This window comes from Pongo pygmaeus, chromosome 14, assembly GCF_028885625.2.
Source record: "Pongo pygmaeus isolate AG05252 chromosome 14, NHGRI_mPonPyg2-v2.0_pri, whole genome shotgun sequence".
NCBI lineage: Eukaryota > Metazoa > Chordata > Mammalia > Primates > Hominidae > Pongo > Pongo pygmaeus.
The window spans coordinates 56731218-56792165 of NC_072387.2; the positions used below are offsets into that span (position 1 = coordinate 56731218).

The 60948-nt window shown below is 38.5% G+C and overlaps 1 protein-coding gene across 1 annotated transcript; it reads left to right on the top strand.

Moving 5' to 3' along the window:
- Positions 1-28805: 28805 nt before the first annotated feature.
- ITM2B (integral membrane protein 2B) lies at positions 28806-57541 on the top strand. The gene is made up of 6 exons (XM_054447342.2): positions 28806-29168; positions 49496-49624; positions 51837-52043; positions 53788-53898; positions 54463-54613; positions 56811-57541. Exons 1-6 carry the CDS (start codon positions 29052-29054, stop codon positions 56894-56896), a joined length of 801 nt encoding a protein of 266 aa, XP_054303317.1. The 5' UTR covers positions 28806-29051; the 3' UTR covers positions 56897-57541.
- The last annotated feature ends 3407 nt before the right edge of the window (positions 57542-60948 follow it).

A 60948-nucleotide genomic window follows, 5' to 3' on the forward strand; every position in this document is an offset into this window, starting at 1 on the left:
TGAATGTATCTCAAAATAATAAGAGCCATTTATGACAAACCCACAGCCAATATCATACTGAATGGGCAAAACTGGAAGCATTCCCTTTGAAAACAGGCACAAAACAAGGATACCCTCTCTCACCACTCCTATTCAACATAGTATTGGAATTTCTGTCCAGGGCAATCAGGCAAGAGAAAGAAATAAAGAGTATTCGGTTAGGAAAAAAGGAAGTCAAATTGTCTCTGTTTGCAGATGACATGATTGTATATTTAGAAAACCCCATTGTCTCAGCCCAAAGTCTCCTTAAGCTGATAAGCAACTTCAGCAAAGTCTCAGGATAGAAAATCAATGTGCAAAAATCACAAGCATTCGTATACAACAATAACAGACAAACAGAGAGCCAAATCATGAGTAAACCCCCTTCACAATTGCTACAAAGAGAATAAAATACCTAGGAATCCAACTTAGAAAGGATGTGAAGGACCTCTTCAAGGAGAACTAAAAACCACTGCTCAATGAAATAAAAGAGGACACAAAAAAATGGGAGAACATTCCATGCTCATGGATAGGAAGAATCAATATCATGAAAATGGCCATATTGCCCAAAGTAATTTATAGATTCAATGCTATCCCCATCAAGCTACCAATGACTTTCTTCACAGAATCGGAAAAAACTACTTTAAAATTAATATGGAACCAAAAAAGAGCCTGCATAGCCAAGACAATCCTAAGCCAAAAGAACAAAGCTGGAGGCATCACGCTACCTTACTTCAAACTATACTACAAGGCTACAGTAACCAAAACAGCTTGGTACTGATACCAAAACAGATATGTAGACCAATGGAACAGAACAGAGGCCTCAGAAATAACACCACACATCTACAGCCATCTGATCTTAGACAAACCTGACAAAAAGAAGCAATGTGGAAAGGATTCCCTATTTAATAAATGGTGCTGGGAAAACTGGCTGGCCATATGTAGAAAGCTGAAACTGGATCCCTTCCTTACACCTTATACAAAAATTATCTCAAGATGGATTAAAGACTTAAATGTAAGACCTAAAACCATAAAAACCCTAGAAGAAAACCTAGGCAATACCATTCAGGACATAGGCATGGGCAAAGTCTTCATGACTAAAACACCAAAAGCAATGGCAACAAAAGCCAAAATTGACAAATGGGATCTAATTAAACTAAAGAGCTTCTGCACAGCAAAAGAAATGATCATCAGAGTGAACAGGCAACCTACAGAATGGGAGAAAATTTTTGCAATCTATCCTTCTGACAAAGGGCTGATATCCAGAATCTACAAAGAACTTAAACAAATTTACAAGAAAAAAACAACACCATCAAAAAGTGGGTGAAGGATATGAACAGACACTTCTCAAAAGAAGACATTTATGTAGCCAACAGGCACATGAAAAAATGCTCATCATCACTGGTCATCAGAGAAATGCAAATCAAAACCACAATGAGATACCATCTCACACCAGTTAGAATGGCAATCATTAAAAAGTCAGGAAACAACAGATGCTGGAGAGGATGTGGAGAAATAGCAACACTTTTACACTGTTGGTGGGACTGTAAACTAGTTCAACCATTGTGGAAGACAGTGTGGCGACTCCTCAAGGATCTAGAACTAGAAATACCATGTGACCCAGCAATCCTGTTACTGGGTATATACCCAAAAGATTATAAATCATGCTGCTATAAAGACACATGCACATGTATGTTTATTGCGGCACTATTCACAAGAGCAAAGACTTGGAACCAACCCAAATGTCCATCAATGATAGACTGGATTAAGAAAATGTGGCTCATATATTCCATGGAATCCTATGCAGCCATCAAAAAGGATGAGTTCATGTCCTTTGCAGGAACATGGATGAAGCTGGAAACCATCATTCTCAGCAAACTATCACAAGGACAGAAAACCAAACACCACATGTTCTCACTCGTAAGTGGGAGTTGAACAATGAGAACACATGGACACAGGAAGGGGAACATCACACACCAGGGCCTGTTGTGGGGTGGGGGGTTGGGGGAAGGATAGCATTAGGAGAAATACCTAATATAAATGACAAGTTAATGGGTGCAGCAAACCAACATGGCACATGCATACCTACCGGGGGAATCAGCCCCAAATATTTCAACGTAGGTTCTTTCTATTTTCCCTAAGTGTCGGCCGGTCTGAGAAATAAAGAGGAAGAGTACAAAGAGAGAAATTTTACAGCTGGGCCTCTGGGGGTGTCATCACATATTGGTAGGACCGTGATGATGACTCCAAGCCGCAAAATCAGCAAGTTTTTATTAGGGATTTTAAAAAGGGGACAGGGTGTACGAACAGGAAGTAGATCACAAGGATCACATGCTTCAAAGGGCCATAAAGATCACAAGGCAAAGGCAAAATTAGAATTACTGATGAGGTTCTATGTCCCACTGTGCACATATTGTTTTGATAAATATCTTAACATGAAACAGGGCTCGAGAGCAGAGAACTAGTCTGACTAGAATTTACTAGGCTGGAATTTCCCAATCCTAGTAAGCCTGAGGGTACTGCAGGAGACCAGGGTGTATTTCAGTCCTTATCTCAACCATATAAGACAGACACTCCCAGAGTGGCTGTCTATAGACCTGCCCCCAGGAATGCATTCCTTCCCCAGGGTTATTTCTTGCTGGGAAAAGAATTCAGCAATATTTCTCCTACTCGCACATCCATCTACAGGCTTTCTGTGAGAAGAAAAATATGGCTCTATTCTGCCCAACCCCACAGGCAGTCAGACCTTATGGTTATCTTCCCTTGTTCCCTGAAAATCGCTGTTATTCTGTTCTTTTCAGGGTGCACTGATTTCATATTTTTCAAACACACGTTTTACAATCAGATTTCATATTGTTCAAACATACATGTTCTATAATCAATTTGTAGAATAGTGGTCCTGAGGTGACGTACATTCTCGGCCAACGAAGATAACAGGATTAAGAAATTAAAGTAAAGACAGCTGGTGGGGCGAGGTGGCTCATGCCTATAATTCCAGCACTTTGGGAGGCTGAGGCAGGCGGATCATGAGGTCAGGAGATCGAGACCATCCTGGCTAACACGGTGAAACCCCATCTCTACTAAAAAAAAAACAAATACAAAAAATTAGCTGGGCGTGGCGGCAGGTGCCTGTAGTCCCAGCTACTCGGGAGGCTGAGGCTGGAGAATGGCGTGAACCTGGGAGGTGGAGCTTGCAGTGAGCTTAGATGGCACCACTGCACTCCAGCCTGGGCGACAGAGCGAGACTCCATCTCAAAAAAAAAAAAAAATTTTACCCAGCCATCCTATTACTGGGTATATACCCAAAGGACTATACATCATGCTGCTATAAAGACACATGCACACGTATGTTTATTGCGGCACTATTCACAATAGCAAAGACTTGGAACCAACCCAAATGTCCAACGATGATAGACTGGATTAAGAAAATGTGGCACATATACACCATGGAATACTATGCAGCCATAAAAAATGATGAGTTCACGTCCTTTGTAGGGACACGGATGAAATTGGAAATCATCATTCTCAGTAAACTATCACAAGAACAAAAAACCAAACACCGCATATTCTCACTCATAGGTGGGAACTGAACAATGAGAACACATGGACACAGGAAGGGGAACATCACACTCTGGGGACTGTTGTGGGGTGGGGGGAGGGGGGAGGGATAGCATTAGGAGATATACCTAATGCTAAATGACGAGTTAATGGGTGCAGCACACCAGTATGGCACATGTATACATATGTAACTAACCTGCACATTGTGCACATGTACCTTAAAACTTAAAGTATAATAATAAAATAAAATAAAATAATAAATATATAAATAAAAAATAAATTTAAAAAGACAGGCATAAGAAATTATAAGAGTATTATTAGGGAAGTGATAAATGTTCATGAAATCTTCACAATTTATGTTCAGAGACTGCAGTAAAGACAGGTGTAAGAAATTATAAAAGTATTAATTTTGGGAACTGATAAATGTCCATGAAATCTTCACAATTTATGTTTTTTGTGACTCAGCTCCAGCCGGTCCCTCCGTTCAGGGTCCCTGACCCTGCAACATATACCTATGTAACAAACCTGCATATTGTGCACATGTACCTGAGAACTTAAAGTATAATAAAAAAAATACTCCTATATTGCCTTCCAAAAGGTTATTTCAATTTCTACTTCCACTAAGAGTATGTGAGCCTACTTACTTCTTCACATCCTTGCCAACACTGGATACTATAAAAAGTTTAAATCGGCCAGGCATGGTGGCTCACGCCTGTAATCCTGGCACTTTGGGAGGCCAAGGCAGGTGGATCACATGAGGTCAGGAGCTCGAGACCAGCCTGGCCAACATGGTGAAACCCTATCTCTACTAATAATACAAAAATTAGCTGGGTGTGGTGGCAGGCGCCTGTAATCCCAGCTACTTAGGAGGCTGACGCAGGAGTCACTTGAGCCTGGGAGGCGGAGGTTACAGTGAGCTGAGGTCATCCCATTGCACTCCAGCCTGGGTGACAAGAGTGAAACTTCATCTCCCAAGTTTAAATCTTTAGTAATCATATGAAAAATACATCCATTACATCCAATTTATAGGCTTTTTTTGTTAAACTTTCATGGCTTTTGCCTGCTTTTCTATTTAATTATAATTTTCTTGTTGATTTGAAGCAGCTGTTTGCATGGTTTTTAAAAATAGCAATTTCTCACAGTATTAAAAATTGTATCCCCCTTCTTTTGTTATCTTTTTAGTTTTTTATGGTACATTTTTCATGAGAAAGTTTATGCAATTTAATATACTGATGTTTTCCTTTATTCTTACAGGATATTATTTTATACCTAGAGTCCTTCCCTCATTCTAAGATAATTATTTAAATTCACCAATATTTTCTTCTAGTAATTTAAAGTTCATATTTACATTTAAATCTCTGCCCCAAAGGAAGGTTTTTTGCTCTATGCAAATCTGTACTCTTCAATTTTTTGTTATGATGAGCATATATTACTATTATAATTTTTTAAAACATGGTCACAAGCTAGTGTAGTACAGATACGTCTTTCTATGAAAATCTTGACAAAAACAAAACCAGTAGCAGATGTAATTTGAAAAACACCAATATGGTAAAAGAATGAAAGTAGGCTTCCCATATTTTACTTCGAAATTTGAAAGATCACCATATGTGTGCCTCCCCCTGGTACCTTGAAACTGCTCTCTTATGTGCACACACTGTTCAGTACAAGGGGCCTGCCAGCTTGGTACTTATGGCCACCTTCCTCCTTAGTCAGGCTTGATCTCAAGCCATAGAAAAAAAGGAAGAAAAGAAGTCAAGAGAAAGAGTAACAAAGTAAGATACAAGTAAACTGTTGGAAGCAGAATCAGCATTTACTGCCAGCCAGTAACAACTCTTTCTGAAATGTCTGAGCTGCCCGGTAGTACAATGCATTTCTCTACTTTCACCCTAGGAAACGCCTCAAAGCCTCCAGTACTTCCAGTCTCAGTCTATAAACCCAAAGTGTCTCCACTGCACACAAAGTTAAGAGCATAGGCTTTGGAGCCAGACTGCCTGGTTCACCCTGGACTCTGTCACTAGCTGTTAGGCACAGTGCTTGAACATCTCTGAGCCTCAATTTTCTCACCTGTAAAATGGGGATAATAGTAATGCTTACCTTGTATGGATCGTGCCATTGCACGTGGATTAATTACCTGAGTTAATATATGTAAAGCACCTACATGCCTGAAATATAATAGTGTTCAATCAATATTTGCTATTATCTTTATCAGAGAATAGTTAAGTCTACATGAGCCACAAGTGCATTGCAGAAGTCCAGTGGAATAGCAGAAAGGAATTATGGGATGTCCCAATATTGCTGTTGTTTGACAGGATTGAAAAAATCATGCAAACTCTGCCTTTCTATTTTCCTGAACCTACAACATGTGGATGATTAGTAGTTTCCTATTACAGTTAACAACTAATTGTAAAGTGCAGTTAATATGCAGTGTGAGGGCTTCTATTATTCATGGTTCTTACTCACTTGACTTAAGATAGGCTATTTTTTCTCCAACTGACTCAGTGCTCTACTCACTACTATTGTGCAATAAAGTTAGAGAAAGTACTGAATCGTTTCAAACCTGCTTATTGATGCTAAGATCTCACCATGTAATGACAAAAAAGATCTTAGTCACACAGTAAGGTAATGGTAGTGCAGTTGAGAATAAAGGAAACTGTCTTACTTCGTGAGCTGCGCAAATGAGGTTCATCTTGTGATAATAATTCTCACAATAACTCTATGAAGTAAGAATTTTATAAAGTTGTCCTAGGAAGTTCCCCTCCTATAAAAAGGAAAAGAAAACGGGGCCATTTTAGAAGACTACCTATCATATCTATCTGTAGGTATAAGTTTTTTCTGTCACCCCCCCAAAAAACATACAATTGTGCAATTAAGATGCATGAACTTATTGTTTTATTCCTTTTTCGGCTGTGCTTTCCATCTCTGTGTGGTGCGCTCCACTTTGGCTGAATTCTTGTGCTCATTTCTTACAGTTCACTATTTTATTCTTTGCTGTATTTATTCTGCTATTTGGTTTATCTAGTAGGCCCCTTATTTCAGTGATTATATTTTTTCTTTTCTTTTTTTCTTTCTTTCCTTTTTCTTTTTTTTTTTTTTTTGAGACAGAGTCTCACTCTGTCGCCCAGGCTGGAGTACAGTGGCATGATCCCAGATCACTGCAACTTCCATTTCTGGGGTTCTAGCGATTCTCTGGCCTCAGCCTCCTAAGTAGCTGGGATTACAGATGTGTGCCACCACACCCGACTAATTTTTGTATTTTTAGATGAAACGGGGTTTCGCCATGTTGGCCAGGCTGGTCTCGAACTCCTGACCTCAAGTGATCTACCTACCTTGGCCTTGCAAAGTACTGGGATTGCAGGCGTGAGCCACCACGTCCGGCCTTTTTTTTTTTTTTTTTTTTTTTTTTTTCCTTTGAGATGGAGTCTCTCTCTGTCACCCAGGCTGGAGTGCAGTGGTACAATCTTGGCTCACTGCAACCCCTGCCTCCTGGGTTCAAGCGATTCTCCCGCCTCAGCCTCCCGAGTAGCTGGGACTACAGGCACTTGCCACCAGGCCCAGCTAATTTTTGTATTTTTAGTAGAGACGGGGTTTCACCATATTGGCCAGGCTGGTCTCGAACTCCTGACCTCAGGTGATCTGCCTGCCTCGGCCTCCCAGTGTGCTGGGATTACAGGTGTGAGCCACTGTGCCCGGCCCCCTGGCCCACATTTTTTATTTTCAAAATCAATAACTGATTCTTTAAAAACTACCTGCTATTGTGGTTGCAGTATCCTTTTATAGCTCTAAGGTTTTTAATTATAGTTCAACTTAAAATCTTGTTTGCTCTATTGACTGTTTCCTTGGGCATTCATACTTATATTTATTGGGTTTGGTGCCTGTCTTTCACAGTGTTGGTTTTCCTTAAAAGTCTGGTGATTCTTGGCTTGCTGCTGGTCTTTGTGATTGCACAGCCCTGCTTGTGGATGAGCCAGGCCAGACATGTCAAAACTAGCAGCCCATCCCTTCTTCCACCCCTCTTCTGGGTTACTACGTTCTGGAGCAATGCTTCTCAATCTTTTTTTCATTATCACCCTCCTAAGGAAACTTTGTAGACATTTTTTCCCTAATCACCAGCCCTTCCTCATGAAATGTGAGTACCACAGATGGGCTACATCTCTGTGCATGTACTGTGGCCTGTTGGAGCCACAGACTATAGCAATATTTAGGTTTTTTTGTTTTCTTTCCCCAAAATTTCCCACCCAAGACCTAAGTTTTGCCCTAGTGGGAGTAATATCACCTCCAGCTAAAAATCATGCTGTGAAGAATGTCCCTGTTTTTCTGCATTAACTGTCCTACCAGTAAATGTTATTTTTGCCTTCTGCTTCCAAAGCAGTTGACCAAAGAACTCTCCTCTTCCTTTATCAAACATAAGCTAAATCCAAAGCTTAGAACATGTGAACATTCTTGCAACAACTCCTACCTGTAAAGTCTCTGGTACACTACGTTTTTTGTTGTTTTGTTTTTTAAATTAATAGACTTTATTTTTTAGGGTAGTTTTAGGTTCAAAGCAAAATGGAGCCGAAATTACATAATCCACCCACTCCCACACAGCCTCCACCACCATCAACATCCAGCAGCAGTTTGGTTCATTTGTTATAATCTGCACTGGCTTTACATTACATTTTAAACTGAGGTTTGCTCTGTTAATCTGATAATATGCTTTCAATATTTCTGGAATTTAAAAAAAAATTTAGATATACTAATAGCACATTTTATTATTTTCAAGCAATAGTATTAATTTTTCTCTCTTTATAACTTTTTGCAAACTTAAGGCATTGGGGCAGGTGGGTAGAGAGACCCTTCTGCACAGTCTTCCATTCCAATTTAATCTCCTAGAAAGATAGTTCTACCATGATAACAAAAAGCATGCAGAGAAGAGTGGGCAAGATTTAACTTTATAGACTATTGCTTTAAGTTGTACCAGAAGCCTCCACTTTATAGCTCAGTGATTCTTCTAAATTCTAAATGGCAAGCAAATTATTCTTAACGAAATATTCCATGTTGTTAATCAATAGCATCTACTAGCCTATACATGATAAAAGTAGGATGGTTCTGTTTTTTGAGTTTTTTTTAACAGCTTTGAGTTACAATTCACATATCATACAGTTCACTCAAAGTGTAAAATCCAATCGTTTTTAGTATGTTCACAGAGTTGTGAAACCATCACCACTATCATTTGAGAACATGTTCATCCTCCAAAAAAGAAACTTAATAACAATTAGTACTCATTCTCCATTTCTCTCCACCCTCCAAAACCCATCCTTTCCCCTCTACCCCTCCAGCCCTGAACAATCATGTATTTATTTGCCTATTCTGGACATTTTAAAATTCCTCCTATATAGCTGTAATTATATATTCTTTGACCAACATCTCCCAGTCCCCTTGTCCCCTAACTGCTCAAGCTCTGGTAACCACCATTCTATTCTCCTCTTCTATAAGGTCAGCTGTTTTAGATTCCACATATGAGAGAGTTCATGTGGTCTTTCTGTGCCTGGCTTATTTGCTTAACACAATGACCTCTAGTTCTATCCATGTTGCTGCAAATGACAGGATTTTGTTCTCTTTTATTTTTTATATTTATTTGTTTGTTTATTTATTTATTTATTTTTGCGACAGGGTTTCACTCTGTCACCCAGGCTGGAGAGCAGTGGCATGATCTTGGCTCACTGCAGCCTCAAACTCCCGAGCTCAAGTCATTCTCCCGCTTCAACCTCCCAAGCAGCTGAGATTATAGGCACATGCCACCACACTCAGCTAATTTTTTGTAGAGATGGGGTTTTGCTATGTTTCCCAGGCTGGTCAAGTGATCTGCCTGACTGCCTTGGCGTCCAAAAGTGTTGGGATTATAGGCATGAGCCACTGCATCTGGCCATGTTCTCTTTTATGGCTTAATAGTACTCCATTGTATATATATACCACATTTTATTTATCCATTCATCCGTTGATGGACACTTAGGTTGATTCCATATCTTGGCTATTATTATTATATATATTAATATATTATTATTCCATATCTTGGGTAATATATATTCCATATATTGGCTATATGTGCAATAAACAATGGAGTGCAGATATCTCTTCAACATATTGATTTCATTTCCTTTGGATATACACCCAGTAGTGGGATTGCTGTATCTTTTGTGAGTTCTTTAATGTATTGTATTTATGATTTTTGGAGTCTGTGATACATTTAATTTATATAGTGTGTTAAAATTATTTATTAGTACCACACATTTAAGCAAGTTCATAGAAAAAAGAACACAATGACCATTCAATTATATTTCTATTGTTCTCTATTCACTTCTAATCTGTCATTATATATATATACCTGTTGCACAATTCTAGTACTTTATGCATACCATTTTTGTGTTGTTTTGTTAGTGTGTCCATTTACTTATATCTATAAGTTTACAAAATTGCCATTTTTACTATCCATATAATTGTTAAACAATATGGAATCACCACGTTTACTAACTTCTTATTAGTATTTAGAATGCTTCCATATTTTTATATTATTTCAGAGTATGAATACTATCAAGAAGTGTTCAAAAAAACTTAAACCAATTTATAATGTACCTTCAGCCCTGCCAAACACTGTTCAAAATTTTTAATTCTTTTGGAGATTTTTAATTTAACATTTTTTACATTGTTACTGCATTTTCCCACCTCACATCTGACTTCCTATCTGTATTGTCTCATGTATAAAAGTGTTTGTGGCAGAGTATATTCTTCCAATCTGTTTGCAGCAACCAAACAACCCACATGCTCTTCTTTGACACTCCTCTCATTCAGAAGTGAGATCTATGTTCTCCTTGATTCTGTCTGGCCTTGTGACTGACAGAACTGACGCTGTGTGACCTCCAAGGCTAGGTTATAAAATGCAAAACAACTTCTGCTTGGGTTCTTTTAATACCCTTGCTCTTGGAACTGGGCTACCATTCTGTAAGGAAGCCCAAGAAGCCAATGAGGAGGCCTAAATGGAGCATAACCGAGGGCCCCAGCTTTCAGCCTAGGCTGTGCTGGGTAAGCAGCCAGCAGCAACTTGCTAGTTACGTGGTTGAGTCATCTTGAAGGGATATCCTTCAGTGCCCAAACCAGCCACCCCTGAAGATGCTGTGGGATAAGGCATCCTTGCTGAGCCTTGCCCAAATTAAAGATTGATGAGCAAGATAAATAAATAATTGTCTTTGTTGTAAACCACAGAATTTGGGGCTGGTTTGTTACTCAGTGACATGGTTCAGATGTGTCCTCACCCAAATCTCATCTTGAATTGTAGTTCCCATAATCCCTGTGTTGTGGGAGGGACCTGGTGGGAGGTAATTGAATCATGGGGGCAGTTACCTCCATGTTGCTCTTGTGATAGTGAGTTCTCACATGATCTGACGGTTTTATAAGGGGCTCTTCTCCTTTCGCTTGGCATTTCTCCTTCCTGAACCATGTGAAGAAGGATGTGTTTGTTTCCCCTTCCACCATGATTGTAAGTTTCCTGAGGCCTCCCCATCCCTGTGGAACTGTGAGTCAATTAAACCTCTTTTCTTTATAAATTACCAGTCTTGGATATGTCTTTTTTTTTATTTTTTATTTTTTTGAGATGGAGTCTTGCTCTGTTGCCCAGGCTGGAGTGCAGTGGTGTGATCTCAGCTCACTGCAACCTCCACCTCCCAGGTTCAAGTGATTCTCCTGCCTCAGCCTCCCAAGAGCTGGCATTTTAGGCATGCACCACCATGCATGGCTAATTTTTGTATTTTTAGTAGAGACGAGGTTTTGCTATGTTGGCCAGGCTGGTCTTGAACTCCTGACCTCAGGTGATCCACCCATCTCAGCCTCCAAATTGTTGGGATTACAGGTGTGACTCACTATGCCCAGCCTCAGGTATGTCTTAATTAGCAATGTGAGAACAGACTAATACAGTAAATTGGTACCATAAAGAGCAGACTGCTGCTGTAAAGATATCAAAAAATGTGGAAGCAACTTTGGAACTGGGTAACAGGCAGAAGCTGTAACAGTTTGGAGGGCTCAGAAGAAGACAGGAAAATGTGGGAAAGTTTGGAACTTCCTAGAGACTTGGAGGGCTCAGAAGACAGGATGATGTGATAAGTTTGGAACTTCCTAGAGACTTGTTGGTTTTGACCAACATGCTGATAGAGATATGGACAATTAAGTCCAGGCTGAGGTGGTCTCAGATGGAAATGAGGAACTTCCTAATAATTAGAACAAAGGTGACTCTTGGTATGCTTTAGCAAAGAGACTGGCATTTTGCCTCTGCCCTAGAGATCTGTGGAACTTTGAATTTGAGAGAGATTATTTAGAGTATCTGGTGGAAGAAATTTCTAAGCAGCAAAGCATTTAAGAAGTGAATTTGCAGCCTGACAATGCAGAAGAAAAATACATTTTCTGGGGAGAAATTCAAGCCAGTTGCAGAAATTTGCAAAAGTAACAAGGAGCCAAATGCGAATCACCAAGACAATGGGGAAAAATGCCTCCAGGGCATGTCAGAGACCTTCATGGCAGCCCCTCCCATCACAGCCTCAGAGGCCTAGGAGGGAAAAATGGTTTCCTGGGCCCATCCAGGGCCTCCCTGCTGTGTGCAGCCTCAAGACTTGGTGCCCTGCATCCCAGCCACTCCAGCTGGGGCTAAAAGGGACCAAGGTACAGCTCAGGGTGTTGCTTCAGAGGTTGCAAGTCCCAAGCCTTGGCAGCTTCCAGGTGGTGCTGAGCCTGCAGGTGCACAGAAGTCAAGAATTGAGGTTTGAGAACCTCTGCCTAGATTTCAGAGGATGTATGGAAATGCCTGGATATCCAGGCAGAACTTTTGCTGCAGGGACAGAGCCCTCATGGGGAACTTCTGCTAGGGCAGTGCAGAAGGGAAATGTTGGGTCAGAGCCCCCACATAGAGTCCCCACTGGGGCACTGGCCAGTTGAGCTGTGAGAAGAGGGCCACTGTCCTCCAGACCCAAGAATGGTAGATCCACCGACAGCTTGCACCATGCACCTGGAAAAGCTGCAGACACTCAATGCCAGCCTGTGAAAGCAGCCAGGTAGGGGGCTGTACCCTGCAAAGCCACAGGGGAGAAGCTGCTCAAGGCCATGGGAGCCCACCTCTTGCATCAGCGTGACCTGGATGTGAGATATGAAGTCAAAGAAGATCATTTTGGAACTTTAAGGTTTAATGACTGGTTAAGCTTTAATGACACTTTTATACATGACACAATAAAAATAGGAGCTCAACTGTGAAGTGGGAAAAATGCAGTCACAATGTAAAAAAAATGCTAACTTAAAAACCTCAAAAAGAATTACAAATTTTGAACACAGCATTTGGCAGGGCTGAAGGAACATTATAAAGTTTAAATCCTATTGGATTTTGGACTTGCATGGGGTCTGTGGCCCCTTTGTTTTGGTGAATTTCTCCCATTTGGAGTGGGTGTATTTGCCCAATGCCTGTACCCCCATTGTATCTAGAAAATAAATAACTTGCTTTTGATTTTCCAGGCTGATAGGAAGAAGGGACTTGCCTTGTTTCAGATGAGACCTTGGACATGTACTTTTGGGTTAATGCTGGAATAAGTTGAGAGTTTGGGGGACTGTTGGAAAGGTATGATTATGTTTTGAAATGTGAGGAAATGGGATTTGGGCAGGGATGGAATTATATGGTTTAGCTGTGTCCCCACCCAAATCTCACCTTGAATTGTAGTGCCCATAATCCCCATGTGTCATGGGACGGACCCGGTGGGAGGTAATTGAATCATGGGGGCAGTTACCTCCATGCTGTTCTTGTGATAGCAAGTGAGTTCTTATGAGATCTGGTGGTTTTATGAGAGGCTTTTCCCCTTTTGCTTGACACTTCTCTTTCCTGCTGCCATGTGAAGAAGGATGTGTTTGCTTCCCCTTCTACCATGATTGTAAGTTTCCTGAGGCCTCCTCAGCCATGCTGAGCTGTGAGTCAATTAAACCACTTTCCATTATAAATTACGTAGTCTCAGGTATGTCTTTATTAGCAGTGTGAGAACAGATTAGTACACTCAGCAATAGATAACTGATACAGCATATATATGTCTTTTAACCACCTATTGAGTGCAATTTGGGATGTTGACATATATTTGTTTAATTATTTGAAATAGCCGCTTTTTTTTTTTTTGAGATGGAATCTCACTCTGTTGCCCAGGCTGGAGTGCAGTGGCATGATCTTGGCTGACTGCAACCTCCGCCTCCCGGGTTCAAGCAACTCTTCTGCCTTAGCCTCCCAAGTAGCTGGGACTACAGGCAAGTGCCATCACACTCAGCTAATTTTTGTATCTTTGGTAAAGACAGGATTTCACCATATTGGCCAGGCTGGTCTCAAACTTGTGACCTCGTGATCTGCCCACCTCAGCCTCCCAAAGTGCTGGTATTACAGGCATGAACCATAGCACCTGGCCCAATAGCCACTTGAAAAAAAAATCAGAGAGGAATAAAGAGAAGCAAGAGGCAGTCTAGCATAATGTATTAGAGCACTGGAATTACAGTGCCTGGAATTAGAGTCTAGAATTTGACTGCCTGGGGTCTAATCCCGGCTCTGCCAATTACTAGCAAATTAACAACAGATACTTTGTCATCTCCTAAATGGGTATGATAACGGTAACCACCTAATTAGAAGTACTGTAAAGATTAAATTAGTTAGTATTTAAAGAATTTAGTCCAATGTCCAACCTAAAATAAATACCAAATAAATCCCATTTAAGTGTTAACCATTCCTAGCAGTTACATATTTTCATATATATTCTGTATTTTGTTGCTTTCTGTTTTTAAAATTGCATTAAGACATATACGGTTTCTTTATTTTTATACTTTGTATCAGTTAAGGTTCTGTGTAGTACAATATTAGGAAACCAAATAAAGACTGATTTAAAGAAGAAGGAATTGTCTTAACTCACTTAATAAGAGGTCTGAACACGGCAAGATCTGCAGTTGCTCAATATATCCTTTCAGTAATGCCACCATACACCAAGTTCTATCCAGCTCTTAGATTTGCAAATATTGGTAGTAAAGTGGCTAAGTAATCCCAAGCATCATATCCAGATATGGCAAAGTCTAGAGGAAGAAGGGACTATCTCCTCCTTGTAGGTACCAATACAGAAACAAATACCTGGCAATATAATTGGACTGGAACGAATGTTTGAACATCCACCACAATGTCCACTGAACACTTTCAAGCATATATATCTTGTTTCTGGTAATATGCCCCATTTTATTGATAGTTCTGATTCTGGCTGGGCATCGTGGTTTGCACCTTTAAGCCTATCACTTTAGGAGGCCAAGGTGGGTGGATAGATTGAGCCCAGGAGCTCAAGACCAGCCTGGGCAACATGGCAAAACCCCGTCTCTACAAAGAAAATTACAAAAAATTAGCTGGGCATGGTGGCATGTGCCTGTAGTCCCAGCTACTCACGAGGCTGAGGTGGGAGGATCACCTGAGGCTGGGAGGTCATGGCTTCAGTGAGCTGTGATAGCACCACAGCACTCCAGCCTGGGCAACAGAGTGAGACCCTGTCTCAAAAGAAAAAAAAAAAAAAAAGGAAGAAATTCATCTTCTACAAACCAATTTGTACTTCAATACAGAGTATCATCAACATCCAATTATAATTAATAACAAAGATGACCAGTTGGATATAAGATACTGCTTCAAGCTTTTGCAAAAGTCAATAATACCACTGAGGTCATTTAATCATCCAGTTTTTTATTCACTTGTGCCTTGTAGGTGTTACAAGTAATTTTATATGAAACTCCCCAAATAGTGAAAAATGTAGATTGTCTCTGAAAAACTTCAGGCTTTAAAATTGCTAATATTTTCTATGCTTTTTAAATAAAGATCTCCTTTATTTGAACTCTTATAGCATTTACAATCTGTACTATATGACTATCTTCTGTTTCATAGAGTTTCTATTTATGTCACTTGTGTTTGAGTCTTTTCTTCCAACCACATTTGTCTTTTACTTCAAGGCAGAGGTTATGTTTCACACTTTTTTTGTTTTGCTGCTGCAACTTGGACAGAGCTCAGCACAGAGCAGGTGCTCAATAAGCACTTATTAGTTAGTGTTCTCCAAGTCGTCTAGTGATGACTCGTAGAATAGTACATATATCTAGTGTTACTACGTGTGTGAGAGAGAACAGAGTGCGTGCCTATAGAAGGCTGAATGATGATCCCAAAGATATAAGGTTCTAATCCCTAGAAACTATAAACATTACCTTACATAGAAGAAGGGTCTTTGCAGATGTGATTAAGAATCTTGAGATGGGGAGATTATCCTGGATTATCCAGTGAGCTGTAAATGTCATTATAAGTGTCCTTATAAGAGAGAAGCAGAGGGAGATCTCTCTCTCTCTCTCTCACACACACACACAGAGAGATAGAGATTGAGAGAGAGAGAGAGGATGATGTGAAGGAGCAGAGAAAAATTTGAAGATGGAGTGAATGAAGTGATAAAGCCACAAATCAAAGAATGTCAGAAACTGGAAAAGGCAGAGAACAGATTCTCACCTGGAGCATCTGGAGGGAGGACAGCTCTGCCAGTACCTTGATTTCTGCCTGGTGACACTGATTTAGGACTTCTTGCCTCCAGAACTGTGAGAGAATAAATTTCAGTTGTTTTAAGCCACAAAATTTGTGATAATTTGTTAGAGCAGCCATAGGAATCCTAACACAATGCCAATCAACAATATATTTTATTATTGGGAGGTTTAAGAATCATGCATCTGGGGTCTTCTGGATCCCTATCTGTCTTCCAATTCCGACCTAATGGCACCATTACAAGTCAATTCCACCATAGACTGTATAAAAGAAGCCACTCTGCAGCACCTTTCAACACATGTTATCAGTCATATTGAGTAATTTCTCAAGGAGGCTCAATAATATCTAGACCAGCAGGCATTTCCACCCGCTGCTCTACTAATGCCATATAGGTTGGTTTCTTCCTCTCAAATTATCTGATCTCTCAGCTTACTATAGGCTTTAGCGGTGCCCTGTGTGATGACAGCAGGGTTTTGGATATAGTAAGTAGGAGCCACTTTTGGTATCTAATAGGAAACAAAAGGATCTATGGAATTGACCCATTGGTAAAGTGAGATTGCCTTCAAACCCACAAGAAAACTCTGCTAGCTTCCTAAATAAAATTTGCTTTCATTTTCAAATTAAGAAGAATATAGAAATGCTCTAGTTTCAATAAAACCTGAGTTGAACACAACTTCCTGCCTATAAAATGCCAATCGAATGAAAGCTGAAGGTGGAATGTGGCTATACAGGGATGGCATGCCATTCCTCTGCTCACACTGGACAGAGCATCTTTGTGTCTAGGTCACTTTAGAACCAGCTGGGGGCCTAGGGGCACTGGAGATAGATGCAAGGGCTTTACTGTTGTTCAACCACTTTTTAAAAATGGTTTGTTTTGTTTTGTTTTGTTTTGAAAACCAGGAAAGCAGTCTGCCTTTCCAAGGTCATTAGCTCCATCACAGGCCTCTTCTTTTCACAACCATATTGTTTTGTTTTCTCTAACCTGGAAGACGACTCAACCACAAATTTAATGTTTATCTTTCAAAATAGCAGCTGAAAAAAAAGCACAGGATGTGTGAGACTAAAAACACTCTTTTGGCTTCCTCTACTTTTTTGTGACTTTCTCGGGTTCCTCCCTGAGGGAGAGCCTGCTATATATAAGTAATGTTCTTCATTTGGCTTAGTGGTGCCCTAAATGAGAGCAGCGTAACCTCAGGAACACAACTTTGTCTGCTCTGTATCTGTTGGCAGGCATGGGGTGAACTGCAGTTTAGCAATGATTTCTCACCACCTTGTCTTCCTCATTATTTAATGACTCCAAGTGTATGCATCTTGACTTCTCTCCACAGTTGTTTGAAAATACCATTTGACCATGGACACCAGAGCTTCTGAAATACTGGCTTTCCCTTGGGTACTCAATAAGAAAAACTTCTTAGAAATTTGTCTTCAACCAACTGAGCTGTTTATTTTCTTCTTGGGTGCATTCCATTAGACAACAGGATTTATTAGTTCAAATTCCTGTTTCACAGAACGACTCGTTCTTAATGACATGTGTCCTTTCTTCTACTTCCCATACCCCACGCCCTCTCTGACCAATTTCTCTCTTCCTTTATGTCTGTATCTTTGCACAGTCTTCTGCAACCACCCACTTACTTGCCATTAACAAGGAACCTTTTTCATCTCCATGATGATGAATGTGATTTTTATAAAGTGCATAGGTAATGTGGCAAAAGGTTTTTAAACACTGAATTGAATTGCTTTTGATTAAATACCATTAAGACTCCTTGTTTGCAGTATATATGTGTTTGTTTCTGTTATACACAGTCCAATTCTTCATAAAACTAACGCTGGGGGCCGGCATGGTGGCTCAAGCCTGTAATACCAGCACTTTGGGAGGCAGAGGTGGGCGGATCACCTGAGGTCAGGAGTCTGAGCCTGGCCAACATGGTGAAACCCCGTCTCTCCTAAAAATACAGAAATTAGCCAGGCGTGGTGGTAAGTGCCTGTGATCCCAGCTACTCGGGAGGCTGAGGCAGGAGAATCACTTGAACCCTGGAGGCGGAGGTTGCAGTGAACCGAGATCACGTCACCATACTCCAGCCTGGGCAACAGAGTAAGGCTCCATCAGCCTCAAAACAAAAAACAACAAAACTAGCGCTGGTATCTCAGAATGATAGTTGTGCAATTTCTTAGTAATGACTATAACGCAATGTTTTATTATGCCTCCAAGAGTATCCTTTTTCCTTGCAAAATGTAGTTAGTTTCACTTTCAGAAAGAGATGAATATCAAAGTTTAAAAACGGATCAAGCCAAAAAAAAAAGGAAAAACTAGTTAAGATATACATGAAACAGCAGGCTCCCTCAATAGTATGACCCACAGTACTAAAGACAAAGGCATTAAAAGAGTCAAGTGGGACAAATGTTAACAGTCATAGCTACACTGAGGTATTATTCTCCTCATTTAGTGACTCACTGGACTTTAACTGAGACTAGACTACTTGAAGAAGTTCCTGGCTGTATGGGTATTTCTTGAACCACTAGCAATTTTTGTTTCTTTTCTGTTGAGTAGAGGTTTATTTGCAGTTCCACGTAATTTTATTCTCTTAAAGAATGTCTTATTGTGTTTGTTCCTCTAATCCTTCTATGCCTAAAAAATGGCCCCCTGAGCGTTTAGAAAGGGAAGGGAGGTACTATTTTCTATTCCTTAGCTGTTTTCACTGGTGAAACCAAAAGCAGACTACTTCCTTAGTATATCTTTTAGCATCTGATCAGATTCCCTTTTATAATTTTTTTTCCCCTCTGTGTGTGGTCTCTTAAAGCAAATGGCAGTTAAACATGCTATTTCTGCTTTAGGTCATGCACCTTCTCTAAAATGGAATTTACAGGACTTTTATGCTGTGTGATCAACCAAACCCAAGAATATCCTAAGGAGAAACTTCCATGTTTCTCTCTACATATAAATGTACTATATTTATATAATATACTATATTATGTATAATACAGTATACTTAACATGCTGAATTTCCCTTGGTCTTCCAAAGGTATATCTTGACACTGTGCTTATTTTTATCTAAAACCTCCTCTAAGGAAAACTTTAAAAATTCAAAAAGGAGTTTTTATGTAAATATTTGTATCTTTGTTCTCTGGAATTTTAGTAAATCAAACCTTTCCTCCCTTTTCTGAAAATAAGCCAGAGGAAAAGTAGATGAAAGATTATACAGAAACAGTCTTTTAGATGCTTTCTGACTCAAAGTACAAATTTCTCTTGGGTATATGTTCTCACTGTAATTCAATGATTCCAAGCACAAGGAAGTTGATTATACAAGATTCAAAGTAAAAATCTTCCCAGCACTTTGGGAGGCAAAGGTGGGTGGATCACCTGAGGTCAGGAGTTTAAGACCAGCCTGACCAACATGGCGAAACCCTGTCTCTACTGAAAATACAAAAAATTAGCCGGGCGTGGTGGTGCACACCTGTAGTCCCAGCTATTGGGGAAGCTGAAGCAGGAGAATCACTTGAGCCCAGGAGGCAGAGGTTGCAGTGAGCTGAGTTTGTGCCATTGAGTCCAGCCTTGGCAACAAGAGCAAGACTCCATCTAAAACAAACAAAGTAAAAATCCAAGTAGATTTCTCTTGTTTTGGTGGACTTGTTTGCATTTCTCATATTCTTTTTTTTTTTTTTTTTTTGAGATGGAGTCTTGCTCTGTCGACCAGGCTGGAGTGCAGTGGCACAATCTCAGCTCACTGCAACCTCCACCTCCCGGGTTCAAGCGATTCTCCTTTCTCAGCCTCCCAAGTAGCTTTGACTACAGGTGTGCGCCACCGTGCCCAGCTAATTTTTGTATTTTTAGTAGAGACGGGGTTTCACCATATTGGCTAGGCTGGTTTACAACTCCTGACTTCGTGATCTGCCTGTCTCGGCCTCCCAAAAAAGTGCTGGGATTACAGGCATAAGCCACCGCTCCCGGCCCATGCATTTCTCATATTCTTTCACAAGTCGGTTAAATTAGCCTGGAACCCAGGCAGATTTGGGAATAAAATAATCCCCTTTGTATTGAAGTGTGCTGTAGGGTCTCAAACGCACTTCTTTCAGGCCTCATTTGGTTCCAGGCATGGGTCACCCAGCACAGTTCATTTCATATACTTTCATCCCACCTGGAGCTCCTTTGATTATAACCTCCCAATTTGCTTTACAGCTATCACTTCACTAAGGGGACACATTTGTTTAATAGTCTCTTCTTCAACATCAAAACAAATCTTTAGAAATTTTAAAACAGGAAGTATTGGGGCAGAACCCAGGAGAACAAATTCATTGCATCAACCCAAAGATCTTGCAGTTTTCACCAAGTTTGAGAGACGTACCTTTCAAGTACAAGCACTACCCCCGCATTCCCTAGGAAATGATTCAAGGAGTCTGGACAACACAGACTCACTGTGCCAGTCACTTCTAAGGGTTTGTCAATAACTCAGTGTAAGGCCTTTCCCACTCTATGTGTCTACTAAGGGTTTAACTAGGCATAGTCTATCATGTTGGACTAGGAAATGATCCCAGAGTTAATAGAAAACAGTCTCCTCAACAGTATCTATGGCTAGGTTGCATACCACCCAGAAGCCAGGAAGACTAAATGTGGGATAAAGCTCTTACTGTTTCAATCCCATTAATTATGTTGCTTTATGAATGTTTTTCTTGCTTAATAACTATTGCCAGATGCAATGTGTCTTGGGGTCTCAAGTTGGAAAGATCACTTTAGTGTCTGACCACCTATAGCTGCCATTGACCACAGCTCTTCTGGAGATAAAAATAGGTCAAGTTTTCCTTGATTTTTTTGGTATTTTTGTTAAATGATCATAAGAAAAGTAATTTTGTTGTGGCTCAAAAAAAAAAAAAAAAAACGAAGTCTGTCTAAATAAGCATGACCTTCCCACTGGCCTGGGTTGCAATCTGTCCTTGGACTAGGCAGAAAAAGAACTATCAGAAGTCATCTTAAAGGTTTTTTGTTTGTTTTGTTTTTTTTCCAGTTCTTTGATTCTATTAGCTAGAACATTGTTTGAACACAAGGCAAAGTCTTCTGGCTATTAAGTCTGAGAAGATGAGACTTCAAATTTATAGTTTTCAGAAATTTGAGTTTCCCATGCCAGCCAAGTTTGTTTTTTGATTTCCTGCCCAGCACTTTTTTTTTCCTATTTTGACTTAGATTTAAATTGTACATATGCCTTAGATATAATAAGTATTTACAAAATACAGTCATCCCTCAGTATCCATGAGGGACTGGTTCCAGGACTCCCCTCAGATACCAAAATCCACAGATGCTCAAGTCCCTCATATAAAATGGCATAGTATTTGCATATAACCTACACACATCCTCCTATATACTTTAAATTATCTCTAGATTACTTATAATACAAAATACAATGTAACTGTTATAAAAATTATTATACTGTATTGTTTAGAAAACCATGACAAGAAAAAAGGTGTGTACATGTTCAGTACAGGCACAACCATCCTCTTTTTTTCAAATATTTTTGAGCCCTGGTTGGTTGAATCCATGGATGCAAAACCCACAGATACAGAATACATAGATATGGAGTGCTAACTGTCTAAGATATAACATACAAAAATATTTGGAGATGTGGTATATCATGTATATATTTAAAGATGTGGTATATCATATAACCATGGTTAATCTATGTCAGTGTTTCTCATAAGGGTTCTGGGCAAAATTTTGAAGTTAGTTAACAATTAGATTTATCAAATATTTCCAGGAAATAATGTACATTTTCATATGTTCCACTTATGAAAGCGTCCACACTTTAAAAGATATTTTCAGAGTCTAGGTTAAGTGATAACCTTTTCTTTTTTCATTAAAGTGCCATAATGTTAAATAATTCATAGCAACTCACATAAAGTTACCATTGCTTTTGTCCCAGCTCTGGGGAAAAGGTTAAAAAAAGAAAAAGAAAAAAAAAATTTAGGGATCACATGAGGACTTTAAATTAGATCTTGGGGTAATTGATACATCTTTAAAAATCAAGATTAGATGGAGTCTGCCTTCAGGAAACTTTATGTGTCCTACTACATATGTGTCAGGTTTATCTCATTTTAGAAAAATGGGGAAAAAAGAAAATGGTACTTTGGAAATTTGATCAAGCATCTAAGAAACCCACTGAAAGAAATTTCTTCTTACTAACTTAATATTCCTCTTTTGTTATAACAAAATTTGCTTCATGCTTTCTCTATCTTAATTAGAGTAATGATTTTGATAAAGATAATAAGCAAAGCAGAGTCCTACACTAAACGCTGGACAGAGCAAAGTGGAGAGAGTACATGAGAGATATAAGGTTGGCTTGGTGGGATGTCACCAGGCAGGTTATGGAGGGCCTTAAGAAACATATAGAGGAGTTTAGATCACACACACGCACACACACACACACACACACACACACGCACACCCCCGCCACATATTTATTATAAATGCAATCATGATAAATATTAGTGTCTCCTCCTACAATCCACATTGTCAAAACAATGGCCATGACAACATCAATGCCTTTATGCCATTTGCCTGGAAGTTCAAAGCCTTCCTGGATGAAGCCCAGTAGGACACTTGGTAAGGTTCAACCAAAGGAGGACAGATTTTTACAATGTTCTGCCAGCCTTGGTGCATATGTCTTTTACGTCACTTGACTTATAAACACAAGTACTATTTATTAGACATTGTTATTAGTAATGCTGGATTTATTTGGTATTCTTTCTTCCAACATAAATAAAAGGGCATCAGAATCTTATCTCATTTATCCTCATAAAAAAGGAGAGAAGCTATTTGAACTTCTCTTTCTGCTTCTGGTGTTTCCTCCTTTCCCACTCAGAAAGCCAGATCAATCTTTATAGAGCAGTCTTTTATTTTAAAAACTGATATTTGCATGGCTGGGTGCAGTGGCTCATGACTGTCTGTAATCCCAGCACTTTGGGAGGCCGAGGCGGGCAGATCACTTGAAGTCAGGAGTTTGAGACCAGCCTGGCCAATATGGTGAAACCTCATCTCTACTGAAAATACAAAAATGAGCCAGCATGGTAGCACGCACCTGTAATCCCAGCTACTCAGGAGGCCGAGGCTGGAGAATTGCTTGAACCCAGGAGGCAGAGGCTGCAGTGAGCTGAGATCACACCACTGCACTCCAGCCTGGGCGACAGTGCGAGACTCCATCTCAAAACATAATAAATAAAGTAAAAAACAACTGATATTTGCAGAAACTTTCCACAGTCCCTTTGAGGGTAAAGTCCATACTACTAATTCTAACAGGACATGCAGCTTTATCACTCCATTGCCCATCCAGCTGTGTTCCCCACAATTACTCAGCATACACCCTCAGTCTGAGTGGGGCTTCTCTCCTCTTGCCTCAGTCCTCTTTCCTGGTCTCAGTCCTCTTCTTCATGCTCTTCCCTCCGCTCTTCCCTCCACTCAGGCTCTTCTTCCATTTCCTTTGTCTTCGCCTAAACCCTTTCCATTTCTCCAACTAAAATTTTGTCTCTTCTGTGAAACCTTACCAGGCTGCTCCAGCTCATTCTAGACTCCAATATCATGCTATAAACAGTTGGTTTATTTGCAGAGTATTACCAATGAAAATATGAAGCATGGTGAGGTTCAGACAAGACAAGGGTCTGAGTCTTCTGAGTGGGTTCTATCCATTCGACCACCAACCTTTGTGCATTTCTCTCTCTTTCATTTTAATAAACATTATGTTTTGAGCACTTTTAGGTTCCCAGCAAAATTGAGAAAGTATAGAGAGTTTCCATATACCCCCTGTCTCCACACACATACAACCTCCCCCACTGTCTACAGCCCCCACCAGGGTCATAGACTTGTTTAATCAATGAACCTACATTGATACATTCTATGGATTTTGACAAATGGATAATGGCATGTATCCACCATTGTAGTATCATGCAGAACAGTTTCACTGTCCTAAAAATCCTCCCTGCTCCTCCTATTCATCCCTTCCTCCCTTGCCACTAACCCTGATCGTTTTACTGATTAGTGGTAACCAGTGATCTTTTTACTGTTTCTATAGTTATGCCTTTTCCAAAATGTCATATAGTTGGAATTATACAGTACGTAGCCTTTTCAGATTGGCTTCTTTGACTTAATAATATGTCTTTACATTTCCTCCATGTCTTTATGGTTTGATGGTTCATTTCTTTTCAGTGCTGAATAATATTTCATTATCTGGATGTACCACAGTTTATCCATTTATCTACAAGGATATCTTGGTTGCTTTAACATTTTGGTAATAATGAACAAAGCAGCTATAAACATATATATGCAGCGGTTTTTGGTGGACATAAGTTTTCAACTCCTTGGGGTAAATACTAAGGAGCATAACTGTTGGATCTTATGATAAGAGTGTGTTTAGTTTTGTAAGAAACTGCGGCTGTACCATTTTCCATTTCCATCAGTGATGAATGAGTGTTCCTGTTGCTCAGCATCCTCATCAGTAATTGTTGTGGTCACTGTTGCCGATTTTGGCCATTTTAATAGGTGTTCAGGGTATTTCATTGTAGTTTTAATTTGCAATTCCCTAATGATACAGGTAAAGATAGATGTGGAGTATCTTTTCATATGCTTAATTGCCATCTGTGTATGTTCTTTGGTAAGGGGTCTCTTCAGATTGTTTGCCCATTTTTTAAAAATGTGGTTATCGCAACTAGGGAACTGGATTTTTTGTTTTATTTAATTTTGATTTGTATTTATTTATTTGTTTGTATATTTTTAGGGACTCCTGTGCTCAAGTGATCTTCCTGCTTCAGCCTCCCAAGTAGCTGGGACTATATAGCATGCACCACTACACCCTGTTAAGAAAAATAATTTTTTAAAATAGAGACGGGGTCTTGTTATGTTGCCCAGGCTCGAGTGCAGTGACTATTCATAGGTACAATCATAATGCACTGCAACCTTGAACTCCTGGACTCAAGCAATCCTCCCGCCTCAGCTTCCTGAGTAGCTGGGACTATAGGCTTGTGACACTGCACTTGGCTTGGTGGCCTATTTCTTAATGAGGTGGTTTGTTTTCTTATTGTTGAGTTTAAAGAGTTATTTGTGTATTTTGGATTCAAGTCTTTCATCAGATACATCTTTTGCAAATATTTTCTCCTAGTCTGTGGCTTGTCTTCCCATTCTTTGATTTCACTCTTTTTATGGTTTGTGTTTCTCATCTTTTCCATCTTTTTCCTCCCTTTCTCTCTCTCTTTTTTTTTTTTTTTTTGAGATGGAGTTTTGCTCTTGTTGTCCAGGCTGGAGTGCAATGGCACAATCTCGGCTCACCAAAACCTCTGCCCCCTGGATTCAAGCAATTCTCCTACCTCAGCCTTCCGAGTAGCTGGAATTACAGACATATTACAGACATGTGCCACCATGCCTGGCTAATTTTTTGTATTTTTGTGTTTTTTTTCTTTATTGAGACGAAGTCTGGCTCTGTTGCCCAAACTGGAATGCAGTGGCGTGATCTCGGCTCACTGCAAGCTCCGCCTCCCAGGTTCACGCCATTCTCCTGCCTCAGCCTCCCGAGTGGCTGGGACTACAGGCGCCCGCCACCACACCTGGCTAATTTTTTGTATTTTTTTTTTTTTTAGTAGAGACGGGGTTTCACCGTGTTAGCCAGGATGGTCTCGATTTCCTGACCTCGTGATCCGCCTGCCTCGGCCTCCTAAAGTGCTGGGATTACAGGTGTGAGCCACCACGCCCAGTCAATTTTTTGTATTTTTAGTAGAGTCGGGGTTTCTCCATTTTGGTCAGGCTGGTCTCGAACTCCCGACCTCAGGTGATCTGCCTGCCTCGGCCTCCCAAAGTGCTGGGATTACAGGCGTGAGCCACTGCGCCCAGCTTCTCCCTCTCTTTCATCAGTGCAGAGCATATCCAGTCTTTTCACAAAGCAAAACAAAAATCCCAAGTGCCACAGCCAGTCAAATCAAAAGAGATCTGCATTTGTTATTAGGATAATTCCTAAAGGGTCTCAGGATATTATAGAACCCAAGATTTGAAAAAGAAAAAAAAATGCATCTGCTAGTTCAAGGAAAATAATGATAAATTATTTTAAAATTACATTAAAATAATCTATATAAAATAAATTAAAATAATTGAAAAGCATATATAATATTGGAATAGGAAGTCGGTAAGAAAAATAAACAGTGCTTAAGTCTCTGAAGAGTTCAAAGCTTTCACTTCTCATCTAGAAGAAACACTTCTTTTATGAAAGTTCAGACAAAGCCACTAGATGCCCAGCTAAACTCACACATTGGGTTAAGAGGCAACAGGAGCACATTTCAAAGGGCATATTCAGTGATGTTGTTTCACCAAGGACCCTATATTTGTGAAAAATAAAATAAAATAAAATAAAATAAAGTTTTCCAATCATTCTGTAAAACCACAAGAAATTTCTCTGAATAAGGAATTGTTTCCTTGAGAAAGAACAGACAGAATAGAGATGTAAAGAACCCAAAAAGAAAAAAAAAATCCCTGTTGAAGCACATAACGCAAATCTATTAATAAAATATTTTACAATTCAGTTCCCCACTTCCATTTCTTCCTCCCTCCTTTGGTAAGCATAAAAACAAACATGGTTGCTGGTGATATGCAGAGCTGGAATCAGATTCATCTTGCTCTCTCAAAATCAACGTCAAAAAGGAAAACAAAGGTCCTCTAAGACTCCCTTTACATTTGGTAGTTAATAGTAACTTATAACTATGTTTTTAACTTTCTTTTGTTGAGTCATGGACTCTCCTCCTCCCTCGCTCCTAAGTTTTCAGGGTCAACGGGCAACCTTTTCTAAATCACAAGACTGGATTTGCTATGTTTGGTCTTGCTCCAGCGTCTTTATTATCCCTGCTGTTGTGCACTACACAGTTCTGTAGACGCATGAGATAAAATGGAGAAAAAAACCCAGGAGATTATTCCCAGACCGGTTGCCAACTGATTTTAAACTATTGCTCACTGCAAGTACAAAAAATAATGAATGGTCTTTTATTCATGAGTCTTTCAAAATAGAAATCCTGGGGCAGGGGAGGATTTCTAGTTCTGTCAACCTCATTTGTTCATCCTTTGCCTCAGCTTCCTAGTCTGTTCAGTAGTGTTGTTCACGAAGAATTTTGTTTTATTTTCTTCTGTAATTCTTTTTTTTCCCCCCGGAGTATAATGACAGCCAGATTCTTCTCTATCATCTACTGCAAAATGCCTTGAGTATTTTTCTACCATCTTATTTTAACACAGAACGAAGTAGGAAGGATGTACATATAATTATTTATAATCCTCCAGATCTTGCTTCCAGAAATACTTAGTCTTCAAGTGTAATGTCTCAGGAAACCTATTAAACTAGGGAGCTGGAAGCAGTCGTTAACTTTGAGGAATTAGATAACATTAGATACTATGAAAGGCCAGTCCATAGAGTCAACCTCACAGAGCTGATGCCTGGACAAGGGAGACCCAGGAGTTTAAATAAGTTGCTGCAAGTATGGTTAGCTACTGTTAAAACTCACCAGAACTGGAACCTAACTCATCCTCCTCTCGGTTGAGCAGATTTCATTTTGACAGGAATTTCTGAATACCCAAAGCAAACTCAAAGTCTGGCCTGGGTTTCTATCTCAGCCCAGGATGTTTCTGAAATACATGAACAGAAGGATTTGGAGATCTTGGGCTGTTTCCCAGGGACTTATGATCTGACATTCTATGGAGACACCCAACTCCCTCCTTGAGCAGGGCCAAATCCCCAAAGATCTCAGACTCAACCCACTTTTTTCAGGGTTGGCCCAAGGCAGAGCTGACACAGCTGTAACATTCTAGAGCACACCCACAACTCTGGATGAACCAGGACAGAATGGGGTGGAAGGATACAAGATAACCCGTTTGTCCAAGGGGGCCGTCTGTTGACACAGTAATGAACGCAATAACGAAGGGAGCCAGTATTCTACCTCGCATTAGTTGTAAATGAAACGTCTTCAAAACATGAGAATTTTGCGTTATCCTTAATTATTTTTTCATTTTGCAGAAAAATAAAGGGACTCGTCATCGAGTACTTTACCTTGAGTCACAAGTCAGCCAAGTGTGCATGTGATTTTTTTCCAAGTATGCACAAGAGCGGAACATTTCGTTTTACGAGTGTGAGATGTTTGAAATACAAATCTGCCAAGAGGCTTCCTCCACATTGTTCTGGGACTAGGCAGAACAGGCCCTGACCTCCCGAGAGAGGGAAGGAAGACCAGGCAGGTCTGAGCCAGGTAAACGCCCTTGGGTGAGGTCCGTGAAAGATAAAGTCAGATCTCAAGGACAGAGAGCTTTAAACATGTTTGTGCTCCACTGAGTCGGTTCCCTAATAAGTGAGAAAATGAAGATGTGGATGCACAAAAATTCCATGGCCTTTAGACTCGTGGTGGGGAGAGGGTACAGAGAAGCGGCGGTCTGGTGCTGCCAAAGGTTAGTCCCTTTGGCGAACTCAGGAAAGTTCACTCGATTTTGCTACAAACCTGCAGCACTGGGCCTGGAGGTAACCTGGTTGGGAGCGAATTCAGAACTGGAAATTCCAGGCAGCCCAGAGGGACGCCCATCCCTCTCCGAGGCGCGCCGGGATCCGGCGCCCAGCTGCGGGACGAGGGCAGGGTCCCGCGCAGCGCCCCGCCCCCGGCCGCTGGCCCCGCCCCCGCCCCGCCTCCCGGTGGGATGCGCGAGCAGTCTCCGCCCTCGCGCGGGAGCTGGGAGGCTGCGAGATCCCTACCGCAGTAGCCGCTTCTGCCGCCGCGGAGCCTCCCGAATCTCTTCAGCCGTCCGGAGCCGCTCCCGGAGCCCGGCCGTAGAGGCTGCAATCACAGCCGGGAGCCCGCAGCCCGCGCCCCGAGCCCGCCGCCGCCCTTCGAGGGCGCCCCAGGCCGCGCCATGGTGAAGGTGACGTTCAACTCCGCTCTGGCCCAGAAGGAGGCCAAGAAGGACGAGCCCAAGAGCGGCGAGGAGGCGCTCATCATCCCCCCCGACGCCGTCGCGGTGGACTGCAAGGTCCGAGCCCGGGGAGGTCGGGGAAGCGGGTGCTGGGCCCGGCCGGGGAGGGCTGCGCGGGCTGCAGCAGCAGTGCGCCCCGAGGTGGCGGGCGCGGGGCTCGCGCCGCGGGGACAAGTCCCCGAGAGAGCCCGGCGCTCGCCTTTCCTGTGGGTCCGCAGCTCCTTTGTAAGGAAGTGCGTGTGCTGGAAGCGGGGCCTGACGCGGGGTCGGGGACTTGGGAGGCCTGGAGAGGGAACGATTGGCTAATTGTGCCGAATTCCCGGTCGTTTGTGCAGTCCGGGGAGCGTGCGTGCAGCCAGGACTTGGCTCGTTCGGTCTGGGGACCGGCAGCGACAGGCACAACAACAACAACCGAGTTTGGCACTTCCTTCCCAGTATAAATAATGTACCTAAAATGGCTGACATCATTACAAGCCTAAACCTCTGTTGTTTCCCACTTTCGTTTCTAGGCTTGAACAGCACTTGGACTAAGTCCAGCAACTGTAAGCGTCTTAATTTTAAAAGCGTTTCTTTACCTCCTTTTTCCACGGCCCTTCGGTAGTGGCAGGTGAACTTCACCTGGAGAGGGGACGAAGGGACAGTCCGCCCGAAGTAGGTTTGGGCTGTCTCTTACCATTACTGGTAAAGGCCAGTAATGAGTATGTGGATGTTAGTGAAAAACCAATTGTTGGAATTTAAATTATATCAGCGTCTTTGTGAGGACTCCTGCTGCGTGAAACTAAACATGAGAAATTTGCCCCCGGGTCCCTAATAAAATTCTCCTTCATTTTACAAAATCTCCCTTTAATCCTAGGAAAATTCATGAAGTGGGGCTGTTACTGTGTTGACTTTTAGTAGGTTACGATCATATTTACTTAAATATGAGTGTAATTGTCTCATAAGTTAAAAAAGCCCACAGCCTCTTACCCAGATCCTTTTTAGGCTGCAAAAATTAGAAATTAACTGTAAAGTTATGTTGCTTATCTTATTTTTTTGTTGTTGTTAGCATTTTTCAAGACCTATTATCAGTAGGGTAAATTTAGTTTTAACTTAAAAAGAATTGGTGTGCCACGTATGAATAATAGGAGTTTTTATATGGACGAATGAAAATTATTACTGAAAAATAGGTCACTAATATACTGTAAAAAATTCACAATATAATGGTAATCTAGACATCATATTATAATTTATTATATTCTGAATATAATCTATCTTCAGAATATAATGGTAATCTTACTTTCTGGAAATGTTCTGATAAAAACAGACACGTCAGAGGTTGATTTCTAAATGACTTGCCTTGCCTTGAAATAGGAACAGTGAACTGATTCCCTAAAAGGATTAAAGGTTTTGGTTTTCGTATTGGTATTGTTTTCCTGAAGCCATTGCAAACAATCTTGGTCTTTAAAGAAAATGTTTGGAATGCACAGATGAAAATTGCAGTAGCAAATTATTATGTTAGCTCTTTATCTAACATTCATTGTACCTAAAATAGATTGAGAGTCAAGTATCCAGTTACAACAATCTCAAATATATGTAGTCTTAATGCTATCACACACATATATATATATATACATTTAAAAATCCTATTAACAAATATAGCTGCTCCCATTTAGAAAGAGAGAGTGAGCGAGCATTGGATGATGTCACTTCGGACAGCTTTTCTCTGTTCGGCTGTAGTGGAGATTTGAAACTGTGGACAAACATCAGAATTACATTTGCTGAGCACCATTAAATCTGACTTCTGACAATTTTTGTCATTTCTGAAATAGTGACTCTGCCAGATTCTCAAAATTGCTCACGAGTTCACCATATTTAAATTTTGTGGTCATTGCAGCTATAAGTAATCATTGGTAGCTCCGTGCTTTGTTTTCCGTTTTTTATTTTCTCAGATCCTCCATATCCAAAGAAAAATACTACTGGGACTAAAGAGTGAGGGCCAGAGTCGTCTTTGTAAACCACCCAGCAGTCACGGATGAGTTGGTAGATACAAAATGACTAATTATTTTTTCAGCTATAAGCTGAAAGACTTCTTTGGGGGATGACAAAATATTTCTCTACATTAAAAGTAGAATCCTTATAATCAGTCAGTCACTTAACGGGAAAAGGAAAACCTTAATGACAGACTTTTGTGAAAGAAGTTCTGATCTCTTCATTTCAGAGCTTGGGCAGTGATTACATAATGTTCTCTGGCTCCTTGCTGGTGGCTCTGTGGCAGCCACCTTGTCTGACTGCCGGACTGGGAACAGAATCAGCCTTAATGTGTTTTGCCGAGGGCATTTCCTTTGCCTGGTTGGTTGAAAGAATCAAACCAAGCTAGTTAATGGCCTAGAACTCCTGAACAAGAATTTTTCTTATCTTTAACCCTCCTAGATCACAATATCCCGCAGACCAGTGTTTTCCAAAATGTGCTCTTAGGGACCACCTGCTCTGGTTTTAAAATGCAGATTCTGTTACCTTATGCCACAAGAATTCTGATCACTCTAATCAGCTGGCTTATATAACATGCATTCCAGTACTTTTACATTGCTCCTGTCTTTATATTTTTTTCTTCTGCAGGGTGAGAACTCTCCGGAAACAGTTCTATTACCCCATTTTTCAGTCTTATCTTTTCAGCAGCTATTAATCCTAACAGCCATTTCTATTGATAGTTTTATCTCAACTAGCTTGCTGTTTATTCTTTTCCTGCATTTTCCCCTTAATTGTTTTCACCTTCCTCCTCTCCTAGTAGGCATAAAGCTCTTAGAGCTATAGAGACAGCAAAGATAGGATGTATTTTGGGTAGCAAAAGTGAATTTGAAATTATATACATATTTTATGCTATAGGCAACAATTCATTTATTTTTGTGGCAGTACTTTGAACGTTGAGAAATTGTTTGTTTTGTTATTTGCAAATAACAAAATACTTGATGTACTGTATCAGAAGTCCCAGTTTTGTCATTACATAACTGCTTGATCTTGGGCTTAAATTTTTAGGTTTTCTGTCTGTAAGATGAGAGGGTAGGACCAGATGGCCTGTAAGGATTCTTCCAGTTTCAAAAATCTATGAAGATGCTAGGATTACATAATTATATTTGGCAGACATTGTTTTAATTGTGAAAAATAACAACTACCTCCTCACTCTAACCAGACTATTCCCTTTCTTCCTTTTGGTGTTTAACATGTCACATTCTTCCCTCATATCAAGTAGCAGTGGGTCAAAGAGAAAGGAGATGGGTAGAGGTATTATGTAATAAAGCACATTGTCACTTCTGTTTACCTCACAGTGAACAGTGAAGTTGTCGGCACCTCTTTGTTGGAATGCCTGCTTATGAAACCCCTTTTCCAGTATCAGGCCACAGAATAGCTTAAGCTTGCTTCATATGTATCCCTCCCTGCAAGTTGTTTTGCTGACAAATAGTGTTGCTTTCTCTCTACCCCACTTTGTAGATGTTCTTTAAAAGGAGAGAGAAAAGTAAAGTGCTGTTATAGGAGAGAAAATAGTGGCAGGGTGAGCGCATGAGAGACAGTGAAGGCCAACTCACCCAGTATAAGTTTTGAGTTACCCATGACAAATGGCTGTTTCGACCCTGGTTCTTTACCCTTTCTGATTTTCCCTATTCACACAATCAAGACTGAAGATTTTGATAATTGAGCTTTTCGTTTGTGATGGTGGTTTTGTTTGTGTGTTTTTTTGGGGAGTGAGGAGAAGGGACATAAAATGCATGGCTGGCCATTTACTGTAATGTTGATATAATGCTCTCAAGGGATTGAGAGCTTGGTTCTCTAACCAAAGTGCATCTTATTACCTAGTTATGTAATTCCGTGTTTGCAGATATTGGCCAGTGAAACTTTTACATTACATTTTGTTTCTCCATGAGGGTATTAATATCTGAATTGAAGGTTTAGTGCTGGGAAATAAATGAATTGCCTCTGTGCATCCCAAATGCCTTGGCAGGACCTCCTGTGTACACATCCCTGACAGGACACTGCTGTAGCATATTGGGTGTGCAAGGTTGCATATTGCACAGGATTGTAGTCTTCCCAACTAGACAGAAATTAGTGTAATATACTTGGCATAATAAGCCTGAATGACCTCATGGAATTCCACTCTGACATATAAAAGGTTTATGGGACTGGAAGTATTTTTTAAGCAGAAATATCTCAAATACATTTATGGTACAGGCCTATTTAAATTAATTTAGAATTTGACTTACAAGGTGTTTATTATGCATTACCAAAGCTTGACTTGTGTGTAAATGTACATAGAAACATGTACTAAGTAGTCATTGGGGGAGATTTTATTTCTCTTAGTTTTATCATACCATAACTTAAATGTCTGGAGTGTCTATTCAAAACCCACATTCTTTTTCCAAAAGGAAATACTACTTCCTGAATTCCTATTTTAACTAAAGCTTCTTGAACTGCTTTGTATGTCAGTGTCAGTAAAGGAAGATCCAGAAGAAAAAATCTTTTTGGGTTACCAGTGAAATCATCCTCTTAAATTTTTTGGCAAATGGGGCATTTTATTAGAGCTTAAAGACTAAAGGAAAAGAAATTAAAGACTTTAGACCATTACCGAAACCTGTTAAAGGATTTGACAATTCTGAATTTCTGAATGAGGTGATTTTTGCCTAAATGACGTAGAAAATATTAGCACTGGAGCTGTGCTTCACAATGAAGGTCTTTTACAAAGTAGACAGCTGAAAGTTGAAAATTGGAAATTATAGATATAACACTAAGGACACCATTTTTGAAAAATTTCCACTTAATTGTGATTATCCCTTTTAATTCGTACTTACAACACATATTTTTAATAGCTTTAAGGAGATCTACAATACAACCTCATTTTATAAGTGTTACCAACAATTGAATGAACAAGATTATTTTAAATTATTGCGCATTCTTTAAGCTCTTTATTAGAGGAAAAAGATAACTTTTTGCAGTATTTCTATAATTGTACTTGGGGAAAAATCAGGTAAGAATGAACGTAGACTTTTTATTCTTAAACAGAAAAGTTTGAATCTTGAGTTGTAGCGATGAGAAAATTACCCTTGTTTTTATGGTAGAGATATATTCTGATTTTTCACTTAATGTTTTATCTTTCAGTACTGATAAGTTACCAGCAATGATTTTATGATGTTGAACTAACATAAATAAGACAAAAGAGAAATAAAATTTTCACAGCTTATATATAATACCACTTCTGAGTTAAATATCCTGGACATTTATTTGGGAAATTGATACTGAGGATGGTGGTGGATATTTTATACTTTGAAATTTTGAAATATTTGCATAAACCGTTTTTGGCATAGTTGAATTTCATACTTTAAGAAACAAGTTTGGTGGATTTTTGTATTTATTTGAATGATTAAGGCTCAAATTATTTTTTTTCAGTGAAAGCAAGTTTATCAAGAAAGTAAAGGAGTAAAAGAATGGCACTGCATAGGCAAAGCAGCCAAGATGCAACTTATTTTTAAAAGTTGTTTGTTTTCAGAATGAGTTAAGGATAAAGCTTAAGTCTTAACTATTTTCTCTGCTTATATATGATTATAATGTTTTAAATTATTTTATATAAAAATTTAAAAAGATGCATTGTTAATTAAATCACTTGAATCTCTGCAGTATCCAAAAGCAGACCCATTTTTATGCTTGGGAAAAGGATTTTTGAGAGCCAGTCTATTTAGCTTTGCATTATCAGTTTTCAGTTTTTCATTTTATATAACTTTATCCAATTCATTTTTTCCTCCCTTTAATACTGGGACATAAAATTTCCTGTCTATCAGTTTTAACTAGGGCCGTGCTAGGCATCTTAAGCAGAGAAGGCAAATTCAGTGTCTCCTGGGCTGAAGCAGATGAATTGTTGAAGCTGGGCTTTTTGCATATGAAACAAGTAAGAATATTCTTGGTTTTCCTGCCAGGCGCAAGCCACCAACTGTAATCCCAGCACTTTGGGATACTGAGGCTGGTGGATCACCTGAGGTCAGGAGTTCGAGATAAGCCTGGCCAACATAGCAAAACTCTGTCGCTACTAAAACAAAAATTAGCTGGGTGTAGTGGCATGCGCCTGTGATCCCAGCTTTTTGGGAGGCTGAAACAGGAGAATCGCTTGAATCTGGGAGATGGAGGCTGCAGTGAGCTGAGATTGCGCCATTGCATTCCAGCCTAGGTGACAGAGCAAGACTCTGTCTCAAAAAACAAAAGAATATTCTTGGTTTTCATTTTTAAAACATGAGTGCAGTGTTGCTGGATCCTCCAATTTTCAAAGACAAGCTAAAAATCAGTAGTATTTTAATTTATACAAGAATTTTAGCCTAAAACACTTAAGGCATGGGCCACTATTTTATAATCTCCTTTAAAGTGGAATGCAGGACTGGCAAATTATAGCCTATATCTTCAAATACTGCCTGCCTGCTGTTTTTCTGTAGCCCATGTGGTAAGAATGATTTTTATATTTTTTAATGGTTGGGAAAAATATCAAAGGAATGATATTTCTCCTTTTTGCCCAGTACCCTCACTGAATTGTTGGGGAGGGGCTGCTGCTATTCAGGAAGCAGCAGCACTAGCAGAATTCAGGTTATACAGTCATTCTTCAAAAGATTTAAATTTTGTCTCTACCACTTACTGTGATACCTTGGGTAAGTTACTTCAGTTCTCTGTCTCTCAGTTTTTTCATCAGCAAAATAGGGAAAATAATAATCTGTAACAATAATAGCACAATGCCTGGAACAGAGTTAAAAATTAGTAGATTTCAGCTACTGTTATTTTTATTTTTTTTTTGTTGAGAAAGAGTCTCACCCTGTCACCCAGGCAGGAATGCAATGGCGTGATCTCAGCTCACTGCAACCTCTGCCTGCTGGGTTCAAGTGATTCTTCTGCCTCAGCCTCCCAAGTAGCTGGGATTACAGGCGCCCGCCACCATGCCCGGCTAATTTTTTGTATTTTTAGTAGAGATGGGGTTTCACCATTTTGGCCCGGTTGGTCTCAAACTCCTGACCTGTTGATCAACTACTATTATTAAAGTCCCAGTTTTCTCTCATCATTCTTATTTTGGAATATTACTTCTTATATTACTGTTACTGCTTATCCCTGCCTCACATGTCAATAACAATATTGTTGGTACTTTTTTCACAGCAAGGCATTCTGGTAAAGATTCATTCCTGCAACACGAAAACCTTTAGTATTCAGTAGCTGTACCCATTTCATTTAAAAATGTTATTTATTCATTGCATAATAGGTGTTAATAGAATTTGAGTTTTACCAAAGTAATACTAAATTTTAATATGCAAATACATAGTCCTGCCCTATGTCAGAGGAACACACTTTAAAAAAATTGTAGCATCATTGCATACAGTAAAATGCATAGATCATGGGTGTATAGTTAGATAATTTTAAGTCTGTATACCTGGGCTTTAACTCCCAATCAAGCTGGAACATTGTCATCAACTCAGAAAGTTATCTCATGTCCTTTTACAATTTGTTCTCCTTAGAGGTAACCACTATTCTAATTTTTCTCCCCATAGATTAATTCAAAGCAATCATATTCACTTATTAGCTTCTTATGGTCTTTCATTACCATGGTGACCACTAGACCCTCTTCTGCCTTTGTGCAATTTAGAAAAAGATCCCCTCTCTGGTGGTTTGGAGAATAGAGCATCAGTTGGATTCTAGACCTACTGATTCCCTTGGCCTGGCGTCCTTGTACTGGAAACAACCTGCCCAACCATACATGGCAATCTTAACTCCATGTTTCTCATTTTTTGCCCCAGTGGGGCGTGGTGCGGCGGGCAGCAGAGTCTTGCTCTGTCACCCAGGCTCGAGTGCAATGGCATGATCTCGGCTCACTGCAACCTCCACCTCCCAGGTTCAAGTGATTCTCCTGCCTCAGCCTCCCGAGTAGCTGGGATTACAGGTGCCTGCCACCACTCCCAGCTAATTTTTGTATTTTTAGTAGAGACGGGGTTTCACCATGTTGACCAGGCTGGTCTGGAACTCCTGACCTCAAGTGATCCACCCACCTCAGCCTCTCAAAGTGCTGGGATTACAGGCTGAGCCACGGCACCTGGCCCTCCATGTTTCTCTTTTAACTCCCTGTTTCTCTAAATCAGTGGTTGTTAAACATTTTGCTCTGAGAACTCCTTTATACTCTTAAAAATTGTTCAGGATCCCAAAGAGCTTTTGCTTTATGTAGGTTATATATATTTCCAAACAACCAAAAAGATTTAAGAAGACTAACAGTAACATTGTTTTACATTGGGCAATGCCTTTTACTGAATAGCTTAATAGAAGATAGCTGGATTTTCCTATCAGCTTCTTCATTCAGTCTGTTGTGATATGGTGCTTAGCTTCTGGAAAATTGCACTGTACAATTTTTATTGTATATAAACATAGCAAGAGAATTAAAGTGAAAATGACAGTTTTATTATTTAAACTAACACAGTCTTAGTTTTATTATGAAAAAAGTTTGACCTTGTGGACCCCCTGAAAGGGTGTGTTCCTGGACCACATTTGCAGAACATCTATTCTAAATATTTGCTTATGCTGCTGTTTCATGGTTTGCTTTCATTTGTTTTATTTTTTGCAGTTTTAGATAATACCTATTGATAATAGCTACATGGAAGGTGAATATTTAGCTTTTTCTGTGTATTTACATACTGCACATATAATCTCATCTCCTGTTACAGCAATTTCTGGTTAAATTGATATTTAGTGTTTTTTATTATAATTAACGTAAACATTATTTACATTTGAGTATTGTAGTATACTTTTATTTTACTTCCTTTCTTGTATAACAACTTTTTATTTTCCCTGGATTTGATCATGCTTCTTGGGGCAGGAGAGAGGGTTCCTTAATTTTCTATATACTTACTGCTCATTCATTCCTCAGACTCTGACAGCAGTATAATTGTCTTTCTGTATCTTCAAACTTACCAGGTAACTTACCAAGTTTCTTTCTTTCTTTCTTTTTTTTTATTGATGATTTCTTGCCCATCATTCATTAGTTTTCTAGTCCAGACTGGTTGCACTCATACAAATGTCCTGAGAGTCATAATCATCTTGGAAGAATTGCCTTTGTCTTCATCACATGCTAGATCTACAGTTTCATAAATCTGAAGAAAAAGATACATTTAAAAAAAATATTACGTGTCTGAGAATCGTTATTCCATCCTCATATTTGATAATTTATCTGGGTGTAAAATTCTAGGTTAGCATTCATTTTTCTCTCAGCATTTTGATGGCATTGCTCCATTATCTTCTGATGTGATGCCATTCTGATTCCTTGTTTGTACATGACTTTTTTTCCCCCTTTGGTTGTCTACAGGCTGGAGATTTTCTCCTTATATCTTTTTCCTTTTTTCTTTTATGCTTTCAGCTTTCAACATTTTTATTGACATGACTTGTTTGCTGTCATTCATTTTCATTCTTTGTGGCTTAAGGTTTGTTTTATCCCTTTACTGTCACTTTATTGAGCTTTCAGGAGGAAGTAAACAAACATTTAACTGGAAATCAATATTAGAACTTCAACTCAGCTATCTTGATAGCTTTTTAAAGATTTGTTAGAATATTTCCTTTTACATTAAAAATTGACTTAATGATAGTTAATAATGGATAATAATGGAAACCATCTGAATTACCATTAGCATTAATTTAAGATCAGACAGGATGGTCTAGAAAGATTGATGAGGCATCCTCTGATCGTCCTCTTCAAAGTTCCAAGATTGTCTCCTTCATGAGGAATTTTAGAGGCAACTCATTACCAACTTTGTAGTTTTGCTTTGTGGCATTATTACTCCAACTAACTTTATTAAGTTTCATTTTTGTAATTAATATTTTGCCTTTTTCATTTATCTTGAAATGCTTATGTGCTGGTGTGCCTTAGTTATTTTCCTTTATTGTTTTAAGTTCACATGTATATGATTTTAATACCTTTTGCTACCATCCTTTGTAATTTGTTGAACAACAGAGAAAAGCCCTATTAATTTTGACAACATATTAAAAGTAATATTACTGCCTTTGTAATATTTCACACATGTAGGGCTTATTCGTGTGGGTCAATTTAAGTAAACCTTTTACAACAGTAGAAATTCATGCTGTGGGCCGGGCATGGTGGCTCACGTCTATAATTCCAGCACTTTGGGAGGCTGAGGCAGGAGAATTGCTTAAGACCAGCCTGGGCAACATAGTGAGACCTCCACCTCCACAAAAAAATTAAAAAATTAGCCATGTGTGGTGGTGCACATCTGTAGTCCCAGCTACTCGGGAGGCTGAGGTCGGAGGATCACTTGAGCCCAGGAGGTTGAGGCTGCAGTGAGCCGTGATTGCACTATTACACTCTAGCTGGGGTGACAGAGGAAGACCCTGTCTCAAAAAAAAAAAAATTAATTAATTAAAAAATATATATATTTAATAAAAAAAAATCAGGCTATGTGGTTTCTGGTTAGAAAGGAGTATTATCCAAGTGTGACGTGGTGTCTGTCACTTCATTTATTACCAGAGTTAATTTGCCTAAGCTGTTTGAGTCAGCTTCCTTAAGCAGCACATGGAGTCAAGATAATATTCAGACTTTATTAGCTCTGTGATATTACATACATAATTTTACTTCTCTGGGCCTCATATTTATCTGTAAATGATGTACTGGATTAAACTACCTTCATGGTACTTCCATAGGGGATCTGTTCCTGAGAGCTGTATTGATCATATATTCAGAAGCACCTACTGGATAGCCAGGTACTATACCTGGAATTTAAAAATTGCTAAGCACCCCAGCTTTCAAGAAACATTGTGTAGCTGGGAAAAACCAACCAGTTATGAAAACCAAATTAGTCACAACCTATTTAAATGCCTATATTTATTCTTAGAAGAAAGTCACACCCCTGGATCCAAGAGCCAGGAGAGTGGTGGAATAAGGGAGCAACATTCAATATTACCACTGAGTTTTTACTGCACATGCATTCAGTGCTAGGCAGTAGGGCTCATAGGGTCAAAGCACTTCTCACATGTAGAGAGACAAGTATTCCTGATCTCAAGAACTAGAATTATTTTTTCTAGTAGTCATCTTGTTTAACATTTAAAATTCCAAACTTGGACAGAAATTTTCTCTTAACTGTCCACATTTAAATTATGTTATACTTTCAGATGAATATACTTGGAATTTTCTTACCAAAAGTTCTGTATTTTAAATGAAATTACCCGTATTTGAATATGAATGTGTAATTATCTTGTTGAAAGACATTAAAAGCCAGTATTTGTATAAAAGTGAGTCTAGAACAGGTTTGTTCTTTTTTTCTTTAATCTTGACACTGAATTTTATAATGAATTATATAAAATTAGAGCATTTGAATTGTGTTTAAAATTTTTAGGGAAACTTGATACTGGTAACAATGTGGAGTTTCATTCAGCCAGTGGTAGAGAAAATCTGTCTTCATCAATTTATCCCTGGTAAAGGATATTATTAACAATAAATAACATTTGTATATAATGCTGTTGTTTACGAACATTTACCTGTTTGTGCTAATCTAGGCTTTCTTTTTGCTATCCCAATGCCTTTTACTCAACAATATGAATTTGAAATTCTGCTAAAATTTCACTTTATAAAACGGATACAAGGCCGGGTGCAGTGGCTCATGCCTGTAATCCCAGCAATTTGGGAGACCGAGGCGGGCGGATAACTTGTGGTCAGGGGTTCGAGACCAGCCTGGCCAACATGGTGAGATCCCATCTCTACTGAAAATACAAAAGTTAGCTGGGCCTGGTGGCATGTGCCTGTAATCCCAGCTACTCGGAAGGCTGAGGCAGGAAAATTGCTTGAACCTGGGAGGCAGAGGTTGCAGTGAGCTGAGATGGCACCACTGTACTCCAGCCTGGGTGACAGTGAGACTCCGTCTCAAAAAAAAAAAATGGTTACAGTTCTGTTCAGCATAGATTGAATAAACACAGTATAGAAATGATGGTCATTTTTTAAACTATGTAGAAAAAAGAATAAGAGATTTTGAACTTATTATTCATATAAATATTCTACTTTGCACTAGATACTCTGCTTGTCTCTGATACAAAAGTGATTAAGTTATGATCCAGTTCTAAATGCATTGCATTGATAGTCTGCCTGTTTTTTTTTTTTTCAAGTTCCAACCTATTTTTATTTAACCTAAGACTGTGCTAGTTTTATGTGATGCTAATAATTTGGTTCAAGTTTCATAGATTTCTGACAATAGTTACATTATTATGCAATGACTTTAAATTTTAATTTTTTTCATTCTATATTACTGCTTTTATATTGCAGGATTTTTTAACAAAAAAGTATGTTAATGAGAAATCTGTTTTATAGACCTTGTAGTTTAAGTTCTCCTTTTTTTTTTTTGTTTTTTTCCGAGACAGTCTTGCTCTGTCGCCCAGGCTGGAGTGCAGTGGCACGCAGTCTCTGCTCGCTGCAAGCTCCACCTCCCAGGTTCACGCCATTCCCCTGCCTCAGTCTCCCGAGTAGCTGGGACTACAGGCGCCTGCCACCACCCCCGGCTAATTTTTTGTATTTTTAGTAGAGACGGGGTTTCACCATGTTAGCCGGGATGGTCTCGATCTCCTGACCTCATGATCCACCCGCCTCAGCCTCCCAAAGTGTTGGAATTACAGGCGTGGGCCACCGCGCCCAGCCTAAGTTCTCCTTTTTAAAGCCTTCTCATGTTCGAATTCCAGTACAGAATAATTCCATAACTTCATTAATCATAACATGTTGGTATAATTCCCAATTTTGACTCTAAATACTAATTTAACTTAACTAAATGATATCTAATATTGACAAAAGGTCAGAGGCCTTTGTGAAATACAGTACTAACAAATATAGAGAGCAGCTTTCTGTATAATGCGAGACACTTGGAAAACTGCTTCCTTTTTTATGTGTCAAACATAACATTTATCATGTGGACTTCCTCACTACAGTCAAGACAGCAGCAATCTCATTTCAGAAGGCAAATTAAAAAGCAAAATTCAGATACTGATTTAAGTGAATAAGAAAAAATGCAAACAAATGTTTGATGTCCTCATGGATTGTTAACTTCTCAGCCAGAGATTTTGTGTCTTACATATAGCAGATATATTTGGTAATCAATGCAGTTAATAATTAGTGGATCACCACATCATGTCCTTTTGATGCTTTCATACTGAGGAAAGAAACCTAATGTAGAAACCAAGTGAATATGTCCCAGTGTACAAAACCCAGAACTCAAAACTCTTTATATGGAGAAGTAGTTTAGATTGATTATTTAATATAAATAAGATCCCAGAAGGAAGTATACCCAGTCATAGCTGGAAATGAAGATCAGAGTTCAAAACGTATATTTGGTCTCCAAGTAGAGAGAAAAAAAAGATAAGAGAGAAGTTGAAAATACTAGAACATTGATGGGAAATCTAGTTTTTGGTTTTGTTTTGTTTGAGACGGAGTCTCGCTCTGTCACCAGACTGGAGTGCAGTGGCATCATCTTAGCTCACTGCAACCTCCGCCTCCTGGGTTCAAGCGATTCTCATGTCTCAGCCTCCCGAGTAGCTGGGATTACAGGCACAAGCCACCACAACCAGCTAATTTGTGTATTTTTATTAGAGATGGGTTTCACCATGTTGGCCAGGATGGTCTTGATCTCCTGACCTTGTGATCCACCTGCCTCAGTCTCCCAAAGTGCTGGGATTACAGGCGTGAGCCACTGCGCCCGGCCGGGAAATCCTAGTTTTTAAAAGTGTGAATCACTAAATTTTTTTAATGTCTCAGCTGTTTTTCTGTTTTGGAAAGCATTGTACCAGCCAAACAACACATCTGTGGGCAGCTGGCCTATGCACCCCCATATTTACCTATGTTACCCAGCATGTTTCTAAGTAACTAAATCTATTTCTGAAGGTTCGGTATATTTTTAGTCGAATAAATTGTATTGGTTCTTTTCTTTATATATATTTTTTGATAATATAATTTTTAACCCTAAGAGATGTTTTCCTCATTAGTATCCTGGTTCCTAAAGCATTGTTGTTGAATTTGACATAGAAATGTAAAATATTGTATCTGAGCACTTTGAAAAATGTCTCTTAAAAACTTCCGTCATCCTGTAAAAAAAACGTTCAAATAGAGGTGCCTAAGAATGTAAAGTGATTTGTTAGTTTGAGAACAGAATTAAAATTATATGAAAAAATATACATTTTATTTAAGTTTATAATTGAAGCACATTTACTAAAGCCTCTTAGGGAACTGATTGAGGTGACCTAATTCTTAACTAATTGAAGTACCAGAAAAGAATTTGTCCTTCATTTTGTTTAAGATATAACTTCTTAAGTAATTTTATTTTATTATCCAATGCTGAGATTTATTTGAACTAGAAATTAGTACTGTGCCAGAGTGAGAGTGCTTCTGAAAGCCAAGTCTTTCTATATCTACTGTTGCAAGGTGGTTATAGGCCAGTGTGTGCTGCAGTGTCTTCTTTTATAAACTGGGCTAAAAAACTTGAGGTTTAGGAAGATTAATTAGATGATCATTGTACAGCACCTGTGGGAGTTCTGTTACCTTTTAAGCGCGATGCAAGGTGCACCAGTTTTATTGCAGTAGAAGGGAGGAAATGTCTCGGTGACTTGTTTTAAATTAGGCCAGGTAAAGTTATATACCCCAGTGAAGAAGCTCTTACTTGTTAGTGGTTTTTCTTTTTCTTTTTTAAATTGTGAAATATTTCAAGCCACAAAATATAGAGAACCTGAAGTACATTTTATATGTTTTGAAAGTCTTAAATATCACATACTTACATAACACTTAAATATGTGGTGTTATGTATTGTGCAACCTGCCTTTTTTGGGGGGTCAGCAATTATGTTTCTTAGGCTTATCTAAAAATCAGCAGTGCTAGTACTTTTTTTTTTTTTTTTTTTTTTTTAAAGAGATAGGGTCTTGCTGTGTTGCCCAGGCTGGTCTGGAACTCCTGGGCTTGAGCTGTCCTCCTGCCTCTGCCTCCCAAAGTGCTGAGAGTATAGGCACGAGCCACTGGGCCTGGTCACTAGTTGAATCTTTTTAGCAGTATTATATGAGTCTATAATAATTTATTTCGAATTTCTTTTTTGGTTGCTGACAACGCAGTGTATATTCTTGGACATATTTCCTTACATATTCAAAAGTTTATCCAAGATTTATACCTAGGAATAGAATTGCTAGGTCATAAGATAAATGTATGTCAGAGGTGTCCAATCTTTTGGCTTTCCTGGGCCACATTGGAAGAAAAATTGTCTTGAGCCACACATAAAATACACTAACGGTAGTTGATGAGCTGGAAAAAAAAATCACAAAAAAATGTCATAATAGTTTAAGAAAGTTTATGAATTTCTGTTGGGCCACATTCAAAGCTGTCTGGGCCACACACGGCCGTGGGCCACGGGTTGGACAAGCTTGATATATGTTTATTAGATACTGCCAAATTGTTCTCCAAGGCAATTGGACCTAAATTTCTGTCAATTGAGTGGAAGTTCCCAAGTTCCCTTTGTTACACACTTTTTCTAGCACTTGGTGTTAGACATTCTTTTATTGCCTGGTAGACAGGAACTCAGTTGATTTCTTCCCCACCCTCCATATCAAAATATAATTTACATGGAATAAAACTCCTGCATTTTATGTGTACAATTTGATTGCATTTATGGTAATTGTATAAAGTCGTATATCCACCCCAACAATCAAGATACAAAACATTTCCATCACCCTAATAATTAGTTTCCTCATGCCTGTTTGTAGTCAGTCTCCCCTTCCCCAGCCAGTAAGCTGCTTTTGTCATTATGGTTTTGCCTTTTCTAGAATTTGATAAAGATGCGATCATATAGTGAGTAATCTTTTGTGCTAAAGTTCTTTCACTTAGCATGTTTTTGAGATTCAGTCCTGCTAGTGTGTGTTATTTTGTTCCTTTTTATTGCTATCTATTTCATGGTATGAATATACCACAATTAATGTATTCATCAGTTGATGGATATTTGGGTTGTTTCTAGTTTGGGGCTAGTATATAAATAATGATGCTGTAAATATTCATGTACAAATTTTTGACTCAGTTGATTTTTGATTATTGATCTTTAAAAATCTTGCCACCCTCTAATTAAATAATTTGACTTTCTTAGATTTTCTACATAGACAGATTATTTACAAATAATAACAGTTTTGTTTTCTTTTTTCTAATACCTAATCTTGTTATCGTTTGTGTACTTGCTGTAGGATCTCTAGTACAGTGTTCAATGGAAACAGTCAATTTTAGTGGGCATTCCTGTATTCCTCAATTAAAAGGGTATGGTGAAGTATAAAAGTTTCACCATTAAGTATGAGGCTTTCTATAGGCTTTTGATTGTTAGCCTTACTGATGTTAAAGAATTTCACCCTTTGCTAGTTTGCGAAGATTTTTTTTTAATGGAAGTTGAATTTTGTCAAATACATTTTCCATATATTTTGAGATAATCATGGGGTTTTTCTTCTTAAATCTTACGTGGCTTTTTCTTTAAGTAAAGCTTACTCTTTGAAGTGTTAAAATTTAATCACTCTAAAAACACTTTTAATAAATCTCTTAGATTAAAAACTTTTAAATCTTGAGCATACTTTAATCCCTTCTCCATGACTCGGATTGTATTATGGAACATCATTTATCTATCATACGTGATGTTAATTCTTGACTATAAATCGCTCAAAGTATGAGCCATGTCTTAATCACATTTGATTTCCCACAGGATCTAGCACAGTATATTGGAAATAGCAGGCCTTAATAAATGCTGAACTAGGCTACTGCTCTTGCTAAATAGCCACAGTTTGTTTTACGTTATGAATTATGTTACATCTCTCCCTTCCCTCATTATCACGCTGGCTGCTGGTATAACTTTTATGAATCATAAAAAATTAAATAACCAGGTTTTTTAAAAAAATAGATCTAAGTTGGCCGGGTACGGTGGCTCAAGCCTGTAATCCTAGCACTTTGGGAGGCCGAGGCGGGTGAATCATGAGGTCAGGAGATCGAGACCATCCTGGCTACACGGTGAAACCCTGTCTCTACTAAAAATACAAAAAATTAGCCGGGCATGGTGGCGGGCACCTGTAGTCTCAGCTACTCGGAAGACAGAGGCAGAAGAATGGCGCAAACCCAGGAGGTGGAGCTTTCAGTAAGCTGAGATGGCGCCACTGCACTCCAGCCTGGGCAACAGAGAGAGACTCCATCTCAAAAAAAAAAAGATCTAAGTTTTATTCACTCTTCAAATATATGAGTGCCAGCTAATGCCAAGCCTAGGCTTGGCTTGGAGCTGCCAGTAATGCAAAATGAATATGAATGGATACTCAAAAGATCTTATAGCCTAGTAGAGAGAGATAAGATCTTTATGTGAATTATTCTAATGAAAGAAAAGTGATAACTAGGAATTTAGAGAACAAAGATTAGATAGACTGAAGATTTAACAGCTCTTCTATGAAGTACATGATGGTGGTGCATAGGTTTGGGGTCTGTAATTTGGCTGACCAAAGACTTTTGTTTATTTCCTGATTCTTAAGCCACGTTTCACGTTGTTGAGGTGCTGAATAAATTGACCGGTGGATAAGTGAAGTATTTTGTAAGTGAAATTCCTCAAGAAATTGAATTTTTAAAAAAATTCAATAGTGCTGAGAAGTGATTTTTAAATGAACATGAGAAGTCAACTCTAGCATGGTTTACAAAGGTCTTTTGTGACCTGCACCAGCTTCTTGTCCATCATTTCTCATACCCATCTCCACCATATTGGGCACTCCAGCCAAAGCACATGTGGCTCTTGGAAATGTCATGCATTTTAGCTCCATAATTTTTGAAAAACCTTTGCCATATATATAATTTCCTTTAACTCTATCTTCTGCTGAGGTAATGAGTATTTGTCCTTTAACATTCCACTAAAGTATTTTCTCCCTTGGGAAGCCTTCCTGAAACTCATTCCCTCTTATGTGCTCTCTGTGCATTTTCCTATTAGAGTTCATATCATATTTATTTTCTTTTTGTATATTTATATGTTTTCCGGACTGATCCAACGGGTCTCTTTCTTGACAGAGCATACATTTTCAGTGCCTAGCACAGCTCTTGGCACATAGTAGACATTTATAATTTATTCTCAAAATGATTGTTGAACAGTTAAAAATGATGTATTACAATGCCTTGAAACTTGTCATCAATTTGCCAGTTGGGGCTGTGTATTCTTTTACAGATGTCTGCCTGTTCTGTTTGGCTATTCATTTATGTACTGTTGGAAGAGAAAGCCTGCCAAATGGGGTGGGTGTGTGCGCACATTTGGCTGTCTCAGCAGCTGATACCAAATGTTGGAAATAACTATTTCCATCTGTCATTTTCATCCCCCCCACTCTCCTTCCACTCTAAAATTAATTATGTTAGGAACAATTTCTTACCTCCTTAGATATTTATGTCAAACAAGGGCTCAAGCAAAAGATGTATACTTTGACATTAAAGTTTCATAATACCTTATGACTCCGTGGAATTCTTGTAGCTTTCTTTTCACAGCTGGGATATCTTACATGGCTTGATAAATTCTTCAGACTTACTCTCATTACATACTTTTCTTCCTTGCAATACACTCATTGTCTTACACACATAGTATATTGACAAGTGCTACAGAAACCATGACATTCTCATAGCAATGCACTGATTCTTAGAATAAACAGTATTTGTTGTTCAATGTTAAATTCTATGTTTGAAATCTCAACCTAGGAACACACTATATCGTATCACATTGTTCTTGGTTGCTTCAACATCTGAGATTAGACCTTTTTCAGTTGTATCATGTTAAAGTTCCTCATTTTAGAATTAAAAACTTATAATCTTAGGTTTCATTCATGACTGAATTCTTGCTTCAACCAAATCTATGTTCTAGTACCGGGGTCCCCAACCGCCAGGCCACAGACCAGTACTGGAACTGGTCTTGGCTAGGAACTTGGCTGCACAGTGAGTATTGCTGCCTGAGCTCCGCCTCCTCTCAGATCAGCGGGGGCATTAGATTCTCTTAGGAGCGCAAACCCTATTGTGAACTGTGCATGTTAGGGATCTAGGTTGTGCGCTCCTTATGAGAATCTAATGCCTGATGATCTTCTGAGGTGGAATGGTTTCACCCCAAAACCATATCCCAACGCCCCTCAGTCTGTCTGTGGAAAAATTGTCTTCCACAAAACTGGTCCCTGGTGCCAAAAAAGGTTGTAGAGTGCTGTTCCAATGACCGATCCTGTTTTTTTGCATCATTCATAGTTTTTCTTCCTAATTTTATATCCTATTATATAGGTTTAGGTGAAGTCTACTTTCTCCCTTAAGCCTACCCCATATTGGGTTTTCCAAGTAAAGGACAGAGTCATGTACTTCAAGAGGCTGTTTATGTATACTATGAATTTTTGCAGTCTTTACTATTTATTGAGTGACTACTTATTTAAGTATCTTTGTTTTCTTAGCTCTTTGCACATGAACTTGGGTACAAATCAGAAATTTGCTGTAATTCTAAAGTGACAGAATAGAGGGATCAGGTTAGAAGGGCACAGGGAGGGAGTATCTAGGGTCATGACCCCAAATAATGTTCTAATGCTAAATTGTTTTCTTAAGTGGATAGAAATGAAAATTCTATAAAATTTTGTGCTAGTTTTGTTTCTTGAATTTGTAAGTACATTTTTATCATTGAATGTTTTCTCATTTTTTTCTACTGCTTCTATCTTTAAAAGAAAGTGAAGAATTTCATCAGACCATGGTTTAGGGTAGAGCAGTGGCATAATAGGATTATATATTTCTATGTATATAATTTTGTCCTATTTTTTGAAATTCTAATTGTTTAAATAATTTTAGTATCATTGTTTGTTCTGTTCCTTATTTTACTGTAATTTTTTCTTATGGATGGTTTAGAATAGTTTTATACCTGATATGAAATATAAACCACCTGTAGCAGGCCTAACACATAATTTCATAAATGATCAGATAGAGAGATGCCCTGGATTTATAATTTACAAGGCTCATCATCATATTATATGACTAAGTTGTAGCATAACCTCTTCTAAATTATTAAATTTTAGAATATATCACCAAAAGTTGTGCATGGAAAATAAAAATTATGGAGTGTTTCATTGCTTGAGGCAGGGTTAGCAGGTGGGGTGTTGAGATTAGAAGTAGACAACTCTCCTAGAGACCAATGTCCCAGTCCAAGAACCATTAAGATGAGCCCTGGAGCTACCACTTAATCATTCCTGGGTTGATTTTGATGAGAGACACAACTCTTTTGGACTTTATGTCTTCATTTATTAAAATGATAATCCTTAAGGTTTTTCCAATCCTGAGCCTTCTGTTACTCTGTCTGGAGATAAGATATTTAACTGTCTTTTTCATATGTTAGGACCCAGATGATGTGGTACCAGTTGGCCAAAGAAGAGCCTGGTGTTGGTGCATGTGCTTTGGACTAGCATTTATGCTTGCAGGTGTTATTCTAGGAGGAGCATACTTGTACAAATATTTTGCACTTCAAGTAAGTGGAAAAATTATTTTGTGTCTCTGATTTTTTTTTTTTTTTTTGCCTCTCCTGATGTGCATTACAAAATTGTTTGCAACTTGCGCTAAGCTTGTACTTTTTATCTGTGACCTTCAGCCAGAGTGGTAGTTCTATTTTAAAGCTGTGTTTAAACATCTCTCCATGATATGTTTGCTGAGCCCATCACACACAGTCACTAAAAGCAGAGTAACTTGAAATGTTGCTGACTAAAGGATTTATTTAGGTCATTGGGTGATTTTACTAACCTTTATTTTCCTACTATAATTAAGGGTTGAGAGGAATAGTATTATCAATTGCCAGTTGAATAAATACATCAGCCACAAATGTTTTCATGTTGATAGGCCATAACTTGATAGTCAGCTTGGACTCCCCTATGGTCCTGCTGTACCCTTGGGCCCAGAATACAGTAAGACCATGTCTCTGCTTCTTTTCCAGTCATGGTTTCACTAAAGAAATGGGTGACTTCAGCAGTGATACTGAAATAACATAGGATGAAAGTTGTTTATAACTTTGAGTGTTTAATAGTAATCCCAGTGGGTTAAGACAAAGGTCTTCCTTCTGATTAATTATAATTTACAATCTATTTTGTGATATATTTTTCTTGGCAATAATTCAGAAGGTTTTTTTTTTTTTTTTTTTAGGAGTTTTGAAGGGGAAATTACTTTCAAGGTTTTATGACTACTTCAGCTGTTTCAAAATTTGGAGAAATAGTTGACAACTAGACTTATTAAAATAATTTAACTAATTTTGAAACATTCTCAATTTCATGCTCATTTTCTGTGTTGTTCAAGATAATCAATCACATGTTGATAGACATTACCAAAATACTAGTCATCTTTTTAAGTACGGTTTTTTTTTTACAAGAAATACATATAGTATAGAAAAAATCATTGCAATTCCATTTTCCAGAGATAACATTTGGTGCATTAACTTTTTTTTTTTTGAGATGGAGTTTCTCTCTTGTTGCCCAGGCTGGAGTCCAATGGCATGATCTCGGCTCACTGCACCCTCTGCCTCCCGGGTTCAGGCAATTCTCCTGCCTCAGCCTCCCAAGTAGCTGAGATTACAGGCGCCTGCCACCACTCCTGGCTAATTTTTGTACTTTTAGTAGAGACAGGGTTTCACCATGTTGGCCAGGCTGGTCTCAAACTCCTGACCTCAGGTGATCCACCCACCTTGGCCTCCCAAAGTGCTAGGATTACAGGCGTGACACACCACACCTGGCCCCGTGCATTCACATTTTATATACCCTTAGTCTTTATTGTGTGTGTAGTGTGTGTGTGTGTGTGTGTGTATACGTGTACTGTGTTTGGCTTTTTTTGAGATGAGTTCTCACTCTGTCACCCAGGCTGGAGTGCGGTGGTGCAATCACAGCTCACTGCAGCCTCAACCTCTTGGGCTCAGGCAATCCTCCCGCCTCAACCTCCCCAGTAGTAGCTAGGACTACAGGTGCGTGGCACCATGCCCAGCTAATTTTTTTATTTTTTGTGGAGACAGGGTCTCACCATGTTGCCCAGGCTGGTCTTGAACTCCTGGGTTCAAGCAGTCCATCTGTCTCAGGCCTCCTCCCCCCAAAGTATTAGGATTACAGGCCTGAGTTACTGCACCTGACCTTATATATTGTTTTTTCTTTTTGTAAAAGTGAGACAGTAGCATAAAGATTTGCCGTAATCTAATATTTTCCACTGAATTGTGATATAAAGGGAAAAGTAGAACTACCTATATGCATATGGAAATTTCAGAAAAATTATCCCTTTTTTGGCTAATAAGAAAAAAGTCATTTAATTAGTAGACCATATCAAAACTTTTTAATATATTCTTTCAGAAAAACTTGACTAGTTTTGGAATATATTCCTCTATAAAAACTGCTTACAGGTAGAGTAGGTCTGTTGTTTCTTTATATTTATTTGTTACTGGATAGCTAATTATTTTTATGTTCTATTTTCACCTACCACGAAAAGTAAAGGGAAAACCAGCTGCCTTTCTTCTGAAGCTGTTCTTTTACAGTGCTTCAAAACCTGATCTTAAAGAATATGTTAACTCTGTAATTAAACTGTCTGACTTGTCATCTAAAAGCAAGAGTTTGCAAGCAAAATGCTATTTAGATAGAGGTGGCAGCTTAAGTAATGCTTATTTAAAAACCTGTCTCAGGCTGAATTGCTGAAATGAGTCTTTAAACTCTCTATAGCCAGATGACGTGTACTACTGTGGAATAAAGTACATCAAAGATGATGTCATCTTAAATGAGCCCTCTGCAGATGCCCCAGCTGCTCTCTACCAGACAATTGAAGAAAATATTAAAATCTTTGAAGAAGAAGAAGTTGAATTTATCAGTGTGCCTGTCCCAGAGTTTGCAGATAGTGATCCTGCCAACATTGTTCATGACTTTAACAAGGTGAGCCAAGTGTCCAGAATTATAGAAAGAATGCAGGTTCTGTAGTTTATGCTTTTTGTAGTTTTAATTTCAATATTTGCTAATTTATTATATTTAGAGTTTAGTTTAATAAACTGTCAGCATTTGGTAGGCTCTGCTTTGTCTGAAGCAGACCCTGCTGACGCAGCCTTCTCATATCTTGTCTTTCCTTCTCTTTGCCTTACCTACTCTTAAAGCCCACCTCATGACTGTTCCCCCTTTGCTGGCAAACTAATATTTTTTATATGTTCCCACATTTTCTTAGATAAGAGGTAATTTATGTTCCTGTTACTTGGTAGCATTTTCAAAATCAATAATTTTATCTGTTTTTAAGTTCTCATTCTATATTTTTCCCCAGCTTTTGAGCATTTTTATGTAATGCAGAAAAGTTGAATACCCAAAATCCTCCACTTTGTTCCAAATATTGACATATTTGCTTCATCTCTTTTTCTGTCATTTGACATAAGTGCTTATGCTATTATCTCTCAAGAATGAGTTGTCCTCCTACGTAACCACATCATTGTCACATCTAAGAAAATTAACATGATCTTGTAGGACAGTAGTCCCCCGTTATCCATTGGGGATACATGCTAAGACCCCCAGTGGATGTCTGAAACTGCATATAGTACCAAACCCTGTATATACGATGTTTTTTCCTATTAGTATACATATATACATATGTTAAAATTTAATTTACAAGTTAGCCACAGTAATAGATTAACGACAATAATTAATAATAAAACAGTTATAACAAAATACTATAATAAAAGTTATGTGAAGGTGGTTTCTCAAAATATTTTATTATACTGTACTCACCTAGGTATTTGTGGACTGTAGTTAACTAAAGGTAACTGAAACTCAGGAAGCACAACCTCAGATAAGAGGGACTACTGTATTTAATATGTTTACATTTCTGTTTATGTTTTACATTTCCCCAATTTTTGTCCCAGGAATTTTTTGTTTTTTCAAATCAGGATTCAAGGATTCAGAAGTTCATGTATCACCTGTGATTTTTATGTCTCTCTGTAAGCTTGCCATTTTGAACACTCGAGTATATTACTGAAGTTAGCTTTGCAAACATTTCGTGCCTGATAAATACATCTGATGGATGTTTATAAACCAGTTTGAAAATTTACTTATTTCAAGGAAATAAACTTCCAAAGCAAATAGTAAATAATAATAGTTAACACTTACCGAGCTCTTAGGAATCAAAATGTTGACATTGTTTGGTTTAAGTTATTCTTAAAAACCGTTCTATGAGACAGTCTTTCTCAACCAGCGTTTCTCATTTGAACCACAGAACACAAAATCATTTAAATGACTGTTTTTCCAATGTTCTAAGTATGGTAGTAGTATTCAAGATACATACGAGAAAAGTTAATCTTTACATACAATGGACAGATAACCTTAGAGGGCATTTGAGCTTATAAGTGAGGAAGTTAAATTGCTTAATTATATAATAAGTATTTGCAGTTAATTTGAATAGGTATTATTACTTATTATAGAAATATACCCTTGATGAGCATTTTATTTACTGGTAGCAATGTTTGTTCTCTCCCATTCCCACTTCCAACTTTATCCAGCCAAATTCTGAATTTGTTGAAATGCAAGTGATTTATACATTCTAAAGCCAATTCATTTTAATGATACAAATTATTCTTAAAAATCCAGTTGCTGCCTGTTTTGCAACTATTACTGTAACTACACTGTATCTTTTTCTTCCCAGAAACTTACAGCCTACTTAGATCTTAACCTGGATAAGTGCTATGTGATCCCTCTGAACACTTCCATTGTTATGCCACCCAGAAACCTACTGGAGTTACTTATTAACATCAAGGTATAAGAATGTTGACTGTTTTTGATGAATGATGCCTTTATAGTGTTTTGGAATTCCCTGTTGAGAAATTAGCCCTATAAGAGCCCATTTTATCAGACTGTAGTTAAGAATTTTACAAGGAGGAACTAATACTCATGGTTTTTGTTTTTAATGTTTTATATCTTGAAATTGAAATAAATTTCTCAAATAATGTTTTAAGTTTTCCTAAAGAGCCAGGGAGTAAATATTAGCCAACTACTTAATTCTGGTGCCATAGACAATACGTAAAACAGATGAACATGACTATATTCCAAAAAAAATTCTACTTATAAAAACAAGCCGGGGGCAGTGGCTCATGCCTGTAATCCCAGGACTTTGGGAGACCTAGGTGGAGGATCGCTTGAGGGCAGGAATTTGAGACCAGGCTGGACAACATAGTGAGAACATAGAACAAACAAACAGATGGTGGGTAGTAGTTTGGCAACCTGTTCCATACCATAATGTGTAAGAATTTTGTCTTGTTACTCTAGTCTACTCAGTGTATGTTCTGAGATAGTCGTGTCATGTATTCTTTTCTGAATGTAGGCTGGAACCTATTTGCCTCAATCCTATCTGATTCATGAGCACATGGTTATTACTGATCGCATTGAAAACATTGATCACCTGGGTTTCTTTATTTATCGACTGTGTCATGACAAGGAAACTTACAAACTGCAACGCAGAGAAACTATTAAAGGTAATTCTTTTTAAATATTAAAGTGTTGGGCAGAAAAGTTCATTGTATTAAACTAGATTTAGGTGAAGCCTAGCCATTGTTACCAATATCCCTGCCATGAGTGAGGTAATATTGTGTTGTTATATAATATTTCCAGGTTTCTATAGAATTATCTTAATTCCATTTAATAAGTCCACTCTTTTCAGATGGAGAGAAAAGGTCAATATGAAATGTCATTGCCGTGAGATGCTGGTACCTCATTTTCCATCTAGTTAGTCACCCTGTCCAACTTCCCATCCTACCACTTTGGTTCAGCCATACTGAAAGGGTTTTTATTATCCAGAGGGTCTCTTGGGACCAGCTCTTCAGCTGTGTTTTCAGGGATCTGGATTCTAAGCAGGCTGTTTGCCTTTTGGATCATATTGGGAGTAATCACTGTCAGGGTAGTTGGAAAGGAATTTGGGTGAAGAACTAAGAGCATTGATACAACTAATGTAGCTTTGCCAAATCATTTAACTTTTATTTTCTCACCTGAAATATAAGAATTACAATATCTCCCCATTTCCTTTTAAGAGCATTGTGAAAATAAAAAGAAAGTACATGTGGCAGCTGTGGAAAGTAAGAAGTGCCATTCAGATACACTGTGGTGTGATTTCTTTGGAATTGTGTCACCCAGTAAAAGTGCTTTCCTGGCTTTTTGCTAGCATTTTAAATAATACTGTTCTCTCATCTCCGGCTGTTGAGTCATCTGAAACCAGCTTGATTTCTTTTTTTTTTTTTTTTTTTTTCCAACTTTTACTTTAGATTCAGGGGTACATGTGCAGGTTTGTTACAAAGGGTATATTATCTGATGTGAGATTTGGGGTACAGATGATCCCATCACTCAGGTAGTGAGCATAGTACCCAATAGGTAGTTTTTCTTTTCTTTTCTTTTTTATATTATACTTTAAGTTCTGAGTTACATGTGTACAATATGCAGGTTTGTTACATAGGTATACAGGTGCCATGGTGGTTTGCTGCACCCATCAACCTGTCACCAAATTAGGTATTTCTCCTAATGCTATCCCTCCCCTAGGCCCCCACCTTCTGACAGGCCCCAGTGTGTGATGTTCCCCTCTCTGTGTCCATGTATTCTTATTGTTCACCTCCCACTTATGAGTGAGAACATGCAGTGTTTGGTTTTCTGATCTTGTGATAGTTTGCTGAGAATGATGGTTTCCAGCTTCATCCATGTCCCTGCAAAGGACATGAACTCATCCTTTTTTACGGCTGCATAAAATTCCGTGGTGTATATGTGCCACATTTTCTTAATCCAGTCTATCTTTGATGGACATTCGGGTTAGTTCCAAGTCTTTGCTATTGTGAATAGTGCTGCAGTAAACGTACATGTGCATGTGTCTTTATAGCAGCATGATTTATAATCCTTTGGGTATATGCCCAGTAATGGGATTGCTGGGTCAAATGGTATTTCTGGTTCTAGATCCTTGAGGAATTGCCACACTCTCTTCCACAATGGTTGAACTAATTTACACTCTCACCAACAGTGTAAAAGCGTTCCCCAATAGGTAGTTTTTCAACCCTTACCTCCTCCCTCCTTCTCTCCCTTCCTTATAGTCCTCAGTATGTATCATTCCCATCTTTATGTCAGTGAGTACCCAGTGTTTAGCTCCTACTTATAAGTGAGAGCATTGTAAGGTAGGTATTTGGTTTTCTGTTTCTGTGTTAATTCATTTATGATAATGGCCTCCAGCTGCATCCATATTTCTGTAAAGGACATGATTTCATTCTTTTTATTGCTGTGTTGATTTCTTACATTTTAAAATTCTCTTGGTTCATAATTTTTTTTAAAGTCAGCCTTACATGTGCCATGAAATTGACCCTTTTTAGTGTGCAACTCTGAGTTTCCACAAAGATACACATGGTCTTGCAAGCACCACCATAGTCAAGATACAGAACATTTTCAGTACCTTCAAGTTCATGAATTTGTAAGCAGTCTGTATAGCATTATTAAAGTTGCTGTGATCTGTCAAGATATTAATACTTGGTTCAGAAAAGGGAGAAAAATTACTTTTCTTCAGTGTAAACATTCAAACTGTAGAAGTTTTTGTGGAGTATAGAGTGAAATACTTCTATATGTCTAAATAATAATATAAAAATGATGTGAATATTTAGTATTAAAGAATCAAAATTTTAAAAAACTTTTTTCCCTCTCCAACAGGTATTCAGAAACGTGAAGCCAGCAATTGTTTCGCAATTCGGCATTTTGAAAACAAATTTGCCGTGGAAACTTTAATTTGTTCTTGAACAGTCAAGAAAAACATTATTGAGGAAAATTAATATCACAGCATAACCCCACCCTTTACATTTTGTGCAGTGATTATTTTTTAAAATCTTCTTTCATGTAAGTAGCAAACAGGGCTTTACTATCTTTTCATCTCATTAATTCAATTAAAACCATTACCTTAAAATTTTTTTCTTTTGAAGTGTGGCGTCTTTTATATTTGAATTAGTAACTGTATGAAGTCATAGATAATAGTACATGTCACCTTAGGTAGTAGGAAGAATTAGAATTTCTTTAAATCATTTATCTGGATTTTTATGTTTTATTAGCATTTTCAAGAAGATGGATTATCTAGAGAATAATCATATATATGCATACGTAAAAATGGACCACAGTGACTTATTTGTAGTTGTTAGTTGCCCTGCTACCTAGTTTGTTAGCGCATTTGAGCACACATTTTAATTTTCCCCTAATTAAAATGTGCAGTATTTTCAGTATCATATTTAACTATTTAGAGAATAATTTCCACCTTTATGTTTTAATATCCTAGGCATCTGCTGTAATAATATTTTAGAAAATGTTTGGAATTTAAGAAATAACTTGTGTTACTAATTTGTATAACCCGTATCTGTGCAATGGAATATAAATATCACAAAGTTGTTTAACTAGACTGCGTGTTGTTTTTCCCGTATAATAAAACCAAAGAATAGTTTGGTTCTTCAAATCTTAAGAGAATCCACATAAAAGAAGAAACTATTTTTTAAAAATTCACTTCTATATATACAATGAGTAAAATCACAGATTTTTTTCTTTAAATAAAAATAAGTCCTTTTAATAACTAAACCAGATTGTTTGTGGATACTATTAAAGTAACATTTAAGCCTCAACCTTGAATGATGTTGTTTAATATAAAATGCTTTTATTTTTTGATGGAAGGGCAATCAAAGCCTAAAGTTTCCAAGGAACGTAAAATAACTGTGCTTCTCTGAGAATGCCCCCCTCACAAGTAGAACATTTTGAGTTAATGATGATTTTTATATTTCTAAGGTTGCTTACTCTCTGAAATAATTCAGAATCCACCCCCATTTAATAAAATACCTATGCTTCATTTCACCTCAAATTCCTAAGACAAAAAATTTCAATTTTGACCTAGGAGGTCAGAGTTTTTAAAGCTTCAAACTCTTAAAGGATTTTGTCTAGAAACCAATTCTAATTCAAAAGGATATTATTTACTCATGGCTTTTCATTTCATTTCAGTAATATTGTCAGAGCTTTAAGTCAGTGAGTTGGGTATTCAGGAGTTAACAATTTTAGAAGATAATATGTTTCAATAAAATGAGAATTGGTTTTTCCTACTTTCCAGGCTCTAAAATTACATGAATTTTCAGGGAGCTGTGAACATTTAGGAGCACATTATTCATTCAGCATCTTTTATATGCCCAACATATGATAATGTGTTGAAGATACATCTGCAAAGAAGAAAAAAAGCTACTGCCATCGTGGAGACTCACAATCTAGGAAAAGAGAGGGACAGCAACCAACTAGTTACAATACATTGGGATCAGTAGTGTGAGGGAGAAGAACAGGTCTAGGTTCTTTGGAAAACAATTAGGAGAGTCAGTGAGACTTTCAGAATGTGAAGTGCATGGGATTAGGTCATGGAAGACTGTGTATGTCATCTTAAGGACTTCATTCTGTAGACCATGGGCCACCATTGAAGGTTTGCATTTTGGAAGGAGCTTATTAGTTTGTTTTCCTGTTGATTATAGTAGTAATGCAGTATCAGGGTAGCTGAACTGCAGTAATAATCCCAACATCTCACTGGCTTCATGCAGTAGGAATATGCTTTCATCACAGTCCAGTATGGCAGGCAACCTCCAGACTCCCAGGGACCCAAACTTACACTTTACTAAATGTAATTGTTTCATTTGAAGTTTTAAAGGTTTTTGTATAATCATCTTAGTAAAACATTTGATAATTCTTCACAACGTTTGCAATCATTGATTTGGCCAGATTGGTCTAACATGGTACCCATGATTTTACTTCATTTCCATTACTATTCTGATAATTTCCTTTAGAGTCAATTGAGTAGAGAGTACCCCTCTCACCTAAGCTTAGTCATGTCCCAGGAATTTTGGAACTCCAACTGAGATTTCAGGCTCATTATTCATTCTAGGGCTGAATGAATAATGTGCCCTTTGAACCCTTGTGCCATGTGGAAACTGTGGTCTTGGTGTGGCATGGAAAAACCAGAGGGTGAAGGATGTGGATGAGAAGATGACAGAGAATCAGACATGCAGAGAGGACTGCCAGGTCTCCCACTGGGTTCCAGGGAGACTTGCCTATCCTTCCCTGTTCTTGAGTTCTGTCATAGTCCATTCGGGCTACTATAACAAAATACCATAGACTGAGTGGCTTTAAACAACAAAAGCTTGTTTCTCACAGTTCTGGAGCTGGAAAGTTCAAGATCAAGTCACTTGCAGATTCAGTGTCTGATGAGGTCCTCCTTCCTCACAGACAGCTCTCTTCTGTCTGTGACCTTATATCACAGATGACTCTGGGTTCCTCTTACAAGGACACTAGTTCCATTCATGGGGGTTCCACTCTCATGACCTAACACCTCTCAAAGGCCCCATTTCCTAATATTATCACCTTGGGGGTAAGGATTTCAACATGAATTTTGGGGGGACACAAACATTCAAACATAGCAAGTTCCATAATGCACCCCATCGTATATGTGTGTTTGTATTTATTTATCTAAGATAGCTCTAGTTTGCTGCTTTGCAACACATTCTGCCCCTATTACATTGGTTTAAAAAAAGAGTACAGAAGTCAAGATGAGACTATATAAATCTTGACAAGTTGTTGGCCGTGATTGCTCATTTGTGACGCAGGAGTGAGAATCTGGAGAATCTGGCTCAAGAGGTGGCTGAGAATTAAAATAATAGGCATGAAAGTGCTTCGTACAGCTCCGTACAGTTGTTGACAGTGCCTTTTTTGAAACCTATCACTGCTATATGTTAGCAAGCAAACACTGATCTTGTTTTGTAATGTGTAATTGTTCATTTCTGCTTTCCCTGTATCCCTTTTTAGACTCCACACCCATATTAGTGAGAAGCAAGAAAAAAAAATGTACACAGTGTCCTAAATGTTGTTTATCTCGAATAATAGAAGTAGGAGTGTAAAACTTAAAGGCTGATTAATAATGCAAATGAAAAGGCAAATGGATTATTGAATAGAAAAGGTCTAGATTCTATGTTTGAATGTAGTTATGAATTAATATTGGCAGAATCTCAAGATTCTGCTAAGTGAACATTTAATAGTTTACTAGACATCTTCTCTTCCACCTAGCAAAGAGTTTGTTGCCCAGAGTTATATAAATCCTACTCTGTTGGACACTAATCTTTGCATGTTTAACTCTTTGGGACTTAGGTTCCTAGATAAGGACTTCATGTGTATCTGTTTACAAAAAGAACATTTCTTCATCTCCACAAAGCTACACAGCCATCAGTTCGTTCAGTATCTTGTCCAAAGTTATTGCTAGCGTTCTTTCTGAGTCTTTGTGGCTAATGCTTTTTTGAGGAAGAAGCATGATTTAGTCTCAGCTCTCTATTGATCATTTTAGGCTTTTATCTTACTGAAAAAATTAAGCACAATTTAAGATTTTTTTTTGAAATATTTACTGAATTTTGAGGCCATAAATTATTGTAGATTCCACACTTTTAATCTTCCAGCCACCTATTGCAGATTGGTTCTGAGAAGCAGGATGAGTGGGAGTGGGCTTAGGGGTCAAAATTGAGACCTAAATGGTATAAAACAAGATAATCCTAGCTTCCTCCCACTTACAATAATTTGATGGGACTTCTATATCTGATTTTTAAGCTTGCATTTGGTTTAGGTTTTCATTGTAAAAATATCAAATAATACAGTTTTTGAAGGTAAAAAGTAAATGTTCCCCCACTTCTACCATCCTCCTTCCTCAGTCCCATTCCCCAACAGTTTAACGTGCGATACAATAATGTGTGATACAAAATGACCTAGTTCTTGCCCTAGTGACTAAAAAGATGCAAACGCC

What these genes read in the sequence shown, in the direction of transcription:
- ITM2B (XM_054447342.2), top strand. Translation starts at nt 29,052, where the DNA reads ATGGTGAAGGTGACGTTCAACTCCGCTCTGGCCCAGAAGGAGGCCAAG. An exon ending in TTGTTCATGACTTTAACAAG is followed by an intron (nt 52,044 to 53,787) that starts GTGAGCCAAGTG and finishes TTTTCTTCCCAG; the next exon opens with AAACTTACAGCCTACTTAGA. An exon ending in ACGCAGAGAAACTATTAAAG is followed by an intron (nt 54,614 to 56,810) that starts GTAATTCTTTTT and finishes CCTCTCCAACAG; the next exon opens with GTATTCAGAAACGTGAAGCC.